The sequence below is a fragment of the Phacochoerus africanus genome, chromosome 8 (assembly GCF_016906955.1).
Source record: "Phacochoerus africanus isolate WHEZ1 chromosome 8, ROS_Pafr_v1, whole genome shotgun sequence".
In the NCBI taxonomy this organism is placed as follows: domain Eukaryota; kingdom Metazoa; phylum Chordata; class Mammalia; order Artiodactyla; family Suidae; genus Phacochoerus; species Phacochoerus africanus.
In genome coordinates, this window is record NC_062551.1 from 95811935 (window position 1) to 95884023 (window position 72089).

The 72089-nt window shown below is 41.4% G+C and overlaps 1 protein-coding gene across 1 annotated transcript; it reads left to right on the forward strand.

Moving 5' to 3' along the window:
- Window positions 1–10746: 10746 nt before the first annotated feature.
- Window positions 10747–36697, forward strand: MC2R (melanocortin 2 receptor). Its single transcript, XM_047792367.1, has 2 exons — window positions 10747–10794; window positions 34358–36697. Exon 2 carries the CDS (start codon window positions 34478–34480, stop codon window positions 35369–35371), a length of 894 nt encoding a protein of 297 aa, XP_047648323.1. The 5' UTR covers window positions 10747–10794; window positions 34358–34477; the 3' UTR covers window positions 35372–36697.
- The last annotated feature ends 35392 nt before the right edge of the window (window positions 36698–72089 follow it).

Genomic DNA, 72089 nt, shown 5'->3' on the forward strand with positions numbered 1-72089 from the left:
GGGCAGGGATCGAACCCGCAACCTCGTGGTTCCTAGTCGGATTCGTTAACCACTGCGCCACGACGGGAACTCCTCTAGTTGTTTTCAAATCTAGTTCCCTTTGCAACCCCTCTGGGTCAGCAGCACTTTCAATTTTAAATTCATTGTTGAGATTTCCTGGCAATAAGTGAAATTCTCAGAGAAGAAAATCATTTCTGGTGTAGATTATCTACTGCTGCACAAAAACCACCCCAAATCCAGTGATTTAAAGCCAAAGGAGCCCTTTCTTTGCGCATGGCTCTGCAGTATGAGCAGGCTTAGTTGCTGGGGATGGAACTGGAGCTTTGTCGGCCATGGCGAGGGCCCCACCCCCTTCACGTCAGCCACCTCCCTGCCTCCCTCCAAAAGGAACAAGCTGACACTGCAGGTGTCCTTTATTATTAACTCAAAAGTGCTGAACTGTACTTCCATATTGTTATTGGTCGAAGCAGAGACACCCTTGGCATCCAGGACAGAGCTGTAAACTCCCACGAGAGCACCACTGAGGGCCCATGGCAAAGAAAGGAATCTGGGGGCCGTTTTTGGACACCAGCTCCCTCTGGCCACAACAGTCCTTTCCATACAAAACACACACTGACCCTCCCAAGATCTCAGACCTTGTGATCCAGGTCACAAGTTAAGTCTTCTCCATTGTGGTTCCTTGGTGCAAATTCTTGCATAGTTTAACTCAGTTTGAAGATCTGGAACTGAGGAGCCAAGTTCCCGATTTCCCCCACACCCAATGTGGGGAAGGCAGAGGGTGTTCCCTTGGTGGTGGGGGTGGGGGCACAGTCATTGGTGCTGAGCAACCCTGAAAGCCAGCAGGACTCATGGCTCCAGCCTTGCCCAGGAGTGGTTCTCAGTCATTCTTGGCTCCCTCCACTGAATCACCCTTCTTTTCCCATAAGAAGTGGCCCATGATGTAGCTGAGAAACTTCTCACCTGCTTCGTGCCCACAGGAGCCTGAGAGTCCAGCGTCCTCTTTTTATTATAAACTGACTTGTCCCTTTCTGTCCAGGAAGATACAATTTCTTCAGAACATTTGTGCTTTTCTTGTGGATAAAATTAGACAAAAGTCACAATTGCACTCCATTAGACAGAGGCCATCCCTCATTTTTTTTGGAGACAGGTGTTTCTCCACCTTGAGCTCCATGTAAGTCTGGTTATGGGAGAATGACCTCGAGATTCGTAGAAGCCCAATTGTCTAGCTGACCAGCGTACCAGACCCACCCTTGATATGCTCAGGAGAATTTTTGTGTAGCCTAAAGGCACCACCTTAAATCGCTTGTGTCTGATCTAAGGCTACCCTTCTCTAAGGGTGAGTCATGCTCCAAGTCCTCCAGATTTTCTCTCTTCTCTCTTTCTATAGTTAAGGCCATTTACAATATCAGAATATCTTATCATCAGGAGAGACTGAGCATGAGAAACTGTTCTATTTCCAACACAGGAAATCCTGGCTCTTTTCTACATCCTCTAAATGCTGCTTGAGAATTAAATGGCTGCCCTCTTGCTCACCGAGATTCCCCCCTATTAAAGACACTGAAAGGAGCTGGTCAGCATTTTCAAAATTCTCCTTAAGCCTGATCCACGAGCCCATTAGCATCTACCCTAATCTCCGCATTGCGGAGGCCACAACTTCACATAGCTCGGGTCTCCCTCATCCTTCCTATGAAAATGTTCCCCCTGTGCTCCTAGCCTTCACTAGGAGTCTCTTCAGAGACCTTCAGGGCTCTGTCACCCACTCAGACCCAAAGCCACTTTTTTAAGGTTTCCCTTATGCGAGCACCCATTTTAGCTACCAAATCATTTAGTCAGAGGGGCAAAGTGGATGTGAGTATTATGGAGAATTAAGAAATCAGAGCTGTACTGGAGCAGAAAGATCTACAAAACTGCAGGAAAAGTGGAGATGTAGGAATCTGATGGAGGAGTCCGAGGATCTGATCAAGTTGAAACTGACAGTATTAACAGCCTGAACCTCACCAGAACCCAGACTGGGACTTGAACCCAAGGTTTTAAATTAGAATCACTCACCCTGTATCTGGACTCATTGAGGTTCTGGTTCTTCATGCCTCTGTGCAGAAGGAATTCAGCGAGAGACAAAGTGATAGGGAAGAAATAGATTTATTAAGATCAGACACTTGCGAGAGATGCAAGTGGGCAGGCACGGAAGCTCTGCCCCCGTGGAGAGCTGTGCCAAACGTGCCAGAGAGCACAGGGTCTGCAGACTGGTGCAGACGTGACCGTCTTCTGTCCCCCAAGTCCTGGCCACATGCCCCCAGTGACACTCACACACTCACACAGCGTGGTCCCACCCTGTATCACCCAAACGCCCGCCAACCAGAGGGAGAAACCCAGAAGGTTCTGATGCAGACAGACGTCCTAAGGACCCAAGGCCAGATAGGAAATCATGAGTCAAGACAAATCCTACCACTCACTGTTGTTTTTTGAATTTACTGTAAATGCCATCTGGCATTCTTTTGAAGAAAAAAAAATCATTTTAAACCTGTGCAAAGTAAAAAGAAAACTTATTTCATTACCCCCCCATAAACCATAGCTCCTCAGTGTCCACCACTCCCTCTCACCTGCTTGTGCAGACCACACACACACACACACACACACACACACACACACACAGATGTGTGTCCTGAGCGCTAACGTCCACAAACCGCTGTTCTTTCCTCCTGACGAGTCTTTCCACGTGAATGTTACAGATTCACAGAACACTTTTCTTTTCATTCCCTTCCTTCACACCCTCTTCTGCAGTCATACACTCACAGACACACGTACACACGTATGTGTTTAGTGTTTCCATTGTGTGTTTCATCAGTTTGGATTAAATTACATATTATACATATAATATGACATATCTGCATCTGGCTTTTCTGACATGATAAGATCTCATGAAAATTAACTAGTTTAACTGTAGTTAATTCTTTTGAATGGCTGGATTCATTCCAAAATGCCATAAATATTCTGTCATGTAGACACACCATAATTTAAAAAATCATTTCTCGCTTGATGTTATATGTTAATTTTCTGTTTATTATCATTGCAACCAAGGATACAATCAATACTTTAGATAATGTGAGACTGGTTTCTGAAAATGATGTAACAATTCTGCTTTCCTCCAGCCATACATGTGACTATCCTTCCCACATATGCCAATTAGCAATAGAGGTTGTAACTGTTCTGGATATTCACAATCCAAGTGGTGAAAAATTAAATGTCATGGTGATTTTATTTTCCACTTCCCTGATTAAGGCTAAACCAAAACTCTTTTATATCTCCTGGTTTCTTAGATCCACTCCTCTGCGACTTATAATCTGTGATTCCTTTTTATTACATCGTTTTTTATTATCAGCTTATAAGCTACTTTCATATATTTGTTTATTCATTGATACTTATTAAACACATACTAGAGCAGGCACCGTTCTAGGCACTGAGGCTCCAGACAAAAACACCTGCCCATAGGTGGCTTCCATTGGAACGCAGGAAGACAGACAAGAGAGACAGGCAGTCAGCAAAAGTACTCACACCTGCGAGAGGTAGTGCTGCAGGAGAGGCAAGGCCAGAACAGAGATGAAAATGCCCTAGGAGCGTCTAACTGACTTAGGCTTAAAATTTTTTTTTATCCAAAATTGTCATTTTATTTTATGGCACCTTTTGCCTAACAAACTTTAATGAGATCAAATGATCTTTTCAGCTATCTATAGCTTTCAGGTTTCTTGAATTGATTTTAAAAAAACTAGCAAAGTAATTTCACACTAAGCGTTTTCTTACTTACTCTCATATTTATTATTCCACACAAATTTTGTCATTCTTTATGCAATTCAAAAAAATTGGGATTTTAGCTGGAATTACATTTAAGTTATTTATGAATTTGGGGGTCACTGATAAGTTTACATTGTCTTCACCACTAAGGACACAGGAAATATTTTTGTTGCATATCTTGATTTATCCTTCAAAAAGATTTTATTTTATTCAAGTAGTTTACAGAGTTTAGCATTAATTTAATTTCTAATCATTTCCTCATTTTTATACTATAAATTGGAATGCTTTTTCCTATTTCAATCCACTACTTATTTTCACTCTTTTTTTTTTTGTCTTTTTGCTATTTCTTTGGGCCGCTCCCACGGCATATGGAGGTTCCCAGGCTAGGGGTCCGATCGGAGCTGTAGCCACTGGCCTACACCAGAGCCACAGCAACGTGGGATCTGAGCCGCGTCTGCAACCTACACCACAGCTCACTGCAACGCCGGATCGTTAACCCACTGAGCAAGGGCAGGGACTGAACCTGCAACCTCATGGTTCCTAGTTGGATTTGTTAACCACTGCGCCATGACGGGAACTCCTATTTTCGCTCTTTAACCAAAAAAAGAAGTGTTTCATATTTGTCTTTTATCCAAACACCACACCAAAATTCCATAATAATTATATTAAGGTTTTATTACTGGATTTTCCATGTATAAAATATCAACAAAAGCAAATAATGTTCTCTCTTCCAATATTTCTACCTTCGTCTCTTATCCCACTGGCTAGATCAACTGAAACAGCACTGGAGTATAATCAAGAAAGTTGGCATCCTGTTCCCAAATGAGGAGTTGCAATCACTGCGGCAGAGAAGGGTGTGATGGTGGAGCCAAGACATGAGCCTAAGACATCCCTTAAGTGGCACATGTCACTTCAGCCCCTATTTCATTGGCCAAAGCAAATCATGTGACCAAGATGAACCTTTAGCAAGACAGGAAGCACATCCTGTCATAGAGAAGAGTGACCAGGGATACCACAGGGAGGGGCCTTGACGGGGGATGGAAAACATTTTGAAAAACAATGCAATCCACCACAATCGTCTGTATCAGTCAGCAGATTCTATGTTTGCATGGTCTGTGAGTTAAAACCTGTCCTTATAGTTTTAAGTTGTTGAAAAATGTAAAAAAAAAAATTAGTTCAAGAAACATGAGACTTTTATGAAATTCAAACGTCTCTAAATAAGGTTTTACTGAAACAATTGCCACGTTCCTGCCTTTGTGTCTCCCACGGCCGCATTCACATCACAAAGAAGCCATGGTGAGTGGTTCTGACCTACTTCAGAACTACTGGCTGCTGCCTGCTCGTGGCCTCCGTTCAGACCCCTCTCTCACACCTCTACCACTTGCTTCCCCAGTGTCTCCTGTGAATAAGCTCATAATGTCCTCTGACATCATTTTTCTCAGGATGCACGTAATGACACAAGAGCACATGTCAGGTCTGGGAAGAAATGCACCATTTCTTTAAGATCCTAGGAACCATCTTATTACACATAGGATCTGAGGTTGGCCAATAACTACACACATGTGTAAGGAACATCTACCCCTCTCTGGAGAGAAGGTCCCATCCCTGAGTCAACACCACCCACTGCAGAGGTTGGAGCTCTAGAGACACGGCCTTCAGTGCCTCCAGAAAACTTGTGGGGTATACAACCCACAAGCATCTTTTGTTACCTGAGGTTGCTCCACAGGACGTTAGAACATAATTGTTTCTTTGCTTGGTGACTTCAAATTAAAAAATCCACCTCTAGCGCTGGGTGGAATTTCCATCCAAGGGCAGATCTCTGGCTGGCGGGCTGGGGACCTTTTGTTTCTGGTGTAAGGGAATATGAAGTGCCTGGCTAATCAGATTCAAAGATCAATCAGAGATTTGCAGAGCCTGGAGGACACACACAACTTTCTTATGGACATTCAGCCAAAAAAACAAAAATACTTTGAAACTAAAATCCATCACTTTGACGAATGTTCAATATATGTTTTGTACTGAAGCATAGAAAAGTGACAAAGTATGACATACACTGATATCTTAGAGACTAGAAAAATGTTAGCACTGTCAACATGGCAAATGGAGCTGGTTACTAGATAATTCAAACAAAACCACCCACAGGGGAGAGGGGGCGAGACAAGGAGGCCATAGCACCTGCCCCTTAGGACTTCATGACAAAGGAGGCTTTGGGCAAATCACACCACAGGGAGGTGTCCCAGACAGCCCCCAGCCCCTGATCCTGGAGAGGCCAGAGAAACCACACAGGGCGTCTCTATTGAGAAGTGTAGCTCTGATGCCACGGATCAGTGGTCTTCAGATAGTTTTCTCAAGTGCCAGTGGAAGAGGCTGGGAAAGCCTGCATCCCCAGTGTGCATTTCTCATGGGATATGGAGCCTTTTTCAACATGAGCTAAAGTGACTGCAAAAGATACCATTCCTGGCATATTTTACATACTGACATTTAAAAACCATTACATCACTTACTACATCCAGGAATGTCTAAAACTATGCAAGTTGATAATTATCCTGTGATCCATTCTCAAAAATGCATGAACACTGTGTTCCTAAGAGTAAGAAATTTTACATCATTCCTTTTTTTCCCTTGCAACTTACTGAGAGTGAATTCTTTTCTTTGGGAAGCACTTCATTGGATTTGATGAGAGGCCCAGGCCTGGGAGGGACTGAAGGTTGAGACAGGGAGAGGTTAAACTACACTGCAATCCTGGTTCTCAAAGCTCAGGCATCGGGACCACTGGAGGGAGTGTGAGACCCTGGTGGCAGGCCCCACGTGTGTCTGAGACATTTCCAGGCGATGTTCATCTGAGGACCAGATTTGGAACCTCTGCTTGATGAAACCAAGTACAGAGGGGTTTTCTTGGACAGATGTTTCTTTGGTTGTTTAAGATTCTCAGTTTTCCTCTGACCCCCTGAGAAGAAAAGGAATATGAGGCAGCCAAGAATCTAAGCTGCAAAGGGTGTGACAAAGGACCCTACTCCATGGTCTCTGACCTCTATCAATGTGGTATCAGGCAGGGAAGGAGCAACAGGGGGTCTTTTGGTTCAAGGGGATGGGCTCTAGAAGATCCACGGGGGCCACTATGTTTGTTAATTGCAAACTGCCAGCACCCACAACTTTCCTGGCCACGCAGGAAGCTCTCGCCAAATGAGAGAATAAACAATGCAGGCTGGCTGATGAGCCAAGCTTTCCTGCTTCTATTCTGCTCTTTCCAAGCCTGGTTTTGGGTGCAGGACCCTTGCACTGTGGGGCAAGGAGTCTCTGAGCGCCCTCTGCCCCAAGCTGTGCAGGCAAGTTCTGCTGGGGCCGATCAAATGCCAGAGGCATCAGGTCAGGGCAAGCAGAGACAGCAACCTTGAGAACACTGGTCACGAGCGCCCAGCAGAAACTGGGACTGGAGCCAGACTTCCTGCAATGTCGTGGTATGGCAGCGAGAGTAATTTCATTTTTATATTTAATATTATTTAATATGTTTATATTTGGGCCTCCAACCAAACATGCATTAGGCACAAAAGACAATTGCTTGGCCTTAAAGAATGTCATCTCCATGGGTCTTCGTTCCCTTATTTGCAAATCCAAGGTTTTAAACCAAAGGACCTCTGGGTGCCCTTCTAGCTACGAGGTCTGGGGTCTGCTAGAGGTTTTTCACTAAAAGCAACAGTGATTGGCCCTGGGTACATGGACTTGCTCTAAGGCAAAGCCAAACTCCTAATTTTTTCTTTTCACGGGAAGTTCAGACACCAAGAATGATTGACAGCATATCCGAGCCAGAACCAGAGCATTTATGAAACTTCCCATGTTCTCAAATTTGGGGAACTGTATTAATCTTCCATATGGAGCACAGAAAGGCTGTGCTTTCTGAGGTGTATGCTCTCCCTGGTGAAGATGGGTAGTGCTAAGAGAAGCATTTTAGACAACTTGGTAAGTGCAAAAGGGATATTCTGGGATGCTGTGTAATTGTCCAAGACTGCAGGATGCCCCCGCCAGCTCCAGTCCACTCAGGCGCCATCCAGGTTAAGGTGAAGGATCACGGGGTGTTCTCATTACAGAAGTGCCTGCTGCCGCATGATGAAAACATCATACTGAGTGACACGGGGCAGCAGGACCCAGGCTGAGATGCAGGTACAGTGCTGGGAGGCGGGGGGGGGGGGGGCACACACTTGATCCCTCTGCAAACCCTCCTGATCCAGCTTCTGTTGGACTCATGTGTTTGTGCAGAAAATCTTCTGTGTGACCCCTTTTCACCCTCCCTCCCAGTTCTGTGCCCCAGAAGACTGAGCTGTAGGGACACATCAGTAACTGCTGCCCTTGGATTAAACCCATGAGGCCCAGCAGCAGATGGGGGGGCGGTGTCCTTCCAGCTCCTCCCCACGGGGTCTCCATGGGCATAAGCCCTCTTGGGTAGTCATCACAACGTCCCCTCTCCCTCAGACCCAGGGTGGCAAACATGTGGACAGGCGTGTGTGTCCTGAGGTCCTGTTCTCCTCGTGCTTTCCTACATGCTTTGTAAAGAGTCCTTTGACTCAACTCTTTGCAAATAATCGATCTGATTGAACACCCACGCCAGGACCCTGACTGTTTCCCATCTAAGGAAGCTCCAGACCCTGGGAGGGATGTGGGATGCTGAAGGAGTTCAGGAAGAGGAAGAACGAGTGGTTATTGGGATGAAGGGAGAGGCTCCCTGCTGGAGAGAAGATAGACGAGGAGAGATGGCTGGTGCCTGGGCCCTTTGAGGACGGAGCTAGCGGGCCGGTGAGGAAGGCCAACTGACACCCAACTGTTGGGCAAGTTGGCCTCTCTGTGGTCGGTTTTATCCTCTAGAAAATTGGGGAGGGGGGGTCCTCTAACCAGAAGCCCCTGTGCTGGCTCCATGACCCACTCACACTCTGCTCCCTTCTGTGATTTTGCCTGCCTTGAGGACAGTGCCCTGCACAGTACAGGGCTCAAGTACAAATCCCTGTTTCAAAAATAGCCACCACCACGATTGGTTCCCCTCACCAAAGCAAGCAACACCATCCTTCGAACAATCTTCAGCTTGGAGTGTGACGGGTGCCCCCCGCCCACAGACAGCAGTCAAAGATCAGGACATGACACACACAGGCCAGTCTTGAAGAACTTACTACATGAGGCACTTTTTATGTTTGATACTCACGTAGTCAAAATTCTTACCTACTTTTAGGAATTCTTGTCGTGGCTCAGTGGTTAATGAATCCGACTAGGAACCATGAGGTTGCAGGTTCGATCCCTGGCCTTGCTCAGTGGGTTAAGGATCCAGCATTTCCAGCATAGCCGTGAGCTGTGGTGTAGGTTGCAGACACAGCTCGGATCCTGTGTTGCTATGGCTGTGGTGTAGGCCGGTGGCTACAGCTCCGATTGGACCCCTAGCCTGAGAACCTCCATATGCCGCAAGAGTGGCCCAAGAAATGGCAAAAAGACCAACAACAACAACAAAAAAATATTCTTACCTACTTTAAACATGCTTCTCTAATTAAAAATCACATAAAGATTCCTTTATATGGCATAAAAGATTTTCATGATCTAAGTATTTTCCTGCATAATGAGACAGAGATGAGCCAAAAAAGAAAAAAAAAAAAGAACTAAAATGGCAAAACCTATTCTTTCTTAGGGCTTAGCAAACCCTTAGACCGCACTGCCCCTCTCTGAAATTCCTCTCTTCACTCCTAAAACAAACACCAAGGCCTCCGCACAGAGGGGACCAGCTTAGACTTGCCTTCTCCAGCCCCCCTTCCTCTGCCAACCTGCCCTGGGCCCACACCTGGTCCTGCCACCAGCTTTCCCCCCTACTCATCAGATCTTTGGCAAAGGGTCTGTGACACAGCAGGTCTGAGGGTTGAGGACAAGATGTTTCTTCTTTCCCAGGTGGCTTTCTGGAGGCACTGCCCAGCTTTTGCATACTTTCAACTACCTGGCTCTGGTGAGACAGAGGCTGCAGAACAGCCTTGTGTGGCCCAGGGTCTGCTCTGGGGCCTGGAATGACCCTGGCTCCAGTAGCACCCAGGAGAACATGCTTCGCCTCAGGAAAGGCAGTGAATAAAGAAGTGCTTCCCCGCTGGGAAATCAAACACAGACCTCTGTTCTCAGGCCTCTTTAGACCACCCACGTGGGCACATCTTTCAGCCTGGGGCTGGAGCTAATGTTTTAGAAATGGCCATGGTTTGGACATGGCCCCAGAGCCACCCCAACTTGGCCTCTCACCGCAGTTGGCACTTGGTGGACGAGCTTGATACCAACAGTAATCCGTCCCTGCAGGCACTGGCAAACAGAAGGCTGACGCTGCCCTAAAATCAAACAATTTTTCTTTGAAATGGGGGGTGGGGGTGGGTGGGGCTCTGGTTGGTGGTTCCTGAGAAATTGAATGACAGGAGAACTGGCAGCACACGAGGCTTTCTTCTTGGGGCGGTCCTGTCCTCAGGGCCTTGGGCACAGTCCCTGCCTCACTGTTCAGTCTTGTGAAACGTGGATGGGGGATGGGGTTAGTCCCTTCCTCTTAAGGTGATTAATGAGCCAAATGTTTGCAAGATGTCTGGAAGCGCTTGCTGGAAATTTTAAAACTAATTCTTCCAAAACCATTTCCCCAAACCCAGTTTTATTGAATTCCTGAGCCCCAAACCAAATATAACTCTAAAATGATGTTTCAAAGGAGCAAGGTCACAGTGACACCACCTGCCATAAACCTTGTCGTGAACATTGGAAGAACCTTGCCCAGCTGAGCCCAGGGAAGTTGTGTCTTAGCCTAACCGTTTCATTCCGTTTCTCTGACTTTGCAATTACCACAAGTATGAACTTCGTTTGGAACGACATTTGTCCAAGGTTATGATAACAAACAACTGTCTCTCCAGTGATGCATTTGTTCCGTGCACCCAGCTCAAGGCCCTTCTCCTGCTTTTCTCTCAAGTCTCACTCGTCCTCCATCATCTGGGCCAGAAAGTTCCTGCTTCAGAGCTGAAGGTAAGTACATTTCCTACTCATTTCTCAGGTTCTTAAGTGCTTTGGGATCGTAAATAGAGAGAAGAGGGACAAATCTGAGAACGAATTGTATTCAGACTCCCTAGAAGCTCATCTTTCAAATCACAGTCTTTCATCTTCCCGCAGGAGGTTTTTCGAATTAAGCTCTAACAACAAAATCTTCCATTTGTCCAATGCAAACTTCCCATTGATGTATCTATGAGCTTCTCTACAGTCTTGGTTTTTAAATCATCATCAAGCTCTATTCAAGGACTATGGGCAGGTGTTTCCTAATGGGATCAGGAGTGGAAAACATCACGCTTCTGCCCTTCATGAGAGTCGCCCTTTTACCTGAGTAACTTTCTGTTTTCACTTTGGCAATGAGGCCTAAGCTGCTCTGTGGGGACATAACACAGGTGGACTTTTGTGGTTCTGAGGCAATGACCACTCTGCCATTCTCATCCATTAGCTCAGCGGTGCTCTGACTCCTTTGGTAAAAGCACAGGATGTAGGAAAAAAACCAGAACGGAAAGCACAGTCCTTATCACACGTCCAAAGTGCTTGTCACTCAGAAGCCTGCGCAGTCACTGCAGACTTGAGACATGGCCTTGGCTGGCTCTGTCAATGGGGACGTGCACACCCCAGATTGGAGGCCTCCATCTTTAAGGAGCCCTGAGATAACAATACTGCCCATCCTACCCCCCCTACGCCCACGCACGTGCATATACATAACATGTGCACACGATGCACACATGCAAAGCCAAGGGAGCAAGAACTAGAAGAGATGAGAAGGGGTTGCTGACAACCCAGCGTGAGCAGGATTGGATGGTGCCAGGGAGCAGGGACTGGGGTGCAGGGGCCAGTTGCAGGCCTCATGGTTCTGTAACGGACTGGAACCCCCCGGGGGACTGAGGCCCAGGTCTAGGCCAGAGAACCCTTGAGGCTGAGCAGATCACACTGAGTCCCTGAGAAGGAGCCCCACAGAGGGGGCAGGACAGCGCTCCCCCCGCCCCATGAGTGGAGAAGATACCAGGGGCACCCTGACTCTTCAGTGTGTTGGGAGGTTGCGCTCCAGCAACCACTGCTGTCTTGTTTCTCAGAGCAACTTCAGGGAGCTCACTGTCTAAGAAAAACCCATCCTGTCTCCGCCCTTCTTAGTTTTCTAGGCGTGTCCCCTAACACTTACTGGCTAATTAAGCGCTAATACGTTCTGCCTTCCTTGTGGTACAGACACGGCCAGGTCTCTGCTGGGGGCTAAGTCCTCACCTAGAGACAGGAGAGTGGTGCCTGGAGGGAGACTACTCGGAGGAGGGAGTGGGGGCACCCAGGTGACTTGGAGCCCCAGAGCTGAGAAGAAGGTGTGCAAGGGGCAATAGTGTCATCTTAAGAAGCCCTGCCCTCTGGTTGATATTCCAATGACATTAGAATTCAGAAAACGGTTTACAGCCAGCACGATCAGGCTGGAGGAAGTGCTTCCTGGGCAGTTGGGCTCCAGGACGGGAGGACTCGAGCAGGGGGAGGGAGGGGTATAGGTCATGGCTCTGGGTCGGGGACAGAGGGTCCCCACGTGCGAAGGGAGCTGTCCCTGCTGTGCGAACTGGGGCTTCAGTGTCCTCGTGCTATGCGGCTGTGACGGTTGTTCCCGCCTGACTCCAGCGCCTGGTAAACACCAAGATGGTGGTGACAGGGTGAGCATCGGCACACCTGCCATGGTCACCCAGCTGCCCTGGACATTAGCTTCTAGGAGCTTCTGCCTGGGCAGCACACCAACAGAGAAAGGAAGCAGGCACTCAGGCCCCCAGATACAGGTCACGTGAAGTCCTCCTAGAATCACTGGGGACAGAATTCAGAGAAGGGTGTGTGCTGGACTCAAGTGAGCTCTTGCTGGTCATTCATGAGCATAGCTATGAATGCTTTGATTCAGTAAGATCAAGAAAAGTGACACTAGTGGGTCAGGGGGATTCAGTGCTGGCAGAAGCTCTCCGGATGGCCAGGAAACACGAATTAGAAATTCATCTACCCTTGGGGTGCCTCCCTGACTCTACTTTCAACATAATCTGATTAAGAGTGTGCACAGGTCTTATTGTGAAGCTGTCTTATTTAGAACCAAAACAGCCTTAGAGTCTGCAACCCAAGTGCCCAGCTGCTCCCACAGTTGGGTGTCTAGACCAACCCTGCCTCCAAATGCCTATGTGCTTGGGGGCAGGACATTGCTAATCAGACCAGCCCCTGGATGGCAGTCCTGCTGTTCCCACTGTGCTTGGCCCCCAGAGGCTGTTTGCCATAAAGGTGAGAACGTGGGCTTTGGCGCAAGACAAACTTAGCAGCTGTGTGAACTTGAGCAAGTTATTCAGCCTCACTGAGCCTCAGTTTTCTTATTTATGAAATGGGTGGGGGAGCAGGGAACAGGAATAGAACCTGTCCCTCATATTTAACTGGAGCAATAAAGGAGACTACCTCTCACCATGTACCCTCTCTGACCTTAAACATAGAGACCACTGTAAGAAAAGTCAGGGAAAAATTAAATTTCTTTTAAAGTACAGATTTTAAAGATGTGCTAATGTATGGAGGAGTTTGCTTTTTAAAAATATGTTAGAGTATTAATTTAAAATGCTACAGAGTTCCCTTGTGGCACAGTGGGTTAAGGATCCAGCATTATTACTGCTGCAGCTTGGGTCGCTGCTGTGGTGTGGGTTCGATGACACCTGGCACATGTCACAGGCACAGCCAAGAAAAAAGTGCTAAACACATATTTTGGGCCTGACACGGTAGACAGCAAATTCCCTACAGCTTTAGGTAAAGCAGATCCTCTCCGCACACACACCACGACTCAGATCAGCAAATACCATAACCTTACCTGAGTAAGTCTTAGCTCCTAGCTAGCTTCTGGTGGGCAATATGCTGTTCCCATCTTATTGGTTCCTAGCCCCACATGACGGGAAATTATGTCTTGGAGGACGCTCACAAATGCCAATTCTTTGTCTGATTACTTGAATTAAAGCCTAAAGATTATAAATTTCCCCCTTGACTTCCCATACTCCCCTTCCCACCCAACCCGCTTGGCTATCAGCCACCCTCCCCTAACTCCATGGAGTGCACACAGCACAGGCAGCAACCACAAGTTCCTTGGCACTCCTGAGCAGGGTCCAGAAACCAGAAGCTTCCCCAGGCTCACGGCAGCCCTGGGGTCAGCCTGCTTCTCACAGGCACTGATAAGAGGCTGCAGGCTGTCTCCAAAGATGCAGAGTGAGTTTCAGATTCTAGAAGAGAAATGCAAATCTTTTTTTTCCGTTGGCTTAAGATTTTATTTTGTTAAGAAGGAGAAAAATGGGAAGCACATTCAGTATTCTGACGAAGAAAAGAAATTTAAAGGAGCGATTTTGTCTCCCTAAAATTAAAAATGTCTGTAGAGTATATGTTTTCTACTCAGCATCAGTCTGCCTTCCCCTCACCCCCTGTCAACTTTGTTTTTTGATTGGTAACCTTACTCCTGCTGGGTTTATGGTCTCTGAAGTTTAAATAGTCCTGCTGCATTCACCTGAGTTTGACTTTGTTTTTTTTTAAATCGGAGTATAGTTGAATTACAGTATTCTGTTAGTTTCAGGTGTATAACATAGGGATTATTTTTATAAGTTATATAGTTTTATATAATGGCATTTGCTCAGCTCACTGAACCAGTTAGAAATTTCATGCTGGAGACCCCGCTGTGGTGCAGTGGGTTAAGGATCTGGCATGGCTGCAGCTGTGGCACAGGTCATAGCTCCAGCTTGGATTCAATCCCTGGCCTAGGAATTTCCATATGCCGCAGGTGCAGCTGGGGGAAAAAGCAAGAAATTATTTCATGCCTTTGCAAAAGGAGAAATACGGAAGTCCTTTGAGGATGGGTCCAGAAATGGAGCTGTGCAGTGGAAAACCCAGGACTTGCTGTGAAGTGACTGCAACAAGGGTTTGATGGCTTCTTCATTCAATAAAACTGAGGCCCAGGAGAGGTCAAAAGACACCAAAGCTGCTCCCTGCCCCAGACCCTCAGCTCCACGTGAATGGCAGGCTACCAGTCCCTAATAGTGACAGGCTCCAGCTTCACCTGCTGCATGCTGTCACCAAAGCCAGCTACAGCTGCCCATGCCCCTGAGCTACTGACCACTTTACATAAATCATGAATAATGGGGTTAAGCGACCTTGTGCCCACCTTGCCTCAGGTGGCACAATGAGAGAGAGAGAGATGAGAGAAACGATGAGAGAGAATGAAAAAGAAAGAGTTCTCTGGAGATGATACTTTCACCGAAAGAGGGGCACTGTGATGGGAGTGGCAAGTGGCATCAGTCTGGTGGCAAGATACTTGGGACACCTAGCACCATCCAGATACCTCCCCCTGCAAGGCCAACATGATTCAAGGCAACCACTCTCGTGATGGGAACAGAGATGGTCTGAAAGACTCCATGGCTGAGACCTGGCCCACAGGGCTGAAGCCGGGTGGCAGTGACCCAGCTGGTGGCTGCAGGTTCCTCTCCTTCAGTTCAGACCTTAAAGGTCACCTGTCTAAGCTCTTTCATGCATCTTGCAGCATATATTTTAAATACTAAATTCAGAAAACCTGGAAAACAAACAAAAAGCACACAGTAAAAACTCTCTCCAACTTGACCTACAGATTTAACATAATCCCAACCAAAGTTCTAGCAAGATGTTTTGTAAATATTGATAAACTTATTCAAGAATTTATACGGAAAAGCAAAGGCTCAGAAGAGCCACCACCCTACTGAAGAACATAGCTGGAGCACTGACTCTACCCACCCTTCAAGATTTCTGTAAAGCCACACAAATCAAGACAATGTGGTGATGACAAAAGAACAGACAAAGAGATAAATGGAGGGGAATGGAGAGCACAGAAACAGGCCCATACAGATGCAGCCATCTGATTTCAACAAGGGTGTGAGAGCAATTTAGGGGGAAAAGGATAGCCTTTTCAATAGATAGTGCTGGAACAACTGGACATTGATATGCAAAAAAATTCTGTTCCCATTGTGGCTCAGTGGGTTAAGAACCTGACATAGGGGAGTTCCTGTCCTGGTGCAGTGGAAACAAATCTGACTAGGAACCACGAGGTTTGGGGTTCAATCCCTGGCCTTGCTCAGTGGGTTAAGGATCTGGTGTGGCTGTGGCGTAGGTCAGCAGCTGTAGCTCTGATTAGAACCCTAACCTTGAAACTTCCATGTGCCGCATGTGTGGCCCTAAAAAGACAAAACAAAAACAAAAACAAAAACAAAAAAACAAAAACAGAAAAAAAGCAAAAGAACCTGACATAGTCTCTGTGAGGATGCAGGTTTGATCCCTGGTCTCAAGCAGTGGGTTAAGGATTCAGCATTGCCACAAGCTGTGGTGTAGATCACACAGGCAGCCTTAAAACGAAAAAAAAATTCTAGACATAGATCTTATACCTTACAGAAAAAACTTAACTCCAAATGTATCATAGACCTAAATGTAAAATACACAACTATACAACTTCTAGAAAAAATATTGCAGCAAATCTACATGACATTGGATTTGGTTTTGAGTTTTTAGATGTAACACCAAAGGTATCACTCATGAAAGAAAAAATAGACTTTATTAAAATGAAAAACTTCTGCTCTGTGATAGATACTGATGATGATGAAAAGATAAGCTACAGGCTGGGAGAAAATACTTGCAAAAAACACACTAGAAACAACTTGTTTTCCAAAATATTCAAAGAAATATTAAACTCAACAATAAGAAAACAAACAAGAGTTCCCATCGTGGCGCAGTGGTTAACAAATCCGACTAGGAACCATGAGGTTGTGGGTTCGGTCCCTGCCCTTGCTCAGTGGGTTAAGGATCCGGCGTTGCCGTGAGCTGTGGTGTAGGTTGCAGACACAGCTGAGATCCTGAGTTGCTGTGGCTCTGGCGTAGGCTGGCAGCTACATCTCCAATTCGACCCCTAGCCTAGGAACCTCCATATGCCACAGGAGCGGCCCAAGAAATGGCAAAGAGACCAAAAGAAAAAAAAGAAAAGAAAACAAACAATGCAATTTAAAAATGGACAAAATATCTGAATCAACATCTCACCAAAGGAGACCTACAGATGGTAAATAAACGTTAAAAAATACTCATCGTCATTTATCATTAAATGAAATGATGAATTGGAATGAAAATTAAAATGACAATGAGATACCACTGTACACTTAGATTGGCTAAAATCCAAAATACTGACCATGCTAAGTGATGGCAAAGATGGAGCAACAGGAACTCTCATTTCTTGCTGGTGAGAATGCAAAATGGTAGTTACTTTGGAAGACAGTGCAGTGGTTTCATATGAAACCAAACAGACTCTTACTATACGATCCTTGGTATTTACCCCAATAGGTTGAAAACTTATGTTCAACACAAAAGCCTGCACATGGATGTTTACAGCAGCTTTATTCACAACTGCCAAAATGTGGAAGTAACCAAGCAGTCCTTCAACTATCCTTTAGCTATCAAATCTAAAAAAAGACAGGAGCAATATTTTAGTTCTCAGGGTGAAACATAAATGCGTATTACTAAGCGACACAGCCAGTCTATGTGATTCTCATTGTATGATGTTCTAGGGAAAGAAAACTATAAGACAACAAACAGATAATACGTTACCAGTGGTTTGAGAGGGACTGAGGGGCGAATTGATATAGCACAGGGGATCCTTAGGGTGGTGAAACTATTCTGTATGATATTATAACACTAAAAAAAAAAAAACATTTTCACTTGACTTTGCACTTGTCAAAACCTATAGAAATTTATGGCATAAAGTGTGAATCGTATGTGTGCAAATTTTTAAAAAATCGTTTAGAAGGTTAAAAGATCTCAGGATGGAATGCGACCAAAGAGTCTTGATTGTATCATCATAAATATGCGAAATAATCTCAAGTCATGGGGTGGAAGAAAGGTACTTGCATTAGTGACTTAGAAAATGAGACTGTAAGACAAAGCCAATCTGCTCTTCAGTTAAATCAATTCACCACAGAGATGTGGGTTAACAACTCTGAAGCCATTGCAAGCATGCGCCTGGACCCAACAATTAAATGATGCCCAGCAAATGGCAGGAGCTGGGTTTCTCACTGTTGGGGCAGGAGGTTAGAGATAAGCAAGGTGAGGAGGCCAGAAGGACCTACCTGCACAGCCACAGACTAGAGCTGGAGACTCCAGGGTGAGCTCTTGCTTAGCTTCATACAGATACAGATGGGGAAGTATTGGTAGATGTGTAATGCACGCATGTGTACACACATATTTCCTTGCTCTGTTAGCTGAAAAGACTTATGAGCAGTAGCACCCCAGAAACAACATGCACATTAGCACTCATATCTTGGTGTTTAACACCCTTCTCCAATAAAAGGAATCAGGGATCCTTGGAACGATGGCTGATTCCATGACTATGGCACAAAGTAGAAGAGGAGCCTAGAACATCTTGCAGTGCCAGAGGTAAATAGTTGTTCCAAAAATCCCAGTGGTGAGGGTAGGTCCAAAGGACATGTGCCAAATGAAAGAGCTCCCAACAGGCCAAAGTTAATACAATTTCAGCAACAAAATAAATAATATTGGATTACAATCTAGAGTATGAAATAAATATCCATGTATATACACTGATACCAGTGACAATAAATTGTAAATGGAAAAGTAGACAAATATCCCGCACAGAATTCCAGATAATTTGCATAGACCCTCCATTCATGAGGAGGTGGGGTACAATTCCATCCTGAAGTGCGGGCTCTGCTTACTGATCTCCTTTCCAAGAGCACACGTGGCAGGTGGGCAGGGTCACTTTACCATGGAGAAGGGTAACAGACACGACCTCTCCAGGTGATGCCGGATAAGTCAGGTTGACAGGATGTCCCTCGATGTGATGTAATGCGGACGTTACTTTACTTCTCCCTCCTCACAAAATCCATAACCCCAGTGTTATATGAGAAAAACACCAGACAAATACCAACTACAGGACATTCTGCAAAATGCCTGACCAGTACCAAGGTTGGCACACACAGGAAAAGTCTGAGAAACTGTCACTGTGGAGGAGTGCAAGGAAATGTGCTAAATGCGTTATGACTAAATGTCACGTGTGATCAAACAGAAAGAGGGCAAATGGTAAAAACCAAGGAAATATGAGTAAATTATGGACTTTAGCTAGTAATAATGTGTCACCATTGGTTCTTTCTTTTTTTTTTTTTGTCTTTTTGCTATTTCTTGGGCCGCTCCTGCGGCACATGGAGGTTCCCAGGCTAGGGATCTAATCGGAGCTGTGGCCACCAGCCTACGCCAGAGCCACAGCAACACAGGATCCGAGCCGCGTCTGCAACCTACACCACAGCTCACGGCAACGCCGGATCGTCAACCCACTGAGCAAGGGCAGGGACCGAACCCGCAACCTCATGGTTCCTAGTCGGATTCGTTAACCACTGCGCCACGACGGGAACTCCACCACTGGTTCTTTCATTGTGGTTAGCGAACTATACCGATGTAAGATGTTAATAATATGGGAAGCTAGGTGTGCTGTGTATGGGAACTCTCTATCTTTGGAACTTTTTCATGAATCTAAAACGGTTCTAAAATAAAAAGGTTATTTTTTTTTTGAAAAGTCCATAGCTCTACCACCCAATTAAAAAGTGAGATATATCTTTTGGGGATCTTCCCATGCCCTTTGAACCAAGATTTTAATCACAGAATAGTGATCTACCTTATGGACCTGCCAGAATTTATTTAACCAATCCTTAATCACCATTAATTTATGTTGTTTTCAGTTTTCCACTATTATAATTAACATGTATATACAGTAAGCATCCTTGCATGTATATCTTTATACATACATATAATTGACGATTTGTTTAGAGCTCTGAGTCCCAAATCGGTCAAGTTTTTAGGTACTAAAGGGAGTGTGACAGTGAAACTATATCTGTCACCTTCTATTGGGTTAGGGTGACTAGGATCCTTAGTCTAGATTTTCAGGGATGACACACTTTCTAGTAAAGGGCTCAAAGTAGTACTAGACACATGTATTCATTAAATATGGTACCTGGATTTTGAATAATTTGTATTTATTGAAATAAGTAAATCTTCTGTGATTATGGTCTTTCACAACATCTTCATTTATTTAAACTATTTTTTCATCAATTTTCTCTGAACTGTCATTGGTCAGTTAGGCTCCAATGTTAACAGAAAACTGTTTGCTTTCACCCTTGTATTTCCTTTTCCTTCTCCAACTTTCACCCAAAGCAGAGAAGAGTTGTTTCTCACACATTCCAGCCAATCACCAGTATTTTTTTCCTGTGTGAAAAGACTTGGTGCCAAGTCAATGCGGGGGGCTGACCTCCTGTGAGAAGCCCTGCTCAACTCACCACCTTTGGATTCGCACCAAATGGAACCCAAGGATTTGAAATTAGGGACCATTTTAATCCCTTCACATTGGGCTTACACTTTCTGATCATGAAATATACTTCCCTACTTTTATTAGAATGGTACAGTGCTTTTTATCCTACATAACTCATAGATGCTGCATTTTAATATAGTCCACATATAACCAGCATGGGTTGCTTCACTAAGTAGTGGTAAAAATAGTTACATCTCTAGATATTTGAATTAAATGCTCAAGCACTCATCTTCCATGTAGGAAAGAAAGAACAGTATCTTGCTCCTACCCTGAATGTTCCAAAACCCCAGGGGTTTAGGGACTCCAAACCTGAGTGGGGAATCTGGCACTGGTCCACCCAGCGCCATCTAGATTGCCTGCAGCCACCCAGTGCCACTGTCAGAAAGGGTTCCACCTGCTCATAGAGGGGCTGGTCCTGGTGGCCCTGGTTTCCAGGCAACCAGGGCAGAGCTTGCCTCATGGGGACTGTGAGACCACCACCCAGGTCCTCAGCACTTTCAGCCCAACGGTGGCTGCTGCTAGGGTATCAGCCTCCCCAGAGCTCTGGAACAAAAGTGGATTTGACACCTTCCCACTCTTTCTAGGGAAGGACTGTTCACTGTCTCTTTCTCTTCCTAATAGTAAACATTCCCAGAGGCTGGGCATTTTTTTCCCTTCTCAACATTAAAAAAAATTAGATGTCTGATTTCAACTCTTTTATTAAAGGGTACTTACTTGCTCTCTTCCATCTAAGTAAAACATTTTTTCCTTTTTCTTTTCCAAAAAAAGATTTCATTATTTTCTGTATTTAATTGCCCAGGCGAACGTTGGCCCTGTACGTGCTCCTGCAGATAAAGCTGTTTTCCTGGACTCTAGAGAACAAAATTTTCACTGAAATTTTGTCTGCCAATGAAAATGTAAAACCACTAACACTGCTTCTTGAAATTTTTTATTGTTACTATTTTTTTTTTGTCTTTTTGTCTTTTTAGGGCCACACCCGCAGCATATGGAGGTTACCAGGCTAGGGATCTAATCAGAGCTATGGCTGCTGGCCTACAACACAGCCACTGCAATGCCAGATCTGAGCCACGTCTGCGACCTACACCACAGCTCTCGGCAACACCAGATCCTTAACCCACTGAGCAAGGCCAGGGATCGAACCTGCAACCTCATAGTTCCTAGTCAGATTCATTTCCACTGTGCCACAGAACCCCCTGCTTCTTGAAATTTAATATCTCTCCCTCAAACATATGTTTTTAGAAACAAACTGTTGACTATTCAATCAATAATGCTCACCTTCTAACACATCAACAAATGGTTCCTGGGCACCTCAGTAAGTTACTACCAGCCCCAGGGTGTTGCTTGCCATGCAGGAGATACCACACAAACACAGGAAACTGACCTTTCACAGGGGCAGAGGCTGCCACATGCCAAATGCAGGGCAGGAACAAAACATGCTTCAGGACATGAGAGCAGAAAGGTCATGTGGGTTGAGTGGTGGGTGGAGACACTCAAGAGGTTTGGTCTTGACTCGGGGCTAAAATAAAAGCAGGATTGAGGCAGAGAGAGACTGAGAATCCCAGAGGGAAGACAGGCAACGTGGAAGGCCAACATCTGTTAAGCTTCCTGGGGACAATAAAAAACCTGGGCTGGCTGGGGTGCGGGTTCTCTAGAGAATACTGGGAAATGCAGCAGGAAGCAGTCCTATATCCAGTATATCCTAAAAATAAAAAATTTTTGTGAAAGTTAATTTTTGTTTTAGCATAAGAGAAATAATCATTGAAATCAAGAAAAAGCATCAGAGAAAGAAGATGACCTTTGTCATCTTCAGGTCTCATGCCTGTACATGGAGACAGTGCTCTTTGGTTCAGAGTTCTTGCCTTATGGTTCGGGTGTAAAAGACCCTGCCCAGAGCCTCTCATTCCTTACAGAAAAGAATTTTGTTTTTTGAAGCATTTGAGCCACCTATCAATCATACAAATACATTAATTCCAGGCAGTCTCATGAATTAACCAAATAAGCAATCAGGCGAAGACTTCGCAAACCAGTCCGCAGCCAAGAGTCTTCATGTTTAAAAAGCATCATCTCAAAGCCCATGGTGGACTTGGACATCTGCTGGGAGGGGCTGGGGAAGGGGGAGTTTCACCACCTGGGTTGAAGATTCACATCCCTTGCAAAGTACCTCCCAACAAGCAGACAATATTTTCTTTAAAAATCTTTTTATTATAGTTGCTTACAATGTTGTGCCAACTTCTGCTGTATAGCAAAGTGATCCAGTCATACACATATATACATTCTTTTTCTTATATTATGTTCCATCATGGTCTATCCCAAGAGACTGGATGTATTTCCCTGTGCTATAGAGTAGGACCTCACTGCTTATCCATTCTAAATGTAACAGTTTGCATCTACTAACCCCAAAGTCCCAGTCCATCCCATTCCCCCCCACCTCCCCCTTGGCAGCCACAGCCTGTTCTCTATGTCTGTGAGTCTGTTCCTGTTCTGTAGATAGGTTCATTTGTGCCATGTTTTAGATTCCACATATAAGTGATATCATATGGTATTTGTCTTTCTCTTTCTTACTTCACTTAGTATGATGATCTCTAGTTGGATCCATGTTACTACAAATGGCATTATTTCATTCTTTTTATGGCTGAGTAATATTCCATTGTATATATGTACCACATCTTCTTAATCTACTCCTCTGGTGATGGACATTTAGGTTGTTTCTATGTCTTGGCTATTGTGAATAGTGCTGCTGTGAACATAAGGGTACATGTTTCTTTTTGAATTATCATAGTTTTGTCTGGATATGTGTCCAGGAGTGAGATTGCTGGGTCATATTATAGTTCTACATTTAGTTTTCTGTTTCCATAGTGGTTGTACCAATTGACATTCCCATCAACAGTGTAGGAGGGTTCCATTTTCTCCACAGCCTCTCCAGAAAATTTAAAGAATAAATATGTTGGTCTTTAAGATTTTACTGTGGTTTCCTATTTTTCATCTCTTCTCTTTTTACTGCATCATCTTTAGCTTATGTTCCTACTCAGTTTTTCCATTCTTTTTTTTTCTCTTTTTGAATTCAAGACCAAGAAACAGAAACACAAATAAGTTATAAGAACAGTTTGTGCCTAAACTAGAAATGCTGGGTGTCTTTCAGCCCCAAATGAAGGGAGGACAGGCCTGGTGCGTTTGTGGCACTGAGACATGAGCTGGAGCATAAACAGAGAGGCCCAAATGCCCTGAGGGCACAGGGACTGTGAAGAGCCTGCCCCAGCTGGGACATCAGAGTGACACAAAGGGAGTTCACAACATGTATGGCAAGTATGTAGACTAAAATCTAGCAGGTGGCTCATCGTTATTGTCAGAAATAATCCAAAAATTTGGTAAGGCTGTATTGAAGAGTCTGTGGGTGGAAAGTGCCCTGCTGATTAGGACGTAAATTGAAGGCAGTTTGACAATATCTATGAAAATTCCCAATGCATGTACACTTTTCACTCAATTCCATTCCTATGAATTTACCTGATGTCTCATTTATGAATATGAGAAATTATATACTTACATGTTTATTCATTACCGCATTCTTTGTACAGTAAAGTGTTGAAACAAACCAAGTGATTATCAATACAGATTAAATAACCTGGGACATAGCCACCCAATCAACTACCATGCAGTGCTTTAAAAAAAAGAAAGGAGGAGGAGAAAGCAAGAATGAGAAGGTGATCTATCTACTTTGTGGAACACTTCCAAGACAAAACCAGGCACAAAACACTGTCCAATACACTGACTTTTGAGCACAAAGGGCAGGGGCCATGCTGACCATGGAAACGGCCACTCAGATCTGCTGCAGGAAGTGGGGCCGAGGGCTGCCCAGGACTCCACTCCCCACCATGTTCATGCTGAGGGCGAATTCCCTCCAGGCTGCCCACAGCACTTCTGCAGGACCTGGGAGGCCTCGAATCAGCAGCAGGCTCAAGGACTTCCCACCACCCAGGCTGGAACTTCCCGGCTACGCCCAGGTCTGAGGGCTTCTCCTACTCAACCACCTTTCTTCCTCCTCTTTGCCCCCAGGAGTCAGACCTGCCTCACAGCCTGAAGGCTCCCCTTCATCCTAACAAAGAACTAGAGAAGACGACAACTCCCACTTGCTTTCACAGGCACAAAGAAACCCCAGAAGACTGGTTACCTCTCTGAGGAGAAATGGGGCATCAGGGTGAAGGGCTGGGAGGGAGACTTTTCACCGTGCACATAATCTACACACACACACAGTGGACGCGACCCCAGTGCCTACTGAGAAACGTCACCCGCATCTAGTGAAGATGGGGGAGGAGAGCACGAAGCTGGGACGCAGAGAGGAGCCCTGCTGCCTTATGATTTAAGAAACGCTCACTTGGTCTTCCTCCCCCTTTCTGGCAGAGAGCTCCTAAGACAGACGGGAGAGCAATAACTTTGTCCTCTGTAAGGTTAATGAGTTGGCTCTTGGGAAGCCCTGGATGCGGGCTGCACCTCGCCGTCCCACCCCTGACCCCCAGGGAGGGAAGAGGGGCTGGAGGTTGAATCAGGCACCAGTGGCCGACGATGCAATCAGTCTAAAGAAGCCACAGGCAGGGCTTTGAAAAGCTTCCAGGCCAGCTGGGGACCCGAACTCTGTTCCTCGCCCTGTCTCTAAAGCCAGGTTCCAAAGCTCCATTGGCTGGAAAAGCCTGAAAGCCTTAAATAAAACCCATTCATCTACTCAGTAGAAAAATAAGCCATGTTACCCTCCTTCCAGCTGTTCACCAAAAGAGCCACATAGCAACCCCCAGGAGCATATGAACACAGGCAGTGGCTGTAACCTGTCTTCACCAAGGTTTCAAGGGAGTCCCCAGCAAACAGCCCACCATCTGCAGGATGCCTGCAGCCCCTCTACTCAAGGCTTTATGCCATCACAATCCCCTCTTAAGCACAGGAGGGGTGTCAGGCCTTGCTCTTCTCTGAATTTCTTCCACAATCTTTGAGCATTGGGAAAACCATCCTGAATTGGTCAGGTATACTGGTTTAAGGGTTTTAAATGATTTTATTTGCATTCTAGTAAAGCCAACACAATTACTTTATCAGATGACTATTTACAAAAGCACTACGATTAACTGATTTCTTGTAGTAGATATTCATCTTTGGAGCCAAAGAGACCTTGATTTAAATCCCAGCTCTGCCTCTTATAGAACTTCAGACCAATATCTTGGCCTTTCTACTTCAATTCCTCAGACACAAATTGAGGAAAATACAGTACTTCACATTGTTGCCAAGGGAATTAAAATGAGATGCCATGCAGCGCCCTCGGCATAGTACCAGTTTGCACATATCATTAATGTAACAAACAACAGAGCCTTCTCCTTTCTTGCAGAGCCCTTCAAAATCATGAAAAGTATATTTTATATTTTCTGGTCAAAGAGTCATCAATACACTCCGTTTGCAGCTGCCCGTACTCCTTCACTTTTGCGAAGAGCATCTGCCCAGTGTGCCACATACCAGTGGTTGGAGCCACATCTTTTTGCCCCAGGAGGCCATCAAATCTTCAGACTCGTGCTTCCCTAGACCCAGCCAAAAACCAAAGTCAGTTTTGCTCTTCCCTGTAATCCTTCTGTGATTATTGCTGCCCCCAGTTCTCTGCTTTGCACCCAAAACCTACCCTTCAGGGACAATGAATGCTCAGGGTCAGACCTGCAGACTTGCAGACCTGATCACCCCAGTCCCTCACCCCCTCTCAGTGCTCCCTCCCCAGGGCAACACCAGAGATGGAGTCTTCTAGACCCTGGTCATGACACTCCAGATGAAGGAGCTTGGGGACTGCCCTCGTGGTACAGCGGGCTAAGGATCTGACAGTGTCACTGAAGCAGCTTGGGTTCAGTCCCTGCCCCTGCCCTGGGAGCTTCTACATGCTGCAGGCACAGCCGATTTAAAAAAAAAAAAAAAAAAAAAGGATGGAATAGCTTGGTATTCAGGCAAGGAATTGATCTCTGAAGTGAAAGATAATATAAGAAGGACTGGAATGTAAGGATCACTCTGCAATCCAGGACTTAGTCACAAGCTACAACCTCACACTCATAGTCAGGCCAGAGTCAGCTGGAAGGAAAAAGAAAAAAAACACAACCAAAATCAAAACACCTGTTGGTTTAGAATACATTGATTCTCTCTCTCGAGAAGTAATAATTCTTGGTGTCATTTTCTAAAATGCTTTGTTTGCCTGTCAGGTTAGCAGTTGTTTCCCCCACTGAAAGCACTCTGGTGAGTACCAATGGTTCTTAACCACCCCCTACCACCACTGGCAGAGTGGCATGGAAGCCAGGATTTAGTGCCCACACAAGTCCAGACCTCAATGGTCTAAAAGGCATCTTAAGATACAAGTGGAAAAAACAGTTTGCTGTCTCAAGGAATGTCAGAGTTCCAATATTAATTTGGAAAATAATTTCCCATTTGGTACTTTTTTCCCATAAAAGCTGGAAAGTGAACTAATAATATTTGTCAGGTGGTAAGGAGTACAAACTGGATTGATTTCATTTAACTATCCAATAAATAGTTTATGTTGTTTTGCTTTTTATGTTTAATGAACGTATTTCTTTTTTATATATTTCTTTTTAAAAAAGAAATAGCCAAAACTTTAAAAAATACCCATTAGATTATCCTACTATGATGACTAATTTACCTCTGCCCCTTTGCTGTTACATGAGGGTAGTTTCTTAACAGTACTTGAGCATCCATAGTATCTATGGTTCCACCAAATTAGAGGCAAATAAATTTATAAAGTGTTATGAAATCAAATATAATTTTTCTACCCTAAAATATGGACTATGACTGTAACTGTTTCCTGAGTTACCCCAACATCTGTCCCAGAGGAGGTCAGAGTGGTAGTGATGAGGGGTGAGTACAGGCTGGGGTCCTCAGCCAGAGGCAGGTTTCAACAGAACATTCATGGAGAGAGACAGCGCAGTCTGAAGGATCAAATTTTACTGCCCCCCACAATTCCAGGCAGGAGGCAAGAGTGCTCTGGAGGAGTATTGCTTAGAGTAAAGAAATAGACACAAGAAAGCAGAGGGAGAGAAGCGGCAGCAGGCTTTGAGCTGGTGAGACCAAGACACAGGACAAGTGGGGTTCGCTACCCAAAGGGCACTTTCACCTGAACTATCGGGAGCCCTGAGGTCCGTGAACAGAGGGTCACTGCGAAGTGTTAATGAAGTGAGTTTTGTTTTTTCTGGGTTTTGTTTTGTTTTTGGTCTTTTTAGGGCCTCCTCTATGGCATAAGGAAGTTTCCAGGCTAGGGGTCAAATTGGAGCTGCAGCTGCTGGCCCACACCATAGCCACAGCAATATGGGATCCTTAACCCACTGAATGAGGCCAGGGATCAAATGTTCATCCTCATGGGTATTAGTTGATTATGTCTGCTGAGCCGCATAGAAACTCTGAGTTTTGTTTCTTCTAATTGTCACTTAATGTTTTCTCCTAAGTGGGAACAATAGGACATGGCAATATTATATAGCTTATGATGCCCACAGGGCTTTGAGAAGGGTGCCAAGTCAAGAAGAAAAGAGCACATGTAGGGTTTTTGCTGTAGTTTGGGTTGGGGTGGGGGATGGTTTGGCCAGGATCTTGCACATGTTGTTAGCCCATGTACTTTGGGACGCCCTGGTTGCACACACTGCACAGCATGTGACACTGGCAGCTACCTGACCTTCTGAACAGTTCCCTCACTTGTCAGAAGGGGTCGTCACAGCAGCTGCTTCACAGGGTTGCTGGAGAATTAAGTGGTCAGGGCAGACACAGTGCATACAGTGGTTTGAGGTGCACAGTCAGCATTGACACACCCCTGCAGTTGTTCCCTCAGGGAGGCAGAATTCATGAACCGGTGGTAGAAACTGGTGGCCTGTTGGAGGTGGCCCAGTGGATAACACTCTGTTTCTATTCAGATTCAGGACCCTTCCCTGGATGTATGGGAGGGCAGTGGCACATCAGAAATGCGCACTGAAAAAAAAAAGAAATTAAAAAAAAGAAATGCACAGGGACTGAAGCTCGGTTTTGGAACCACTTCTTCCCAAGATATTCCAACACTTCTTTTGTTTTCAACACTTCTTTTGTATTTACCAAATTCTACCATCAAATGAATTCAAGGTTGAAAATCTCCAATCTGGCCACATTCTGTGGACTCGGGTATGACAGGAGTGTCCGTCCAGACTGTGTCTCTCTGGGCCCTGCTTAACCAGGGTCCTCCAGAGAAACAGAACCAACAAGAGATTTATACACACACAGAGTCCATCATGAGGAATTGGCTGAGAAGTACCAAGACCTATCGTCAACAAGCTGGACATCCAGAAGGGCTGATTTAGTGTGTGGTTCAGTAAGGAAGGCCACCACCTTGAGACCCCAAAAGAGCTGCCACTTGATTCGAGTCCAGAAGCAGGAAAAGACTAGTTCTGCAGGCAGGAAGGAAGAGGCACCTTGTTCACGGGAGACTTTTTGTCCTATTTGGGGCTCAAACTGCTTGGGTGAGGCCTGCCTACACTGGAAAGGCCAATCACTTTATTCAGTCTACTTATTCAAAGGTTAATCTCATCCCAAACCAACCTCATACACATCCAGAATGATGCCTAACCAAATATCAGGCACCCAGGGCCCAGGCAAGTAGGCACATAAAATCCACCATCACTTGCCCCATCCTCTCCAGCATGTAAGGACATGTGAATGGATGCTGCCAGCATTTGGACCTTGCTGGGCCTCAATAGGTAGAACTACAGTGACTCACCCCAGCTGGCATGCACCAGTGGGGGAGCTGGAATGCAGGATAAATCAGTCAGCCTAGGTTGAGCCCTCTCATCAGCTACACCTGTCACTCCAGTCCCTTCCTAACCATCAAACCACTGACCTACCTGATTCATAAGCTTCCACCTTAATTCTTGAACTCTGACCTCAGTCATTTGAGAGGAAATTAGTTCCTAGCCCAGAAAAAGTTCAGTGTAAGACAGTACTGAGTATCCTGTGGCCCTTGGAACAAAAACTGTCATCCTCAACTCCCTCTCACTGGGGCCATATTACATAGCAGCTGGCTTACTCCACATTTGGGTTCAAGGGAATAAGTTCCATCTCCTTGTGGCCATACCTTTAAGACCACTATGGCAAAGGCAAATTTGATAGATTCCAGAAAACCCCCTGGGCCCTGCCCCCTGGAATGAGAAACTGAATCAGTAAAAATCTCCATGCTCACCAGACACAGACTCCTCAGACTCCTCACAGTGATTCAGCTATGATATAGTGGGTCTTTTCTGCCTGAGGGAAACCAGACCCTTCTGTTGCGATAATTCAACACCAACCTAGAGATACCATGAAAATACTAGAAGTCTTCAGAAATACCTCCTGTGAGCTCTCCCTTTGAAAAGAAGTGAAAACACATATTTCGGGGTCAACCATGGGAATGGTACATCAACACCTTTGCCTTTTCCATAAGCTGTAGGCTCAGACAGTGACACAGAAAGACAAGCTAGAAAAGAAGGACCTAATGTTCTGTCAATCCACAGAACCCATCACCACCTTGAGGTTGAGGAAGGGTGGTTGTGTGCTTTCCTGTTCCAAGTCTTGACTTCTCATTCTAAACTACCTCATATGCAGTTGGGTTCATGAGAAGGATGGAGATGGAAGGGGAGAGAGAGAGAGGATAATGTATGTCTGGGCTTAAAATTTGCCTAAAGGTGCTTCACAGAGGAGTTTGGATGAGGGTCCAACTATATAATGATAAAAAGATCAATAAAAGAAGAGGATATTACACTCATCAACATATACTCAGTCAATATAGGAGCACCTAAAAACATAAATACTGTCAGACATAAAAGGAGAAATTGATGGGAATACAAAATAGTAGGAGACTTTAACACCCTACTGATATCAATGGACAGATCTTCCAGACAGAAAAATCAAAAAGGCCACAGAGCTCCTAAATGACGCAAGAACAGTTAGAGTTGGAGTTCCTGTCGTGGCTCAGTAGTTGACGAATCTGACTGGGAGCCATGAGGTTGTGGGTTCGATCCCTGGCCTTGCTCAGTGGGTTAAGGATCCGGCATTGCCGTGAGCTGTGGTGTAGGTCGCAGACGCAGCTCGGATCCCGCACTGCTGTGGCTCTGGTGCAGGCTAGCAGCTAGAGCTCCAATTCGACCCCTAGCCTGGGAACCTCCACATGCCACAGGAGCGACCCTAGAAAAGACAAAAACACAAAGAAAAAAAAAAGAACAGTTAGAGTTAATTAATATCTTCAGGAAACTACATCCCCCCAAAAACCCCAGAGTACACATTTTTTTTCAAGCACAAATGGAGCATTCTCTAGCATAGATGACATACTAAGACACAAAACAAGCCTCAACAAATTTAATAGGATAGAAGTTATTCCAAGCATCTTTTCTGACCAAAACAGCATGAACCCAGAAATCAATCACATGAAGAAAAATGAAGGGTAAAAACCCCATTACATGGAGACTAAATAACAAGCTACTAAAATACCAATGAGTTAACAATGAAATCAAAGAGGAAATTAAAAAATAGCTTAACACAAATGACAATGAGAACAAAACCATAAAAAAATCTATGGGATGCAGCAAAAGCAGTACCAAGAGGTAAGTTCATAGCAATATAGGCCTTCCTCAGCAAATAAGAAAAATCTCTGGGTCACTTTGCTGTACAGTGGAAATTGACAGAACAATATAAATCAACTATAATAAAAATTTTTTTTCTAAATAAGAAAAATCTCAGAGTTCCCATCATGGCTCAGTGGTTAACGAACCTGACTAGTAACCATGAGGTTACAGGTTCGACCCCTGGCCTCACTCAGTGGGTTAAGGATCTGGTGTTGCCGTGAGCTGTGGTGTAGGTTGGCAGCTATAGTTCCAATTTGACCCCTAGCCTGGGAACCTCCACGTGCCATGGATGCAGCCTTAAAAAGACCCAAAAAAATAAAATGAGAAAAATCTCAAATAAATTAACTGAACACCTAGAAGAATTAGAAAAAGAAGAACAAACAAAACCTAAAGTCACCAGAATTAAGGAAATAATAAAGATCATAGAGGAAATAAATAAAACAGAGACAGAAAAAATCAAGAAAATCAAGAGCTGATTTTTCGAAAGGATAAACAAAATCAAAAAACTTCTGACCAAGGATCACCAAGAAGAAAAGAGAGGGGCCCAAATAAGCAAAATAAGAAATGAAAGAGGATAAATAACAACTGATACCACAGATATGCAAAAAATCAGAAGAGAATACTATGAACAGTGCCAACAAATATGAATATGCCAAAAAATATGAATATGCCAACAAACTGGACAACCTAGAAGAAATGGACAGGTTTCTAGAAACATATAGCCCACCAAAACTGAATCAAGAAGAAATAGATAATTTGAACAAACTGATCACTACCAGTAAAATAGAGACTATAATTTAAAAAATTAAAAACTCTCTATAAAAAGTCCAGGACCAGATTGTTTTACTGGGGAATTCTAGCAAATGTATAAAGAGCTTATACCACATATACACTACTATATACAAAATCAGTAGGTAACAAGGCCCTAATATATAGCTCAGGAAAATCTACTCAATACTCTATGATAGCCTATATGGGGAAAGAATCTGAAAAAGAATGGACATATATATATACATGTATGTCTGACTCACTTTTCTGTACACCTGAAACTAACACTATGATGTAAGTCACCTATACTCCAATAAAATTTATTTTAAAAAAGAAAGGTAAAAAAATACTAGATACTTTAGCTGTGCATATACATATATGAATAAAAAGATAAAAATCTGGAAAGATACACAAAAAATTAAGAGCACTTGATTGTCTCTGGAGAGTGGATTGGAATTTGGGGGGAATGGGAAGGATTATGATCTTCACTTTATATCCTTCTGTACTGTCTGTGTTTATAATAGGGAGGATATATTTGCAATTTCCTTAGAAAAATTGATAATAAAGATATTTAAAGAATAATAATAATAATAAAAAAGAACTTACACCAATCCTTCTCAAACTCTTTCAAAGGATTGAAGAGGAGGGGACACTCCCAAAGTCATTCTGTGAAGCTACTGTTATCCTGATACCAAAACCAAAGACACTACCAAAAAGAAAATTACAAGCCAATAACTTTGATGACTATAGATGTAAAAATCCTCAACAAAATATTATCAAATCAAATCCAACAACACACAAAAAGTGTCATACATCATGATCAAGTTGGATTTACCCTAGGGTCACAAGGATGGTGCACATTCACAAATCAGTGTGATACACCACATCAACAAAGAAAAGACAAAAACAACATGACCATCTCAATAGATGCAGAAATAGCATCTGCTAAAAGTCAACATCGATTCATGATAAAAACTCTCACCAAAGTGGGTATAGAAGGAACACATCTCAACACAATAAAAGCTATTTATGACTATCCCAGAGCCAACATAATATTCAACAGTGAAAAGCTGAAAGCTTTCTCACTAAGTTCTGGAACAAAACAAGGATGCCTACTCTCACCACTTCTATTCAACATAGTATTGGAAGTCCTAGCCATAGCAATCAGACAAGAAAAATCAAATATCTAAATTGGAAGGAAAGAGCTAAAATTTTCATTTTATGCAGATGCCATGTACTATATACAGAAAACTCTAAGGACTCAACACAAAAACTACTAGAACTGATAAATGAATTCAGCAAGGTAGCAGGAAACAACATTAACATACAGAAATATGTTGCATTTCTTTACACTAACAATGAAATATCAGAAAGTAAAAAAAAAAATCCCTTTTACAATTGTGTCAAAAAAAAAATACCTAGGAATAAACTTGACCAAGGAGGTGAGTCTTATACACTGAAAACTACAAAATATTGACAAAGAAATTGAAGATGATTCAAAGAAATGCAAAGATATCCCAAAATGGTTATCATCAAAAAGTCTACAAATAATAAATTCTGGCAAAGGTGTAGAGAAAAGGAAACCCACCTACACTGTTGGTGGGAATGTAAATTGGTATAACTACTATAGAAAACAGTATGGAAGTTCCTTTAAAAGCTAAAAATAGAGTTACAATAGGATCCAATAATCCCACTCCTGGGTGTATATCCAGAAAAGACAGAAACTTTAGAATGAAAAAAAGACATGCAACCCACTGTTCACAGCAACACTACTTATAATAGCCCAGACATGGAAGCAACCTAAATGTCCATCAAAGGATGAATGGATAAAAAAGATGTGGTACATATATACAATGGAATGTTATTCAGCCATAAAAAAGAATGAAATATTGGCATTTGCAGCAACATGGATGGACCTAGAGATTATCACACTAAGTGAAATTAGACAAAGACAAAAATATGATATTGCTTATTATGAAGAATATTTAAAATGAGACAAATGAACTTATTTATAAAATAGAAGCAGACTCATAGATATAGAAAACAAATTTATGATTATCAAAGGGGAAAGGGAGGGAGGGGGTAATGTAGGAGTTTGGGGATTAACAGATACATACTACTATATATAAAATAAAAACAAGGACCTACTTATAGTACAGGGAACTATAGTCAGTATCTTGTAATAACCTATAAAGAAAAAAGAATCTGAATTACTTTGCTGTACACCTGAAACTAACACAACATTGCAAATCAACTTTATTTCGAGTAATACAATATATACATACAAATATATATACGCATACATACATACATATATATATATACATATATATATTTAGGAAAGATTTTTTAAAAGAGGATCCAGTAAATTGTTTTATTTAAATATTAAACCATTGGGAGTTCCCCTTGTGGCACTGCAGAAGTGAATCTGACTATTATCCATGAGGATGTGAGTTTGATCCCTGGCCTCGCCCAGTGGGTCAGGGATCCAGCATCGCTGTGAGCTGTGGTATAGGTTGCAGACACGCACAGATCCCACGTTACTGTGGCTATGATGCAGGCCAGTAGCTCCAATTTGACCCCTAGCCTGGGAACTTCCACATGCCACAGGTGTAGCCCTAAAAGGCAATAAACAAACAAACAAACAAATAAATATTACATCATTATATTTCACAGAGGCAAAAGCGCTTTCTCAAAGCTAACGTGGCTTGTTTTTATTTTGGGATCTATTTTGCGACTGACATCTCTATATATACTCTTTTAGGTGGCCGTGTGGTTTTCACCTCAAATCTTCAGCAAGAGCTAGAGAGAAAAAGAGTCTGAACAATCAGTCACATTTTCTGTGGAGTCCCAGTAATATCCCTGACTTACGCACACACAGGAGATGAAGCACATTACCGACCTGTATGAAAGTGTCAACAGTACAATGAGCAATAACTCAGACTGTCCTCCTGTGGTTTTGCCAGAGGAGGTATTTTTCACAATATCTGTCATTGGGGTTTTGGAGAATCTGATCGTCCTTCTGGCTGTGATCAAGAACAAGAATCTTCAGTCGCCCATGTACTTTTTCATCTGCAGCCTGGCCATTTCTGACATGCTGGGCAGCCTGTACAAGATCCTGGAAAACATCCTGATCATTTTCAGAAACATGGGTTACCTGGAGCCTCGAGGCAGTTTTGAAAGCACAGCTGACGACGTAGTGGACTCCCTGTTCATCCTCTCCCTGCTCGGCTCCATCTGCAGCCTGAGCGCCATCGCCGCGGACCGCTACATCACCATCTTCCATGCCCTGCAGTACCAGCGCCTTGTCACCCCACGCCGTGCTGCTGTGGTCCTGTTGATCATCTGGGCATGCTGCATAGGCAGTGGCATCACCATCGTGACCTTCTCCCACCATGTCCCCGCGGTGATCGCCTTCACAGCACTGTTCCCGCTGATGCTGGTGTTCATCCTATGCCTCTACGGGCACATGTTCCTGCTGGCCCGCTCCCACGCCAGGAGGGTCTCCACCCTCCCCCGGGCCAACATGAAAGGGGCCATCACACTGACTGTCCTGCTTGGGGTCTTCATCTTCTGTTGGGCCCCCTTTGTCCTGCACATCCTCTTGATGACATTCTGCCCAGCTGACCCCTACTGCGCCTGCTACCTGGCCCTCTTCCAGGTGAACGCCGTATTGATCATGTGTAATGCTATCATCGACCCCTTCATATATGCCTTCCGGAGCCCAGAGCTCAGGGATGCATTCAAGAAGATGATCATCTGCAACAGGTACCCGTAGAGAATGATCAGTCCCTGATTTTAGGAGCCTCAGGGACAATGTTGTCAAGTGACAAAATAATGCTATACAGCAGCAAATGTTAAGGCTCCAGTGTCCTTTCCCCCCTGATGGGCACAAGGCGAATCCTGCTGACTGGTATAATAGTTTGGGTTTATGGGCACAGCTTTGCTGTAGGTACAACTTTTATAGCTAGAAAGATAACATAATTACTGAAAAGCAGCAGAATCCAAAGCACAAACAGCAATACACATGAGAGAGCACCAGGCCAAGGGAAAACTTGTTTCTCTGTAGACATCTAGCAAGCCCATCCCAGAGTGGCCTCTCTGCAGAGCTGGACCATGTGCTCAGGGCACAAAGTGTGTGCAGGGTCCTTATAAACCAAAGGGCCAGGAAACTGCAGCAGCTGAATCTGCCTTCCCTACATCCCTACCAGTTAGCCCACCTCCTGCTTTACACCATCAAAAATCTTTTTGGAAGTGGGCAGGATATACATTATAAATGTCAAACAACCAGCTTGGAGTTTCCAATAAGACAGGAAGGTCTTCTGATAGTTTTCTTTGCAAACTCAGTATCCACTGGCCTGAAAATCCTTTTCTGGTTAAAACTACTCCTACTTTAGGGGTATATAATGCTGAGGAGGAAAGAAAAACTTAGCCCACTTGATTCCTCTATGGGAATAAAGGCCAGAAGAAAACTATTTGAAGAAGGTATAACCAATCTTTGGGTATCAAACATAGACATAAATGCAAAGAGGCCCCAATATGGATTTTGTGGACTGAGTGTGTATTGGTCTGTGTGAGTGTGTGTGTTTGTGTGTCCACCATACATTTGGACTCTGGGGAAAACCAAGACCAAAACAAGACTTCGGGACAGTGCTGTTACTGAGACCCATGAGACCGATGAACAACATTTAACCTCCTTCCAGATGAGTCTGAGAAGCAGATCCAATCACTGGAAAATGTCATCCTTCCATCAGCCACATGCTGAAAAGTGGCATGCCCAACAGGATAAAAGAAGCAAGCATTTTAAGTTCATCCAATTTTAATAGCTAAAGAAAAACTTCAGAGTTCCCATCATTCCCCTAGTGCCATTAACAAATCCGACTAGGAACCATGAGGGTACGGGTTCGATCCCTGGCCTCGCTCAGTGGGTTAAGGATCTGGCGTTGCTGTGAGCTGCGGTGTAGGTTGCAGACACAGCTCGGATCCTGTGTAGCTGTGGCTGTGATGTAGGCTGGAGGCTACCGCTCCGATTCGACACCTAGCCTGGGAACCTCCATATGCCGCGGGTGTGGCCCTAGAAAAAAAAAAAAAGCCAAAAAAAAAAGAGAGAGAGAGAGAGAGAAATAACTTCAAGAAGCAGCAAATCAGATTGTACATCCTTGCTGGGTTGGAAATCCCCTCACAGGGGAGGGCAATGGAGGAGAGGCCAGTCTGCAGGGGCAGGAGCTGAGCTGCTCAGGACCTACTGTGAGGGGCCGAGGCCCTGTCTGCTCTGAGCTGCTGAGGGAAGCCAGCAGTGAACAGGACTGTGGGCGGGTGAGGGGTGGGCTCTCAGGTGTGGCAAGGGATGGAGCAGAAAGCACAGAGCTCAAGGGAAGACGCCTGGGGGCAGGTGTCCAGAAGACCTGTGACCTGGCTTGACGATGACAACCATGGTGTCCCTGGCCCTCCATCCTGTGGGAACCCTTCTTTGTTTCCCCCACCCCCACCCTGCCTCACCAAATGAATGCTGCCAGCTTTTCTCTCCTCTTCTTTCTCTGTCTAGAACCTCCAGGGCAAAGGCGAAAAGAAGCAAATATTGAGGGATTCCTTAGGCTCTTCCTAACTGTAATAGAAATGCTTTTAAAAATTTCACCCATATGTTTATTTTTTGAAAATTACCTCTTGTCAAATTGAAAATGTTCTTTTCCTGCCGAGTTTCCTAATGGTATTTTTATCATTAATTGAATTTTAGCTCATTTAGTTCACAGTATCATTAGTCAAATTTTATTTAGTGCTGTTTCAGCATGTATAGATGATCTTTTTTTTTTTTTCTCCTTTAATTTATTACTGTGGTATATTTTGGTAGTAGATTTTTTTATACTGGGCTAACTTTGCAAACTTCAAATAAAGATCGACATGATTATTCCAACTGTGGTTGTATTTACAAAGCTAAAATATGTTGCTTGACAAAAGACTTATTTTGAATTATACTTTTATATATTTAAAATTACCTATATTAAGATATATTTCATGAATTTTATGAGAAATTAAAATTCAAGATATGTAGTTTCCATGTTCCCTTTAAAATAAAAGAAATTCTACATGAAATAACTGGCTACTCCCTTACAAATATATTCGGTGACTTTTTAAATCCATTTTGTGCAGATCCATACTTACTACACATGCAACAGTTTGTAGCTGGAAATTTTTACACCTCATGTGCTGATCTCCTGTTGACACTGCAATATGATTATTAAAGAAACAGCAAATAACTGCTATTTATTTTGCCAACATGTATTTTAAGATCTACTGCTTACAAAGCACTGCTGAGAAAGTTATCCAGCTATTCCTCTTTGTAAATCTACATATATACTTCTTTATGAACATAAGTGCAGTGGTATCATAATGGAAAGTTTTGATAGTATGTTATGAGCCTCAAGTACATATATACCCTGGTGTAGTGAAAGCACATCTTTCCTCACATCCCCCGGTGTCTCACGCCAGACTCTGGCCATGTTCCCCAGAACTCTGTCAAACAGAGAGCAGGCCAGGAGGACCCAGAGAGAATTAAGCCACCCCCCAGACCAGTGAGTGCCTCTTGCTCCCTTTAGGTTATTAGTAAAAGGATTTAACTTAATTCTTTTTTTTTTTTTTTTGCCTTTTTGCCTTTTTGCCATTTCTTGGGCTGCTCCCACGGCATATGGAGGTTCCCAGGCTAGGGGTCGAGTCGGAGCTGTAGCCACCAGCCTACGCCAGAGCCACAGCAACGCGGGATCCGAGCCGCATCTGCAACCTACACCACAGCTCATGGCAATGGAGGATCCTTAACCCACTGAGCAAGGGCAGGGATTGAACCCGCAACCTCATGGTTCCTAGTCAGATTCGTTAACCACTGCTCCACGACGGGAACTCCTTAACTTAATTCTTTAAGAAAGTTACATCAGAAGAAGCTACATATAGCATATTTGCTGTAGCAATCTGTTAACATTCTTCATTTTCTCTATCCCCACTTTACTCTTTTTGGTCCTCTATACGCTCCAGAAATCTGGAGTTTGTTGACCGAGGCTGTGCCCCCAAATGGACTTTAACCAGCTCCCTGCCCCCTCGCTTGCTAAGAGAGCAACTTTCCTCCTGCCCCACAGCAGCCTGCCTTTGTGAGGTTATCTACCCTGACAGAGCTGACACACACTGCAAACCGTCCCAGTACCAATAAAGCTAAAAGTGATCAAGTAAACTCATGGAATACATCTCAAAGTGACAAGAACTGCCTTTCACAGACAGAAGTTCTTTTAGGAGAGGTGAGGGATTCAGAATTCACGTCCAGCCCGATGTGTGCCATCTCTGTAATCTTGGACAAGATATTTAACTTCACTAAGATTCCGTAATTCCACCAGTTATATAGGAACAATAGTATTACCCACTTCATAAAATTTGGGGGATAAATTTAAAAAAAAAAGCTCATCACAATGCTTAGATCATGCTAGGTGCTAATAAACGGTAAGTGTACTATGATTATTAGTCTATCAGTGTCAGACAAGTGGGCAGAGCCCTTGACCACAGCATAAATGCTCTGCCACTTAACTTAGTGCTTCCTCTCTCACTCTGAAGGGCCCCCTCACCTGTTCTCTTAATCTCTAACTCCAAATATATGCAAATACAAAAATCCAATCTCTAAACTCATCATAACAATCTGCAGGAATTTAGGTCTAAAAATCATGCTTTCAGCATCATGACTAAAGCACTTCCACATAACCATGGCAAAAAAAAACCATCTCATTCTAGGGATCCTCAGTGCTTTCCTGAAAATTATTTGTATCCCACCATTTCCATGGCACATCTTCACTATGGCTCTATGTTTACAGACTATATGGTTTTCATTAATTTCTACTCCTAAAAATAGTCCTAGCAGACACATTGACTAGTGCTTAAAAGTTCAGGTTCTTGAGTCAGAAAGAATTAGATTCATACCTGGGAAGCCTGGGGGAAATACTCAAACTCTTTGAAGCTCTTTATCTCTCATCTATAAAATTGGGCTAATAACTCCACCTCTACATAGGTACAGCATATCTATGTGGTGATCTAGTGAGGGTCTGATGAGATAATGCATTCCATGCACTTAGCATAAAGGAAAACATTTGTTGATGAGTAGATAGTTAAATGATAGCACAGTTATTCTGTGTTATTATTTCTAACATTTCAGATAATTAAACAGGGATCTGAGAGGTTAAGCTACCAATTTTTCATCTTTGATTGTGACCAAATTTATTTCAGAGAAACTTCTGGAACACTGTAAGGTATTTAAACAAAGCCTTGGCTTTCACTTCAGATATGCTGGAGCAGGTTCCTAGAAACCAGCCTTCTAGCAGGGAAGTATAAGCTCCAGGCACAATTTTTAAATACCCAAGGCTCTGAAAAGTGAACCAAGAGCAGGAAGGTTTTGGAGAGTAGCTGCATCTTGAAGGAAGGGTGATCCTCCATTTCTTTACTTTTGATCTGAGGGATGCAGTCGCAGTGAATGCGAGGTGATTAAAATTCTCTTGCAAACTCCACTTGTCTTTCTAGGAACCAGGGCAACCAAGGAACCAGGGCAACCAAGGCTGACAGAAAGTGAAGGGAGGGGTCACAGAGGGGATAAACCAGAAAAGAGGAGCCCCTAACTTCTGTGGATGAACAGTGCCCAAGTCTCTGGCTGATCCCCGAATCAAGCATGTACAGGGCAGAACTCAGTATAAGCTTGCTTATGAGGCTTAAAGAACTAAACTAGCATTTGAACTGCCATCATTATAAATGATAAAGGGTTTGCAAGTTAACTGTATACTAAATAAAATCATCAAAATTCCTTAAAGGAATAAAACAAAATCTGAGTCTTTACAACATAGTATTTAAAATTCCCGGAATCAAATCTAAAATTAGTCACTATATGAACTAGGCAAATTTACCCTTACTTGAGGGAAAATACAACCAACAGAAGCCAATGCTGAGATGACTCAGATGTTATCAATGTCAACCAAGACATTATAACTGCTATTAAAACAATGTTCAATAAGGTAAGGGAAAACATATGGCCAAAAAATGAATGAAAAGATAGAAACTATAGAAATAAACATGGAAATTTCAGATGTGAAAAAACACAAAATCTAAAAATCCACTAGATGGGCTCAATAGAGAAGTAGAGATGATGGTCGAAGAGTCTATAAGCCTGAAATTCTATCATTAGAAATCATCCGATTTAGGAAGAAAAAAGAAAAAAACTCAGGCTTATAAAAAATAGGTACCTATTTTAGGTTACACAATAGCTAAAGGTCTAGCATAGGTAGTCTAAATATCACAAGAAGAGGAAAGAGAATTGAGCAGCTCAAAAAATTTAATCATGGCCCAAAACTGTGCAAATTTGGAGAAAGGCATCAATTTCTAGATTCAAGAAGCTCAGCACACCCAAACAGGAAATATGAAGAAAATTATGTCTAAGTATGTCCCAATCAAACAACTGCAAAAGTAAAAACAAAGACAAAAATCTTAAAGGAAACAGAATAAAAGAGCACATTACACAGAGAGGATTCCATGATTCAAATAACAATATACTTACCATCAGAAACAATGAAAGTAGGAAGACAGGTGAACAACACCTTGGAAGTGCTGAAAGAAAAATCTGCCAGTGCAAAATTCCATATCCAGTAAAAAAAAAAAAAATCCTTTAAGGATGAAAGAAAAACAGAGATACTACCAAATAAAAGACAGTTAAGGGAATTTACAAACAGAAGAACTGCACTATAAAAACTGCCAAAAGAAATTTTTCACAGCAGGGAGAAATTACACCAGAGAAGCACATCACTTCAGGAATGAATGAAGAGCATTTGAAATTGTAAATATAAACAGAAATTTTCCCTTATTTTACTTAAAATACACACGACTATTTAGAGGAAAATTTATATAACATTTTCTTGTGAGACATATATTAATGGAACATATTGCATATCTGTAGCATAAAGGTTTGGGGTGGTAAAATGGGCTTCTACGGTAGCAAGACTGCACATTTTATGTAAATTGCTATTACATTAACTCTAAATATACTGTGAGAAGCTAAGTATGTGTATTTAATCCGTAAGTCAACAACTGAAAAAATAATGCAGAGAGCTAAAAAGTGGCTAAGTAAAGGGCAATTTATTTTAAATATTGAATAATCCAAAAGAAGATACAAAAAGAGGACAGTGGGGAGAAAACAAATAGAAGAAACAAATTTTTAAATGGTAATATTGATTAAAACACAGCAATAATTATATTAAATATTAATGGACTATCTACATCAATTAAAAAGCAGAGGTGATCAAAATGGATAAAAAGTAAAATACAACTGTAGCCTACCAAGAAGAGAATCAATGTGATTTATAGACACATATGTATTTGGAGTTCCTGTTGTGGCTCAGCAGTAATGAATCTGACTAGTATCCATGAGGATGCAGCCTAACCCAGTGGGTTAAAGATCCAGTGTTGCCATGAGCTGTGGTGTAGGTTACAGATTTTGCTCAGATCTGGTGTTGCTGTGGCTGTGGCGGAAGCTGGCAGCTACAGCTCTAATTCACCCCCTAGCCTGGGAACCTCCATATGTCATGGGTGTAGCCCTAAAAAAAAAGAACCCCCAAAAATAGTATCCAGACACATATGTATTAAAAGAAAATGAATGGAAAAAAATATATATCATGTAAATAATAAGCATAAAATAAAGTAGTTGAACTAGAAAAAACAAGTGATAAGAAAAATATTATGAGATTAAAAAATGAGATGCCATAGAAATTAACAGGTTATAGATTTCTGATTCTGAGCAGATATAATAGACATACTTTTCCCGATTCCTTATGCTAGATACAACTAAAACTACCCATGCCTGCCAGGGTGGCGTCATCAGAAATCAAAATTCACACCCATACCCAGAAGCTATGAAAAGGCCCTCCCTGGGTCAAGAGTTAGTAAGAGCCAAGTGAAGGGCCTGGATTCCTAAGATCAGCTGGCAGTGATAAGGCAGTGCCTCCCACTTATCCCGCTAACAATGGTAGACAAAGCCAGATATTCAAGCTTAATCCTTTTTTAAGCTGGAAGGTTTAAATAAGATCAAAAGTCACATAAAACAATACCCAAAATATCTAGGTTTCAATCTAAATCACCCATCATACCAAGAACCAAGAAGAGATCAATTTGAATGAAAAAGATAATCAAGAGGTATTAGAATTATTTGAAAAACATATTAAAGCAGTCATCAGAAAAATTCTTCAATGATCAATTACAACATACTTAAAACAAATGAAAAAAATCAGCCAAAAAAAGATATAAAGAACAAAATGAATTATTTTAGAACTGAAAATACAATAACCAAAAATTTTGAAAATTCATCAGATCGATCCAACAGTAGATTGGAAAGGATGGAGAAACAATCTAAGAAGTTTAATATAGAAACATTTGAAATTACCAAATCTGAAAATAGTCTGAAAATGAAAAAACAGAGCCTCAGGGACTTATGGGGTCAGAGTTAAAGATCTAACATTCATGTCATCTAAGTACTAGAAAGGTGAAAGAAGGGGCTTAAAAGTTCTTGAAAGGAGTTCCCTGGGGGCTTAGTGGGTTAAGGATCTGGGATTGTCACTGCTGAGGTGTGGGTTTGATCCCTGGCCTGGGGACTTCCACATGCTTTGGGCATGGCCAAAAAAATTTTTAAAGTGCTTAAAAAATGGTGGATAAAAACCTCCCAATGTGACAAAAACACGTATATCTACAGATTCAAGAAGCAGAACAAATCCCAAACAAGACAAATCTAAAGAAATCCACACCAAGATATATCACAGTCAAGGCAAAAAACTATAAGACAAAGGAAGGAAGGAAAGGAAAGGAAAAGAAAAAAGAGAAAAAAGATCTTGAAAGCAGTAAGAGAGAAATAATATTTTACTTATTTACCTAATAGGAAAAAAACAATTTGAATCATAAGAATTACTGATCAGAAAAAAATTAAAGGCCAGAAGGGGTAGCACAATATTTTTTCAAGTGCTGAAAGAAAATAACTATCAGCCCAGAACCCTACATCTGGCAAAATATCCTTCAGGAATGAAGGCAAAATCAATATATTCTTCATTTAAGGAACACTAAGAGAATTTGTCATTGGTAATCTAAAAGAATGGCTAGAGTTTTCTAAACAGAAGGAAATGATAAAATAAAGAATCTTGGAACATCAAGAAGGAAGAAAAGTGGAACGAGTAAAAATATGGATTGGAGTTCCCTTGTGGTGCTGCAGGTTAAGGCATTGTAACCACTGGGGTGCAGGTTTGATCCTTGACCCAGTAACTTCTGCATGCCACGGGTGTGGCCAAAAACAAAATAAAAGAGGGAGAATAAAAAGAGAGCAATCTATATTGTTGGCTGCATCCCTCAGGCCTACAAGACCTGCACTTGCCCAGTTTTAAGACCAAAGAAAGAGCTCAGAGTCAGCAACAGAGACAGCAGTGGTTTAATGGAGGGGGAACCTTAGGTATGAAGCCAGGTCCTGGAGCAGCACCCAGAGACAGGCTTCCCTCCCAGGGGGATGGGGAGACTGCCAGTTATAGGGGGAATTACGCTAGGCTGGCTCATTAGTTACCAAGGAAAGCAGAGAGGGGCACTCCCCTTTTGCCCCCTTTGATAAGGGGCCTGGGCATGCAGGAAGGCCAGTCCTGTGAGATGTAGGTGAAGCAGGCTCTGATGGAGCAGGGGATGCCCAGAAAACAGCCACCTTGAGGGGCCTGATCATACATGTACATATTACAGACATGCCTCGAAGCAGCTAGAAACCACGTCTCTTGGGCTAGGGGCCTTAACTTCACTCTGTTGGATGAATGATGAATATCTATAAAAATGATAAAATTTAATCTGATGTGCTCAGTTTCACAAAACCCCAAATGCCTACCTGCTTTATTCATTCAAACTCCCACCATTTGTTAATCCTAAAATGTAAAAAGAGGGAAAGTAAAGGATGACTTTAAGCTATACGACTTTTATGCATGAATGGGCATCAAGCCAGCTTGGAAGGATAATGAAACCACAGGCTTCAGAAGATCACACTGTTGGCTGGCACAAAGGTGTCTAACCCAGCTCTCAGAAGCTTGGGTTAGAGCCCCAGAGTCTGGTAACTATCCCCCAACACTTTAATAAAGAGAATATTTGAATCACCTTATGAAATGTATCCCATGTTTACTGTTCATGTCAATAAAAGCTGATAATGGGGAAAGAGCCCTGAGCGCCACTTGCCCCATCAAATCCACCAAGGAGACACCTTCACCCCATACACACATTTGTGGAGACTTCTCAGAATTCCAGGTTCCATCAACCTGTTTCCAAATCAATTATATCCTTTTCCTATCTCTTCAGCTCATGCTAATATAAAACCAGAATCTCTACCCATACTGTAAAACCTGAGGGTGAGAAAGATATTCATTCTACAAAGAAAATTCCTCTAAGACTTCTTACTGCTAGTGATTTAGCTCAATGCTGAAAAGAAGCATTCTGTTCTCTTCTGTGATATATTCAGGACAGTTAGATAAGACTACTTACTATTGGCTTGCTAAGGCTCAAGGGAAAGCCCAGACTATCTTAACATTCTGTTATTTAAAAGAATTAATAATTTTAAAGCCAAAGAAAATTCTTCTCTGCAAGGAAAGTTTATACCTCTTGTTTCATCCCATATTCACGAATTGTTTAATAAAGCCAATGTGATCACCACACCAAAAACCTATAAAAATGAAAAGGCAGAGAACTATATCTCAGATAAGAGAGCAAGAGAAAACCCCAGTAAAACATCTAAGTGATCTGGAGATTATCATCCTCCAGGAAAAAGATTTTAGACTGATGATGCTGAAGATGATGCAAGACATTGGAAATGAACTGGAGAATAATTTACAGTAAACACTGAGCAATGAAATACAAGACTTAAAACTTATACAAGCAGAGATGCAAAATACAATAACTGAATAAAAAATTCATTAGAAGCAACCAACAGCAGAATGTAAGAGGCAAAAGAACGAATAAGCGAGGTGGAGGACAGACTACTGGAAATCACTGATGCAAAACAGAAGAGAAAAAAGATTGAAAACAAATGAAGAGAGTCTCCGAGAACTCTGGGACAACATTAAACACACCAACATCTGTATTATAGGGGTGCCAGAAGGAGAAGAGAGAGAGAAGGGGACATAAAAAAATATTCCAACAGATAATAGCCAAAAACTTCCCTAGTATGGGAAAGGAACCACTCACTCACATCCAGGAAGCACATGAGTACCATATAAAATAAACCCAAGGAGGAACACCCCAAAACCCATATTAATCAAACTGACCAAAATTAAAGACAAATAGAAAATACTGAAAGCAGTGAGGGAAAAGAAACAAACAACATACAAGGGAACCCCAATAAGGTTATTGGCAGATTTTTCAGCAGAAACTCTGCAGGCCAGAAGGGAGTGGCATGGTATACTTAACGTGATGAAAGGAAAAAACCTCCAACCAAGATTACCCAGCAAGGCTCTCATTCAGATTTGAAGGAGAAAGCAAAACCTTCACAGATAAGCAAAAGCTGAGAGAATTCAGCAACACTAAACCAGCTTACGACAAATACTAAAGGAACTTCTCTAGGCCGAAAAGAAAAGACAGCAACAGGAAACAAAGATTCCACAAATGACAAGGCTCACCAGTAAAGGTATATATACAGTAAAGATATGAAATCATCCATGCACAATTATACCACCAAAATAAAAAATCATGAGAAGAGGTGGGTACAAATGCAGGACACTGGAGACGTTCTTGTAGTCTCATATACATATAGACTCTTATATCGAAACTTCAGAATAACTACAAACCAAAAATCTACAATTGATACACAAATAAGAAAAATCAACTCAAATACAACACTAAAGATAGTCATCAAACCACAAGAGGAGAGAACAAGAGAAAAAGGAAAGAAAAAAGAGCAACAAAAGCAAATCCAAAGCAATTAATAAAATGGCAATAAGAACATCCATATCAACAATTACCTTAAATGTTAATGGACTAAACACCCCAACCCAAAGACATAGACTGGCTGAATGGATACAAAAACAAGACCCACATATATGCTGTCTTCAGGAGACACACTTCACTTCTAGGGACACATACAAATTGAAAGTGAGAGGATGGAAGAAAACATTTCATGCATACGGGATCAAAAGAAAGCTGGTGTAGCAATACTCATATCAGACAAAAGAGACTTTAAAATGAAGGATATTTTAAGGGACAAAGAAGGTCATTACATAATGATAAAAGGATCAATCCAAGAAGAAGATATAACAATTTTAAATATCTATGCAACCAACATAGGTTCAGCACAATATATAAGGCAACTGGTAACAACCTTAAAAGGACAAATCAACAATAACACAATAATAGTGGGGGACTTTAACACCCCACTTACAGCAATGGACAGATCAACCAGACATAAAATCAGTAAGGAAACATGGGCCCTGAATGATGCATTAAGCCAGATGGACTTAATAGATATATATAGGACATTCCATCCAAAAGCAACAGAATACACATTCTTCTTAAGTGCACATGGAACATTCTCTAAGACTGATCATATCCTGGGCTACAAATCCAACCTCAGTAACTTTAAGAAAAATGAAATCATATCAAACATCTTCTCTGACCACAATGCTATATGACTGGAAATCAACAATAAGAAAAAAAAAACCTGCAAAAAACACAAACACATGGAGACTAAACAACATGCTACTAAACAACCAATGGATCACTGAAGAAATCAAAAAGGAAATTAAAAAATACCTAGAAGCAAATGACAATGAAGATACGACACTCCAAAACCTATGGGATGCAGCAAAAGCTGTTCTAAGAGGAAAGTTTATAGCAATACAAGCCCACCTCGGGAATCAAGAAAAAGCTAAAATAAACAAGCTAACTTCACATCTAAATCAGCTTGAGAGTGGAGAACAGGCAAGACCTAAAGTTAGTAGAAGGAAAGAAATCATAAAGATCAGAGCAGAAATCAATGAAATAGAAACAAACAAAAAAAAAACCATAGAAAAGATCAATGAAATGAAAAGCTGGTTCTTTGAAAAGATCAACAAAATTTTGATAAACCCTTAGCCAGACTTATCAAGAAAAAAAGAGAGAGGACTCAAATCAATAAAATTAGAAATGAAAAAAGGAGAAATAACAATGGATATCACAGAAATACAAAGGATCATAAAAGACTACTATATGCAACTATACACCAATAAAATGGGAAAACCTAGAAGAAATGGACAAATTCTTAGAGAAGTATAATCTTCCAAGACTAAACCAAGGTGAAAGAGAAAGATGAACAGACCAATCACAAGTACTGAAATTGAAACTGTGATGAAAAACTTCCAACAGACAAAAGTCCAGGACCAGACGGCTTCACAGGCAAATTCTACTGAACATTTAGACAAGAGCTAACACCTATCCTTCTGAAACTATTCCAAAAAAATGCAGAGGAAGGGATACTCCCAAACTCATTCTATGAGGCCACCATCACCCTGATACCAAAACCAGACAAAGATACCACAAAAAAGAAAACTACAGGCCAATTTGACTGATGAACATAGAAGCAAAAATCCTCAACAAAATACTAGCAAACCACATCCAACAATACATTAAAAGGATTCTACATCATGATCAAGTGGAATTTATCCCAGGGATGCAAGGGTTCTTCAATGTCCACAAATCAATCAGTGTAATACACCACATTAACAAACTGAAGAATAAAATCCACATGATCCTCTCAATAGTCTCAGAAAAAGCCTTTGACAAAATCCAACACCCATTTCTGATAAAAACCCTTCAGAAAGTGGGCATAGCGGGAACCTGCCTCAACATAATAAAGGCCATATATGACATACCCACAGCTAACATCTTTCTCAATGGTGAAAAACTGAAACAATTTCCACTGAGATCAGGAACAAGACAAGGATGTCTGCTCTTGCCACTACTCTTCAACATAGTTTTGGAAGTCCTAGCCACGGCAATCAGAAGAAAAAGAAATAAAGGAATCCAAATTGGAAAGGAAGAAGTAAAACTATCCCTATTTGCAGATGACATGATACTATACCTAGAGAATCCTAAAGACTCAACCAGAAAACTATTAGAGCTCATCAATGAATTTGGCAAAGTCGCAGGATACAAAATTAATACACAGAAATCGATGGCATTCTATACACAAACAATGAAAGAGCAGAAAAAGAAATTAGGGAAGCAATCCCGTTTACCATCGCATCCAAAAGAATAAAATACCTAGGAGTAAACCCACCTAAAGAAACAAAAGACCTGTACTCTGAAAACTATAAGACATTGATGAAAGAAATCAAAGATGACACAAATAGATGGAAAGATATACCATGCTTGTGGATTGGAAGAGTTAATATTATCAAAATGACTATACTACCTAAGGTAATATACAGATACAATGCAATCCCTATCAAATTACCAAGGACATTTTTCACAGAACTCAAACAAAATATTTTAAAGTTTTTTTGGAAGCACAAAAGACCCAGAATAGCCAAAGCCATCCTGAGAAAGAAAAATGGAGCTGGAGGAATCAGAATCCCTGACTTCAGACTCTACTACAAAGCAACAGTCATCAAAACCGCATGGTACTGGCACAAAGACAGAAATATAGATCAGTGGAACAGGATAAAAAGCCCAGAATTAAACCCACGCACCTACAGCCAACTCACATATGACAAAGGAGGCAAGAATATACAATGGAGAAAAGACAGGCTGTTCAATAAGTGGTGCTCAGAAAACTGGACAGCCACATGTAAAAGAATGAAATTAGAACACTCCCTAATGCCATATACAAAAATAAAGTCAAAATGGATTAAAGACCTAGCTATAAGACCAGACACTATAAAACTCTTAGAGGAAAACATATGCCACTCTCTGACATAAACAATAGCAACATCTTCTCAGATCCACCCCTTAAGAGTAATGACAGTAAAAACAAAAGTAAACAAATGGGACTTAATTAAACTTAAAGGTTTCTGCACAGCAAAGGAAACCCTAAACAAAACGAAAAGACAACCCACAGAATGGGAGAAAATCTTTGCAAGTGAATCAACTGACAAGGGATTAATTCCCAACATTTTTAAACACCTTCTGCAGCTCCATACCAAAAAACCAAATAACCCCACCAAGAATGGGCAGAAGATCTGAACAGTTCTCCAAAGACATACGGATGGCCAAAAACCACATGAAAAGATATTCAACATCACTCATGATTAGAGAAATGCAAATCAAAACCACTCTGAGGTACCACCTTACACCAGCCAGAATGGCCATCATCCAAAAGTCTACAAACAATAAGTGTTGGAGAGGGTGTAGAGAAAAAGGAACCCTAGTACACTGTTGGTGGATTACAAACTGGTGCAACCACTGTGGAAAACAGTATGGAGATTCCTCAGAAAACTAAACATAGAACTACCATTTGACCCAGCAATCCCACTGGGTGCATATATCCAGAGAAAACCATGTATTCCAGTGTTCATTGCAGCACTATTTTCAATAGCCCAGACATGGAAACAACCTAAATGTCCATCAATGGAGGAGTGGATCAAGAAGATGTGGTACATATACACAATGGAATATTACTCAGCCATTAAAAGGAATGAAATACTGGCATTTTTAGCAACATGGATGGACCTAGAAATTATCATGCTAAGTGAAGTCAGTTAGACAATGAGACACCAACATCAGATGCTTTCACTGACATGTGGAATCTGAAAAAAGGACAGACTGAACTTCTTTGCAGAATAGATGCTGACTCACAGACATTGAAAAACTTAAGATCTCTGGAGGAGACAGTTTGGGGGGGTAGGGGATGTGCTTGGGTTATGGGATGGAAATCCTGTGAAACTGGATTCTTATGATCATTATGCAACTACAGATGTGATAAATTCATTTGAGTAATAAAAAAAAAGTCGTTAAAACAATAAACAAAAGCAGAGGAAAGGTTATCTTTACAACCTTGGAGAAAAGCAAAGATTTTAAAAACAATAGAATACAAGAAAAAATGATAAATTGCATTTCATTAAAATTCAAAATTTCTACTCAACAGATACCCTAATAATAACATGAATATTCCAGCCTCAAACAGGCAGAAAATATTATTCCCAGGATATATTTCCATGATGAACTTGTATCAAGACTCATAAAAAATACCTGCAAATCAAAAACAAAAAGGCAAACAATCCAATTACAAACTATAGGATTGAGCTCCAACTTATAATTTAGAAAATCAAAAGAAAAAAATTCACTCCAATACCAGTGAGAAAAAACATGTAATACACACAACCATAAATTTTTCTTGAGCCCATCACAAAGCTGAGGTCACATGGCAAGCAACTGAGCTGAATTAGACAGACATGTCCCCTGAATTAGACAGACATGTCCTCGTGTTGGCAGAGCACAGAAGGAGGAAGGAATGGTCTCTCCATAAAAGTAGTATCAAATCAGGAAAAAGTTCAACAAAGTCTTTAAGGCCAAATATGAGTCAGTGTGACTATTTAGAACAATTTCCTCACTATCCTGTTGCATGGGCTTCTACCAGGGTCTGGTGAGAAATGTTGATAGCAAACAAAAGAGCAGCACAAACCCTTAGTGGTGCAGGTGAGAAGCACAGCCCACTTACCCGGACTCTCATAGGAAAAAAATTCCCAAGCCCCTGGGGTAGAGGCAGGGCACAGCCTATCCTCAGGACCAAGGCCAAGGTCCACTAATTCTCAATGGACTATAAACACAAGCCACCTGCCTCAACAGTGTGTGGGGTGAGGGTAGGCAAGAAACCCCCTTTGGACAAGGATCCTACAAACATACAAAGCAGACCAGCTACTAAGCAAGGGGAAGGAAATACTCTCACACCAAAACTGCCACAAATGCAGGGCAGAAGTTGCCACAGGAAGAAGGGGTGGAAGAGAAGGTCCCCCCTGGGGGGCTCAAACCCACAGAAACATCCTCAGGCTGAGCCTGGACAAGGAGAACCATTCCTCCAACCCCTGCCACAAGCCAGCACTGAGTACTGCTGAGTCTACTGCTGGGAAAGAAGAGGCAAGAACATGACGTGGGCATGCTCCAGGCACAGGCGTGTGGGACAGCTGAAAGCACAGCCCTGAACTGCAAGACTGACACCAAGAACAGAGTAACAGTTACGAAATGCCAAAGCACCTTGATGTCTGCTGTGGTACATAAGGGTGATAACACCATGGGGGGAAAAAAACAAATCTGGCTCAGCTACTGAGGAGATTGATTCAAAGTCCAACAATAAAAGCACTATGGAAGATGATACATACTCATTTACGAATATAAATACTATTTTCCTCAGTCTTTACTGTTCTTACACACTTGATAGCCATCATCCAATCAAAAATTATGAAACACACCAAAAATTAAACAAATAAAACAACCCACTGTCAAATGGTAAAGCAAATGATAAAACCAAACTCAAAGATTGCCAAGAAGTTGGAACAAAAAACAGTGGGTTTAGGAGTTACCATTGTGGTGCAATGGGTTAAGAATCTGACTGCAGTGGCTGGGGTCCCTGCAGAGACACAGGTTTGATCCATGCCCTGGTGCAGTGGGTTAAAGGATCCAGCATTGCCACAGCTGTGGCTCAGTTTCAACCCCTGACCCAGATATTCCATATACTGAAGGTTCAGCCATTTTTTTTAAAAAGTCAGTTTAAAACAGCTATGACAAACATGTCAAAACATATCAATTGGCTACAACACACATAAACAGATGAGGAAATTCAATATAAAAAGTATGAATCAAATGAAAATACTAAAAATAGAATATATGTAACCATAGATGAGCAATTCCTTCAGCAATGTTAGCAGAAGATTGAAAACAGCTGAAGAAAGAATCAGTGAATTTGAACATAGGTCAAATTATCCAAACTGAAACACTAAGAGGAAAATGAGTAAAAACTAGAACAGAGCATCCAACAACTGTGGGACAATAACAAAAAGTCTAACATGTGTGCAATTGGAATGACAAAAGGAAAAGAAGTATCAAGGTAATTTAAGACCCCAGGAGGAAAGGGGGAAAGAATAAATATGTTAAGATGATAACCCAAGAATTACCCAAAATTACTAAAAGGCAACAATCAACAAGTCCAAGAAAACACATGGACACACCAAAGATATAAAGAAAATACTGAAGGCAGATGTAGGGAAAAAAATAACTTTTTCTGGAGATGAGCAAGGAAACAAATGAAATGACAGATTTCTTGTCAGATACTATGCACACCAGAAGATAACTGAATAGCAACTTAAATTACTGAAAGCAAAACACTGTCAACCAAGAACTCTATTAAAAAATACTATCCCAAAGTGAAGCTAAAACAAAAACACTTTCAGAAAACAGAACATGCAAGATTGACTGCTTATTCTACCAAAAAAAAAAAAAAAGTTAAAAGAAGTTCCTCAGGAAGTAGGAAGAAACCATATAGAAAGTTGGATGTACAGGAGTTCCTATCATGGCACAGTGAAAATGAATCTAACTAGGAACCATGAAGTTGCAGGTTCAATCCCTGGCCTTGATCAGTGGGTTAAGGATCTGGCGTTGCCATGAGCTGTGGTATAGGTCCCAGACATGGCCCAGATCCTGCATTGCTGTGGCTGTGGCCTAGGCCAGCAGCTGTAGCTCCAATTTGACCCCTAGCCTGGGAACCTCCATATGCCATGGGTGTGGCCAGAAAGGAAGGAAAGAAGGAAGGAAGGAAGGAAGGAAGGAAGGAAGGAAGGAAGGAAGGAAGGAAGGAAGGAAGAGAAAATAAGTTGGATGTACAAAAAGAAAATGAAGAAGATTGGAAACAGTTAAACTGGGGATAAATATAAAAGTTTTTTTTCCTGACTTTATTGCTTTAAAAGGTATTTGCCAACTAGAAACACATAATAGATTGAACAGACACTTTTCCAAAGAGTATAAACAAATAAAAAATAAAGACGTGATGGAGTTCCCATTGTGGCTCAGCAGGTTAAGAACCCAATGCTGTCTCTATGAGGATGTGGGTTCCTTCAATGGCCTGACTCGGTGGGTTAAGGATCTCACATTGCCACAACCTACAGCATAGGTTGCAGTGTTGGGTCTGGTGTTGCCGTGGCTGTGGCATGGGCTGTCAGCTGCAGCTCAGATTCAGCCCCTAGCCCATGAACTTCTATATGCTTCAGGTGCAGCCATAAAAAGAAAAGAAAATTTTTGATAATGAATAAATTGGAAAAAGAAAGCAAATAATAAGCAGTAGAGGACAGATGGAATGGAACATAATTAGAAACCATATAAATATTTACATTAAATGTAAACAATCTAGGAAGGATCAAAATGTCAGAGGAGTAAGACGTGGCACTCAGCTTCTCCCACAAACACGGTAAAAAACCCATCTACATGTAGAACAATTCACACAGAACATCTACTGAAGACTTGGCAGAAGACCTTAAGCCTCCAAAAAGGGCAAGAAACCCTCTACATAACTGGGTATAACAAAAGAGAAAAATAGAGAGAGAGAAAAGGAATCAGGATTGGACTAGGGCTCCCAAGAGGGAACTGATAAAGAGGAAAGGAACCCACACCCTGGGAAGCCACCTAACCAAAAAGGAGATCAGCTGAGAAGGAGGAACCTCAAAGTCACACAGAAAAGAGCATCAGCTGGACTGAGGAGGGCAAAGCAGAGTGAGAGCTGCACAGACCATCTATACCATTGCCCCCAGACACCACAGCCTGAGATGCCCTGGCAGGGCCTGGGCACTGACACTCAGGCTCTGGAGGTCAGTTCCAGGAAGAGGACTAAGGTTGGCTGTGTGGAGACAGCCTGAGGGGCTAGGGAGTGGCATGCCACTGGCTGGAGAGCCAAGTGCCACAGCCAAGGGAATCCAGTAGGAGGTATGGGCCTGCAGGAGAAGCAAGATGCCATTGTTAGGGAGGGCAAGAGGAGGAGGGGTGGACTTCCATAGGAATATCTTTCCCTGCTCATGCACAGACTCTCAGAGGATGGGACACATCTGGTGCAGGCTATAGGTGGCAAGGAGCCACTTGCACAGGCTACGAGCAAGAGGGTGCCTCTTGTGAGGGCTATGGATGGCCAGGAAACTCTTGTGTGGGGTAAGGGCATCAGTGGCGGAGGGGGGCGAGGGGCGGCACTAAGCACAACACAGTGTCTTTTGCATGGTCTACAGACGGCGGGGGCAAACCACAGCAGTCATCTCAGACACCAGAGATAGGCATGAACTACCACCACTAGGGGTCTTTGAACAGGCACCACTTTCAACCCCAGGTACCTCAGAGGTTGGCAAATAAGGACACTGCAACTGAGAACCAAAGCAATCCTGAGGAACAAAAACTAATCAGGAGGCATAACTCTCCCAGACTTCAGGCACTATTACAAAGCCACAGTCATCAAGACAGTGTGGTACTGGTACCAAAACAGACATACAGACCAATGGAACAGAATAGAGAACTCAGAAATAAACCCAGACACCTATGGTCAATTAATCTTCGACAAAAGAAGCAAGAATATAAAATGGGAAAATGACAGTCTCTTCAGCAAGTGGTGCTGGGAAACCTGGACAGCTGCATGCAAATCAATGAAACTGGAACACATCCTCACACCATGCACAAAATACTCAAAATGGCTTAAAGACTTAAGCATAAGACAGGACACCATCAAACTCCTAGAAGAGAAAATAGGCAAAACATTTTGTAATCAACTGTACAAATGTTTTCTTAGGTCAATCTCCCAAGGCAACAGAAATAAAAGCAAAAATAAAACAATGGGACCTAATCAAACTTACCAGCTTTTGCACAGCAAATGAAACCATAAAAAAAACCCAAAAAGACAACCCACAGAATGGGAGAAAATTGTTTCAAATGATGCAACTGACAGGGCTTATACATACGATATAAAAACAACTTGTACAACTCTACGGCAAAAAAAAAAAAAAAAAAAAAAAAAACCTAACAACTCAATTGAAAAATGGGCAGAAGACCCCAGAAGACCTGAATACACATTTCTCCAAAGCAGAAATACAGGTGGCCAACAGGCACATGAAAAAATGCTCAACATCACTAATTATTAGAGAAATGCAAATCAAAACTACAATGAGGTACCACCCCACACCTCTCAGAATTGCCATCATTAACAAATCAACAAATAACAAATGCTGGAGAGGATGTGGAAAAAAAGGGTACCCTCTTTCACTGTTGGTGGAAATGTAAATTGGTACAGACACTATGGAAAACAGTATGGAGGTACCTCAGAAAACTAAATATAGAACTATCATATGACCCAGCAATCCCACTCCTGGGCATATATCTGGACAAAACTTTCATTGAAAAAGATACCTGCACCCCTATGTTCATTTCAGCACTATTCACAATACCCAAGACATGGAAACAACCTAAATGTCCATGGACAGATGAATGGATTAAGATGTAGTACATATACACAATGGAATACCACTTGGCCATAAAAAAGAACAAAATAATGCCATTTGCAGCAACATGGATGGAACTAGAGACTCTCATAATAAGTAAAGTAAGTCAGAAAGAGAAAGACAAACACTACTTGATATCACTTATACCTGGAATCTAATATACAGCGCAAATGAACCTATCTACAGAGCAGAAACAAACTCACAGACACCAAGAACAGAGTTGTGGTTGCCAAGGGGGAGGGAGTGGGATAGATTGGGAGTTTGGGAGTATTAGAGGCAAACTATTGCATTTGGAGTGGATAAGCAATGAGATCCTGTTGTATAGCACAGGGAACTATATCTAATCATTTGTAATGGAACATGATGGAGGATGATGTGAGAAAAAGAATGTATACATATACATACATATATATATATGGCTGGGTCAGTTTTCTGTACAGCAGAAATTGACAGAACATTGTAAATCAACTATAACAGAAAAAATAAAAATCTCTTAAAAATGTAAATAATCTAAACAATCCAATTAAACAGCTGCATTATTAAGTTGGTTAGAAAAGCAAGGCCCAATTACATGATTTAAATGGATTAAAAGTAAAATGATGGGAAAAGATATTCCATGAAATACTAATTCCAAAGAAATGGAGTGGCTATATTAATGTTGGAAAAACCAAAACAAAGAATATTAATAAGGATAAACAGGGAATTATGCAATTTTAATGGAGTCATCATGAAGTCATCAGGAAAACATAGCAATTCTAAATGTAAATGCCCTTAACAATAGATTTTCCAAATCTAGAAGTAAAAACAGATAGAACTGAAAAGACAAACAGACAAAAAAATGCAAAGTTATAGTTGGAGACTGTAACATTCTTCTCTCGGTAATTGATCGGATTAAAATACAAGATTCTATGAAATCTCAGACTTTGGTGAAAAAGATCTGCATTCCCCTCAGGACATGAAGCCAGTACCTGAAATACTCAGCCATAAATATTTCTGAAGCTCATATAATCTCTGGTATTTATAGTTTTCAAAAGAGTAAAAAACCAGTGAAACATTCTTGACTACCTGTCTGAGCATTGCCAATTACAGAAGGAACATTTCTTCTTCATCATAGTATTTAGACTTCTTTTACTAAATATAGCCATGTTTTCTCTCAGCATCATTGTTGTAGTTCTGTATCATTTTGAAGCAAAATCAAGGAAAATGGGAATTTCCTTGTGACACAGCAGGTAAATGATCCAGCATTGTCATGGCATAGGCTTGGGCTGCTGCTGTGGCACGGGTTCAGTACCTGGCCTTGGAATGTCCAAATGTCAAGGGCACAGCCAAAAAAAAAAAAATCAAGGAAAATTTGCCTTCCACCAGTATGCCAATATAACAAAAAATCTGACACCAAGAGAGCTTTTTATTTATTTTTTTGTTTGGCCATGCCTCATGTACAAGTTCCTGGACCAGGGATTGACACAGAAGTGACCTGAGCCACTGCAGTGGAAATGCTGGATCCTTAACCCACTACTCAAAGAGGAACTCTCAAGAGAGGTTTTTTAAAGAAGGTTAATTCAATCACTGAGGAGAATAGAATAGCTTATTAAAGATGGAAAGGATATTAAAAAGAAACTATATTGGTTTATTTTTTAACTCAATGAATTTTATTACATTTATAGTTGTACAATGATCATTAAATCATTATAATTTTATAGCATTCTATCCCAAACCCCCAGCTCAACCCCCAATCTGTCTACTTTGGAAACCATAAGTTTTTCAAAGTCTGGGTCAGTATCTGTTCTGCAAAGAAATTCATTGTATCCTTTTTTTAGATTCCACATATAAGTGATAGCATATGACATTGGTGTCTCATTGCCTAACTTCACTTAGATAATTTCTAGGTCCATCCATGTTGCTTCAAATGCCATTATTTCATTCCTTTTTATTGCTGAGTAATATTCCATTGTGTATATGTACCACATCTCCTTTATCCACTCCTCCATTGATGGACATTAGGTTGCTTCCATATACTGGTTTATTTTCATTGGTTAATTTTATTATTTTCTTTTATCTTTTTTTTTTTTTTTAGGAACGCACCTGTGGCATATAGAAGTTCCCAGGCTAGTGGTCGAATTGGAACAGGAGCTGCCAACCTATGTCACAGCCACAGCAATGCTGGATCCAAGCCTCATCTATGAGCTACACCACAGCTCACAGCAATGCTGTATCCTTAACCCACTGAGCTAGGCCAGGGATAGAACCTGTGTCCTCATGGATACTAGTCAGGTTCATTACCACTGAGCCACAATGGGAACTCCTCTATTGGTTCATTTTAAAAGGATGATGAGGATGAAGAAAAACTAAAATATTAACACCCCTGACGTTTCTTCTAGGAAAAAGAAAAAACAGCTTTTCTATTTTTCCTTCCGCCTACTAAGATCCCTGTTCTAGAAGATGAGCCCTCTGCAAGAACTCTTAACCGGACAAGTTAAAGAAAAACTGGGTTTTGAAAGTTTTTGCTGGTTCTTTGGGTAACGAAGAATTAGAACTAGATAAATATAAATTTTATTTAGATTGTCATTATATGGGAACACAATTTGTTCACAGAGTAGGCATGACAAACCTCTAAATGATAGGGAAATGGAAGTTACTCTTTCAAAAAATCATTATAATGATCCATTTTGTTGCTGTTGTTATTGTTGTTTTAATTTTAAAAGTAACTGAGGCAGGTCAGGAAGAAGAAGGATGAGCAAGCGTACTAGTCAGATCCATACAATAAAGTTAACAACTACTTTGAGTTTCCAAGCAGCAGCCCAAGGCAGAGGTGGATGATTGGTCAGACCAGGGCAAAGGCTCAGGTGAGGATGTTAAGAGTGGAAATTAAGTAAATCACAGCAGACAAGTTCTTAGGGGAAATACAGTCAGTGAGAAATTTCCTTTCATAACAAAGATGGCCAAGAACTTTAAAAACAGAGATCCGTAATACACAGTTCAAGTAGTTTCCTCTCCTATAGCATGGTGGAGTAAAAATTCTCAGCCCAAATAATCCAGAAAAGCCTTGCACACACTAGCCTTGTGTTGGTGCTGCTTTGGTGAATGAACAAGAGAAATGGTGACCAAAGTGAAGAGAAACAAAACTAGTGAGGAAGGGTTGGGATGTTGTTATGAGACAGAGTTCAGAGGGGCAACCACTAGCACTGTGAAAATTCTCAGAAAATTCTAAGTTAGTAATGTGTTGGACGTTCAACAGGATGTGGGATGGAAAATTAGTGCTGTCTAATTTCCAGAACAGTGAAAGAAGGATGACCACTCCCCCAAAGCTGGATAAGTTAAAATTATTTATAAGAACATAAATCTCATTAGAAAACTTCTCTGCAAAATTCATTGAAACTTAATATAATGGTTGCAAAACTGAAATATTTAACTTCTTGCTTTAAAAAAAATGTGCTGATGTGCTGATTTTAGTCATGTGCTCTTCCCAATTTTCTATTTTATGTGATCTATGTGGAAAGAGCCTATGACAGGAAATTTTATTTCTATTGAATTTAAAAAATCAAAGTAGTATCGGCTCCTCATCTCTGACCACTAATAGTTATTCCTCAAAATTCTCCAATGGTCCTCAAACCAGTCACCAGTCCTAGGCTTCTAACCCCAGCTATAGCCAACATATCACATGAATCGCTCAGCAAGACTTAGGAAAAAAAGAAACCTCTCAGGAAAATTTAACCATAGCTGCTAAGTTTTATAAGGCTAAATTATTCACGGTAAAATAAATATAAGAATATATAAGAAAAGCATTTTCAGGAGTTCCCACTGTGCACAGTGGGTTAAGTGCAGTAAGAATTCGACTGCAGCAGCTCTCATCACTACAGAGGTGTGGGTTTGATCCCCAGCCTGGCACAGTGGGTTAAAGGAACACATGTAACTTCTGTGAAGGTTGCATCTGTGGCTCAGATTCAATCTCTGGCCTGGGAACTTCCATATGCCAGGAGTATGGCAATTTAAAAAAATGCATTTTCAACTAACTAGATTATTCTGCAGAGACTGTAATGTTCTATGTTTTCAATTTTGCTTTGAATTTATCTGAGATAATAAGCCCAGAATCCCAGTGAGCACAGTCACTTGTTAATTTTTAGAGGGTTTCACCCTAAACTATTTTGCCATCTTTTTACCAAGATACCTCATAAAGCACACTGACCTTCTTTCTCTGTGGGCACAGTCCCATGAATGAAAGTTTCACTATAAATGATAAAAAATAGATCATAAACAGTCTCATCATTCCTGATCATTTGCCACTCATACCATGAAAGTCTCACCATTCTATATTCCCTCTTTTCTGCCTTTCCATTTCTCTTTCTGACCTATAAACAGCTTTCGGGCTTTAATGTTTTTCACACACCTGCCTCCAGGTTACTTAGCCAAAGGGTACCAGCAAGTAGACTTTTCTGAGCACAAAGAGGAGGACGAATTTTCAGTCATAGTCCACCTGGAGGAAGTAGCAATAGTCATTTCTCTGGAGGAGATCGAGACCTTGGCCCTTGCAAAAACCTTTGGAATAATTTGATTCATTTTCATCACCCAGAGTCAATTTCTTCCAGCAAATGGTTGGCTAAGGCTTAAAGGTTCAGAGATTTGGTAAATTTCCTTAATTGGAGTTCCAGCCACTTTTCATCAAATTGGAACAATTAAAAATGTCTTTTGAGAATTTGTTCTGGAGAAAGAAAAGACAAATCAATTTTCGAACAATTACCCTAGTGATTCAATAGTAGAAATAAGCTCATCTTGAAATTGACAAAAAACATAAGAATATTTTGTAAGGTTAACTTATAGGAATTGTAAGTTGCAGAATTTGTAATCATAGTTGTGTTCATCCTAGACATTTTTGTATACATATTCAGTGAAAAAGTAGCTGACCAACAGATTCATATTTTATGTTTTTGACAGCTACTCAAAATCTTATACCATTAAAAAAATCTTACACTGTTACAGAAATAAATATGCATAGAGAAATTACTAAAATTTTCTCTAAATTGGAGAAATAAATCAAGTCTTTTGCAACAATACTTTCACTGAAGAATGCCCCCCTCCTTTTGAATCTGGGTTTGTGACTGCTCCAACCAATAACATATGGCAGAAGAGATTCTGTAGCACTTCTGAAGCAAAATCCTTAAAAGGATACAGCTTCTGCCTGGTCCACTCTCTTTGGGGATGCTCATCCTTGGAACCAGGCCACCAGGTTCTGTGAAGAAGCCCAAACTAGCCCACATGGGGAGTCCACATAAAAGAGAGCAGCTGAGGCCCCTGGCTAACAGCCAGCATCAAACACCATTGGTCCACATGGGGGTGGACCAATTTTCAGATGATTCCAGCCCAGCCTCCAGCCTGCCCAGACATCATGGAGCAGAGATAAGCCATCCTTGGTATTCCCCCTTCCCGATTCTGACAAATTGATGAACATAATCAATGTGATAATTTGTTATGCCACCACAGTAACAGAAATAGGAGAGTTAAAAGGGAGACGTAGAAAAGCCATCAAAGAAAGATGTCAAGAGCCTGCATGTTACAGAAGCCAGAGAAGGACAGTGACAAAAAGAGGGGGAATTCTCAGCAGGGCCTGATGCCAAATAAAGGCCAAGAGGGAAGCAATTATGGAAAAGTCTTTGGACATTGCAACCAAAGGAAATATGCCCTTAGTGTTTGCTGGAGGAACAAACACATTACAAGATTTTGAGGTATAATGGGAAGTGGAAAGTAGAAGTCATAACTTAGAGAACTTTGGGGAAGATTTGCAGAAAAAGAAAACAGGAAATCAGACAGTTAACCAGACACCTATGTAAGGCATCAGGGGTCACAAAGAATCTATGACACAAGATACTGCTGATGGCTCATGGTAAACTTTCAGTAACTGACCTTGAGAAATGGATGTACTGAAACTACCTGATAAAGAATTCAAAATAAAGATGCACAGAGATACAGGAGAACACAAATAAACAATTTAATGAAATCAGGAAAATAATACAGGAATAAAATGAGACGTTCAACTGGAGATAGAAAACAAAAAATAAAAGCCAAATAGCTTTGGCGATGAAGAATACAATAACTAAACTGAAAAAGGTAATAGAGTGCTTCAATAACAGACTGGATCAAGAAGAAAAAAGAAGTAGTAAACTCTAAGACATATCATTTGAAATTATCCATTCAGAGGAGCAAAAAGGAAAAGACTAAAAAGAAATGTACAAAGCCCACAAGACTTATGGAATACAGTAACTTTCCTTCTTTTAAACAGATGCTCCTGCAGCATATGGAAGCTCCCAGGCCAGGGGTCAAATTGGAGCTGCACCTGTTGGCCTATGCCACAACCACAGCAACACCAGATCTGAGCCACATCTGTGACGTACACCACAGTTTGTGGCAATGCTCTGAGCAAGGCCAGGGATCAAACCCACATCCTCACAGACACTATGTTGTGTTCTTAATGCACTAAGACACAGTGGGAACTCCAAAAACTTTTTCTTTTTTTGATGTCTGCATTCACAGCATATGGAAGTTCCTGGGCCAGGGATTGAAACCAAGCCACAGCCACAGCAACATGGGATCCTTTAACCCACTACAATGGCCTGAGGATTGAGCCTGTGCCACCACAGTGACCCAAGCCCCTGCATTCAGATTCTTAACCCACTGTGCCACAGTGGGAACTCCAGAATACAATAACTTAAGGAAACAATCCATGCATTATTGAAGTACCATAAGAAGAAGAGAGAGGGAAAAGTAAAATCTTATTGAAAGAAATAATGGCTGAGAATATCCCAAATGTGAGGAGACATTTGGATATCCAACTCAATGAAGCTGATAGGTCCCCAAACAAATTCAACTCAAAGATCTTCTTCAAGACACATTGTAATAAAACCGTCAAAAATCAAAGAGTGAATCTCAAAAACAAGAGAGAAGAATCTTATAACTTACATGGAAGCTTCCATAAGGCAGATTTCTCAGTAGGAACTTTACAAGCCAGGAGAGACTGGGATGATATTTTCAAAGTTTTGAAACAAACAAAAAAAAACTGCCATGAAGAATATTTATCCAGCAAAGTAATCCTTCAGGAATGAAGGAGAGAGAAACTTTCCCAGACAAAGCTGAGGGAGTTTATTACTACCAGATCCGCTAGAATGGTGAAAGTTTTTCAAGTCAAAATGAAAGGACACTAATTAACATGAGCACATATGAAAATATAAAACACACTGGTAAAGGTAAGTATATAATCAAATTCAGAATACTCCAGTGTTGTAATATGGTGATGTGTTAATCATTTCACTCTAGGATAAGTGACAGAAGTACTAGAAATATCTATAACTATAATAATTTGTTAAATTAATACAAAATATAAAATATATACATCATAAAATCAAAAACACAAAATGGGAGGAAGGGTATAGTTTTTGTATGCAATAGAGTTAAGTTGTTACCAGCTTACAATAGACTTATATTATAAAATGCTTTACGTAAGCCTCAGGGTGGACATGAAATAAAAACATAAAGAAAATCATCAAGTCACAAGGGAAGAGAGCAAGAAAGAAGGTACAAAACAACCAGAAAACAATAGTATGGCATTAGTAAGTCTTTACCTATCAATAACTACTTTAAATGTAAATGGATTAGATTTTCCAATCAAAAGGCACAGAGTAGCTGAATGGATAAAAAATAACAGGACTCAACTACATGCTTCCTACAAGACACTCACATCAGCTTTAAGGACACACATTGGCTAAATGGAAGGGATGTAAAAATATATTCCATGTATATGGAACCCCAAAGAGAACAAGGGTACACATACTTCTATCAAACAAGAAATACATTACATCAAAAGCTATAACAATGTGGTTCCCATTTTGGCACAGCAGAAACAAATCCAACTAGCATCCATGAGGATGCAGGTTGATCTCTGGCCTCACTCAGAGGGTTGGGGATCTGGCATTGCTGTGAGCTGTGGTGTAGGTCACAGATGTGGCTTGGATACCATGTTTCTGTGGCTGTGGCATAGGCTGGCAGCTATATCTCCGATTGGACCCCTAGCCTGGGAACTTCCATATGTTGCAGGTGTGGCCCTAAAAAGCAAAAAATAAAATAAAAAAAACAAACAAGAGACAAAGAAAGTTATTATAATATCATGAAGGGATTAATTCATCAAAAGGATATTGTAATTATAAATATATAGCACTCAACATCAAAGGACTTAAATTTACTAAGCAAATACTAACAAATTTGAAGCATATAAAAGACAACACAATAATTGCAGGGGAATTCAGTACCCCAATTTCAACAATGGATAAATCATCCAGACATAAAATCAATAAGGAAACATTGCACCTAAATGATAGAGCAATGAACCTAAAAGAAATATACAGACCAATCCATCAACAGAATATATATTCTTCTCAAGAACACATGGAACATTCTCCAGGATAAATGATATGTTAGGTTAGAAAACAAGTCTTAGCAACTTTTTAAAAATTGAAATCATACCAAATGTCTTTTCTGACACAAAAAGTATGAAAACAGAAATCAATAAAGGAAGAAAAATGGAATATTCACAGATATGTGGAAATTAAGACACTCCTGAACAACCAATGGATCAAAGAAGAAATCAAAAGGGAAATAAGAAAATATATTGAGATATATGAAAATAACACACATACCAAAACTTATGTGATATAGCACACTTATGATATGTAGCAAAGCAGTGCTAAAAGGAAAATTTATAGTGATAAATGCCTGCATTAAGAAAAAAGAGGAGCTCAGTGTAAAAGAACCTGAACAGTACCCAAAAACAAAAAAAGAAAGAAAGATAGTAGAGTTCTCTTGTGGCACAATAGGTTAAGGATCTGGCACTGTCAATGCAGTGGCTAGGATCGCTGATGTGGTGCAGGTTTCATCCTTGGCTGGCCTGGGAACTTCCTCATGCCATAGGTACAGCCAAAAAAGAAAAAAAGAAAGAAAGAAAGATCTAAAAGAAACAACCTAACTTTACACCTCAAAGAACTAGAAAAAGACAAACTAAGCCCAAAATTAGTAAAGAAAGGGAATCACAAATAGAAAGGAAATAAATTAAATATGGACTAAATAGAAAATAGGAGGAAAAATTAACAAAACTAAGAATATTGTAAGATAAAAAAAGTTGGAGTTCCCTGGTGGTCCAGTGGTTATCCAGCATTGTCATTGTGTGGTTCAAGTCACTTTTGTGGTGCAGGTTTGATCCCTGGCCTGAGAACTTCCACAAGCTGTGGGGAAGCCAAATTTTTTTTATTTTAAAAATAAAGATAAACAAAATTGACAAACCTTCTGGTAGACTTAACAAGAAAAAAAGAGAGAGGATCAAAATAAATAAAATCATAAATGAAAAAGGAGACATAAAATTGATACAACAGAAATACAAAGGGTCATAAAAGGCTATCATCAACAACTACATATCAACAAATTAAGACAACTAGAAAAAACAAATTCCTCAAACATATCTAACAAGATGAACTGGGACAAAATACAAAATCTGAACAGACCAATTAATAGTAAGGAGACTGAATCAATAATAATATAATAATAAAAACCTCCCCGGACTTCCCTTATAGCATAGTGGGTTAAAGAACCAGCATTGTCACTGCAGCAGCGTGGGTCATTGCTGTGGTGTGGGTTCAATCCCTGGCCCAGGAACTTCCATGTGCCACAGATGCAGCCAGAAAACAAAAGCAAAAGCAGAAAACATCCCAACAAAGAAAAAGGCCAGGACCAAATGGCTTTACTGGTGAATTTTACTAAGCATTTAAAGAGTTAATGCTAATCCTTCTCAAACTCTTTCAAAATATAAAGAGAACACTTCCAAACTCATTTTATGAGGTCTTATTCTGATATCAAAGCCAGACAAGGACAACATGAGAAAAGAAAATTATAGGCCAAAATCTCTAATGAACACAGATATAAAAATTCCTAACAAAGTACTAGCAAACTGAATTCAACAGTGCATTGATATTATCATACATGATACACCATGATCAAATGAGATTTAATCGTGGGATGCAAGGATGCTGCATTCAACGTATGTAAATCAGTAAATGTGATATACCACATCAATAAGATGAAAAGAAATCATAAGCATCTCAATAGTAGCAGAAAAAGTATTGGACAACATTCAACATTCTTTCATGGTAAAAACTCTGGACAAACTACATGTAGCAGAAATGTACCTCAGCAAAATAAAGGCAATATATGACAAGCCCACAGCAAATACCACACTCAAGAATCTGACCAGGAACCATGAGGTTTTGGCTTCCATCCCTGGCTTCGATCAGTGGGTTAAGGATCTGGCGTTGCTGTGAGCTGTGGTATAGGTCGAAGACGTAGCTTGGATCCCATGTTGCTGTGGCTCTGGCGTAAGCCAGCAGCTGTAGCTCTGATTTGACCCCTAGCCTGGGAACCTCCATATGCCGGGGGTATGGCCTTAAATATACCAAAAAAAAAAAAAAAAAAAAGTGGTCAGAAGATCTGAACAGACGTTTTTTCCAAAGAAGATGTGTGGATGGTCAGTAGGCACCTGAAGAGATCACACCACCATCATCAGGGAAATGCCATTCAAAACACAAGGAGCTATCACCTTGTGTTTATGGCTGTTCTCCATAAGAAAAGAGATAAATGCTGGTGAGAATGTGGACAAAAGGGAACCCTTGTCCAGCATTGGTGGGGATGTAAATTGGTGCAGCAGCCACTGCGGAAAACAGTATAGAAATTCAAAAAAAAAAAAAAAAAAAAAAGAACCATCAACAATTCCAATCTGGGTGTATCTGGGAGTTTATCTGAAGGAAATTAAATCAGATTAAATCAGAATGTTGAAGAGACATCTGCATTCCCCATGTTCATTGTGATTGCAGCATTACCCACAATAACCAAGACATGGAAATAATCTAAAAAAAAAAGTCCACTGATGGAGAAATAAAGAAAATGTAAGACATATACATATCTATTTTTCTACACAACAGAGTATTATTCAGCCATAAAAAGGAAGGAAACCCTGCCTTTTGGGGACAACATATCCTCAGCACTGTCTCTCCAGACACCACAAGCTGGTCCATCGCCCCTGTGAGGGTGGCCTCCAAGCGTGGCAGGAGAAACACCTGTACCTGTGATGGCCCTAAGCCCTCCTAGTCTCTCATCTCAGGTCCTGCATTATCGCCTTGCCTTCTTTCCCTAAAAATCTGCTTGTAACCTCCAGCTGTCCATATGAAACACCTGATTCAACCTAACCCTCTTACTACGGGCATATTTCCTTACCCTCCACTTACAAAGGACCCCCCAAACTGCCTCTAGCCAGAAGGTGCTGCTGCTTCCTCTCCCTGCCTCTCCAGCCACCTGGTGCTTCAGCCCCACTTCTTCATACTTCATACTCTGTCAGTGTGGCTTCTCTTTCTCATGACAGTTAAATCTTTTTTCCTCCAGTAACTTTCCTCTTTACTCTATAAACATGTTCAATTTCATTTACTTAAAAAAATTTCCCTTGACTCCACATTTCTCTCCACTGGATGATTTCTCTCCTAATTTAAAATTATTGAAGGATCAGTCTAGAAAAAAAGGTATTGTGGTCATGATAGCTTTATGTTCAAAAGCCCTCAATATTTGGAAACCTGCTGAAATTTTAAAGAGTGAAATAATATGCTGTCCAGGATTTGCTTTAAAATAATAGGCAAAAGGACAAAAATAAAATAAAATAAATAGGAAGTGGGGGAGTTCCCGTCATGGCACAAATCCGACTAGGAACCATGAGGTTATGGGTTCAAACCCTGGCCTCGCTCAGTGGGTTCAGGATCCGGCAGATGTGGCTTGGATCTGGTGTTGTGTGGCTCTGGTGTAGGCCAGCAGCTGCAGCTCCGATTAGACCCCTAGTCTGGGAACCTCCATATGCTGCACCTGTGGCCCTAAAAAGACAAAACAAACACTTTCCGTCTTAAGCCGAGTCCACAGACTTTCCTGAGCTTGCTTATTCTTCCGTTCCTCCATCTGAAATCATTCCCTTCCCACCATCTTCCTGATGACCCCAGGCCCCTCCCTCTTCTTCACCACCCCCTCCCTGATGACTTTCCCTCCTCAGTGTCACTTCAGCCTGTCTCCACCACCACACTCTTGTCCCAGCCATTGTCATTTCTCACACAGACAGCAACAGCCTCTTACTTGGCGCCTCACTTTTCACCAACCATCTCTTGTATATACACCTCCCCTCCCCAGAGCAACCAGAGACATCCTTAGAAAAATGCACATCTGATCATACCATTTTTCAGTTTTAAACCCTTCAAGGCTGGCCATGCTAGTAGAATCAGCTTACAAGTTCCCTGATGTGACACACAAGGGTCTGCAAGGCCTCTTAGCTACAGCTCTCAGCACTCCCAGTCTTACACATGAGGACACTAAATCGTTCCTTCCACCTTGTGTGCTTTTGCAACTCTCAGCTCTCTGTTTGCTCTGTGCCACTTCTGCCTGTGATATCTTTCCCTCCACTGTCACCTGGTCTTTCTTAAACACTTCATTCGAGCACCTTCTTCTCCAGGAAAGTTTCTCTAATCCTCAACCCCCTCCAATTAGGATTATGATTGTCTTAAGACCCCATATCCCTGTGAACAGCTCTAGCTCCCTCATTTGACCATGACTGCCTCAAGGACAAGAGTTTGTCTCTTTCATGTCAGTGTTCCCAGCCTCCTGCGTGGTGACTGAGTAATGGTAGATGCTCAATAATTGTTTAACGACTAAATAATGATAATAAAGGCATATTTGCAGAATTAATGAAATATGTTATCTAGCAAAACTATTCCAATGAAAGTTTTCTATCACTGGCACTTGATATAGATATTTTAAAGTCTATACAATTTTCAGTAGTCAAAGTAATGAGAAGTCATAATACTTTGATTGCCTAATGTGAATAAGTCAAAATAACTCTATTCTGCTTACTTGATATGAAATCATTTTGTAGTCAATGCTAGAATGTTATAAATAACATGAATATAGCATGCTTTTGTATAGATCTCTAAATCAAAACTTGTGTTTACTTGAAGCTCTCACAAGTAGCAATGACCAATTTATGGCTACCAAGTGACAGGCACTGTGCTAAAATAATTACCCCCATTATTTCATTTAGATCTGGCATGTTAGTCCTATTAACCTATGTAGAAAGGAGGAATCTGAGGCTAAGAAAAGTTAAACTACACACCAAATATTACAGGAACTAGTGAATAACAAAGTCCGGACATGAATGCAAGTCTGACTGCATAATAAAGACACTAAAATCTCTGAATCTTTCCAAGAAACCGCAAAACCTCAACATAGTTTAAAAGTCAGGGAGTTCCTATCGTGGTTCAGCAGAAATGAATCTGACTAGCATCCATGAAGACGCAAGTTTGCTCCCCAGCCTTGCTCAGTGGGTTAGACATCTGGCGTTGCCATGGCCTGTGGTATAGGTCACAGACGCTACAGCTTCAATTTGACCCCTAGCCTGGGAGACTCCTTGTGCAGCCCTAAAAAGACCTAAAAAGACTTTTTATAAATATATAAAATTTAAAAGTACAATTTTATGCAGAAATCGAGTATATGGCAAAATATACCTTCAAAACCCTCTTGTACATGTCTATAAAAACAAGATAAAAGTGTTACAGTACCAAAACCAAAAATTAAAAATATTAAATGAAATGACTGATGATGTTAAGAAGCCATACTGATGATGCTCCCTGGCAGGTGTGAATAATGTAGCCATTTCTAATTATCCTCTGTTCTGAGAGTCCCAGCACTTCCCCAGAGAGCAGGCATGGCAGCCTCCACACTCCCACATTGGTCTCTCCACATGCTGGACCCCTGCATGCATACATCACATAGGAAGCCATGCCTGAGGGTTGACACACAGAAACTATCTGTCCTTAAATTACACGTTGGGGGGAATTTGGTGGTATATATGAGAGGTTTGCTAACTTATGAATTAAGGACATTTTCCTAAATAATAGCTATAGTCTCTAATAATTCTATGATTATATAAATCTGAACATTTTAATTTGCCATTTACTGTGAAGCCTGGAGCATCATGATCAGGAAAGTTCAAAAGGGATAAAATATGAGCAGATACTTGACAAAAGAAACCAGAATTCTTAATTATGAGAAACAGAAGACACTGGTCTCAATTTTATACTGTAGGATAAACCATTCAGAAAGAAGCTGAACGGGAGTTCCTGTCGTGGCGCAGTGGTTGACAAATCCGACTAGGAACCATGAGGTTGCGAGTTCAATCCCTGGCCTTGCTCAGTGGGTTGACTATCCGGCGTTGCCGTGAGCTGTGGCGTAGGTCGCAGACGTGGCTCGGATCCTGCATTGCTGTGGCTCTGGTGTAGGCTGGTGGCTACAGCTCCAATTAGACCCCTAGCCTGGGAACCTCCATATGCCGCGGGAGCGGCCTAAGAAATGGCAAAAAGACAAAAAAAAAAAAAAAGAAAAAAGAAAGAAAGAAGCTGAATGGCACAAATGAACCTTTCCACAGAAAAGAAAATCATGGACATGGAGAATAGACTTGTGGTTGCCGAGGGGGAGACAGTGGGATGGATTGGGAGCTTAGGGTTAATAGATGCAAACTATTGCTTTTGGAATGGATTAGCAATGAGATCCTGCTGTGCAGCACTGAGAACTATGTCTATTCACTTATGATGGAACATGATAATGGGAGAAAAAAGAATGTATACATGTATGCGTAACTGGGTCACCATGCTGTACAGTAGAAAAAAATTGTACTGGGGAAATAACAATAAAAATTTTTTTAAATTTTATTTTCCCACTGTACAGCAAGGGGATCAAGTTATCCTTACATGTATACATTACATTTTTTCCCCACCCTTTGTTCTGTTGCAACATGAGTATCTAGACAAAGTTCTCAATGTTACTCAGCAGGATCTCCTTGTAAATCTATTCTAAGTTGGGTCTGATAAGCCCAAACTCCCGATCCCTTCCACTCCCTCCCTCTCCCCCTGGGTGGCCACAAGTCTTTTCTCCAAGTCCATGATTTTCTTTTCTGAGGAGATGTTCATTTGTGCTGGATATTAGATTCCAGTTATAAGTGATATCATATGGTATTTGTCTTTGTCTTTCTGGCTCATTTCACTCAGGATGAGATTCTCTAGTTCCATCCATGTTGCTGCAAATGGCATTATGTCATTCTTTTTTATGGCTGAGTAGTATTCCAGTGTGTATATATTCCACATCTTCTGAATCCAATCATCTGTTGATGGACATTTGGGTTGTTTCCATGTCTTGGCTATTGTAAATAGTGCTACAATGAACATGCGGGTGCATGTGTCTCTTTTAAGTAGAGTTTTGTCCGGATAGATGCCCAAGAGTGGGATTGCAGGGTCATATGGAAGTTCTATGTATAGATTTCTAAGGTATCTCCAAACTGTTCTCCATAGTGGCTGTACCAGTTTACATTCCCAACAGTGGAGGAGGGTTCCCTTTTCTCCACACCCCCTCCAGCACTTGTTATTTGTGGACTAATTAATGATGGCCATTCTGACTGGTGTGAGGTGGTATCTCATGGTAGTTTTGATTTGCATTTCTCTAATAATCAGCGATGTTGAGCATTTTTTCATGTGTTTGTTGTCCATCTGTATATCTTCTTTGGAGAAATGTCTATTCAGGTCTTTTGCCCATTTTTCCATTGGGTGATTGGCTTTTTTGCTGTTGGGTTGTATAAGTTGTTTATATATTCTAGAGATTAAGCCCTTGTCGGTTGCATCATTTGAAAGTATTTTCTCCCATTCTGTAAGTTGTCTTTTGTTTTCTTTTTGGTTTCCTTTGCTGTGCAAAAGCTTTTCAGTTTGATTAGGTCCCATGGGTTTATTTTTGCTCTTATTTTTGTTGCTTTGGGAGACTGACCTGAGCAAATATTCATGAGGTTGATGTCAGAGAGTGTTTTGCCTATGTTCTCTTCTAGGAGTTTGATGGTGTCCTATCGTATATTTA

What these genes read in the sequence shown, in the direction of transcription:
- MC2R (XM_047792367.1), top strand. Translation starts at nt 34,478, where the DNA reads ATGAAGCACATTACCGACCTGTATGAAAGTGTCAACAGTACAATGAGC.